Source organism: Cervus canadensis, chromosome 18 (genome assembly GCF_019320065.1).
Source record: "Cervus canadensis isolate Bull #8, Minnesota chromosome 18, ASM1932006v1, whole genome shotgun sequence".
Classification (NCBI taxonomy): domain Eukaryota; kingdom Metazoa; phylum Chordata; class Mammalia; order Artiodactyla; family Cervidae; genus Cervus; species Cervus canadensis.
In genome coordinates, this window is record NC_057403.1 from 8828487 (window position 1) to 8889434 (window position 60948).

The following is a 60948-nucleotide window of genomic DNA, read 5'->3' on the forward strand; positions in this document are numbered from 1 at the left end:
AAGGTTTTAAGCCGGATAAAAAGGTGCGAAACGCAACGTTTCAGCGTTCCAAAAGCTGGAACCGGCTTCAGTGCGGACTTCAAAGCAAAAGGCAGGCGCCCCTTCGCCGCTTACGGAGACGAATTTGCTTGGGGTGGTGGGGCGGGAGCGGGGATTTAGAGTCAGTAGAGACCCTCAGACCCGGGGTACAAAGAAAAGGAGACTGCGAGAGGCAGGTCCGACTCCGAAGACCGAAACTCACGCTAAGCTGGGACTTCCTCTCGCAGCTCTCGGCTTCCACGTGAGTCACGGTGCGCGCACGCGCAGACAGATAGCTGAACGGCTGGAGGCGGGGCCAGGCCGTCAGAGGGTGGGTGGTGGAGAGAAGCGCGACCAGCAGAGGGCCTTTGAAAGGTGAGGCGGGATCTCGCTGCGCGGCGGGCGGGTCATCTCGGCGCGGAGGGCGCGGCGGGGCGGGCGGAGGAAACACTTCAATGCTGTCAGTTCAGTTCAGTTCAGTTCAGTCACTCAGTCGTGTCTGACTCTTTGCGACCCCATTAATCGCAGCACTCCAGGCCTCCCTGTCCATCACCAATTCCCGGAGTTTACTGGACTGCAGCCAGGAAATAAAAAAAATCTGCTCCTTGGAAGGAAAGTTATGATAGAACTACATGGTGTATGAAAAAGCAAAGGAATCACGTTGCCAACAAAGTTCCCTATAGGCAAACTATGGATTTTCCAGTAGTCAGCTCGGGATGTGATTAAAGAAGTGATGTCAGTTCGTCCATAAAGAAGGCTGAGCATAGAAAAATCGATGCTTTTGGATTGTGGTGCTGGAGATCAGTCTTGAGAGTCCCTTGGAGAGCGAGGAGATCAAACCAGTCAATCCGAAAGGAGACCAACCGTGAATATTCATTGGAAGGACTGATGCTGAAACTGAGGCTCCAATACTTTGGCCACATGATGCAAATATCGGACTCATTGGTAAAGAACTCGAGGCTGGGAAAGATTGAAGGCAAGAGGAGAATGGAATGATAGAAGATGAGACGGTTAGATGGCATCACCAACTCAATGGACATGAGTTTGAGCAAACTCCAGGAGATGGTGAAAGGCAGGGAAGCCTGGCATGCTGCAGCCCACGAGGCTGCAATGAGGCAGTCATGGCTGAGCGACTAAACAACAGCACAACACATCACTGATAGGGCATAGACTGGGAATTCGTGGAGGGTGTGTCTGGTTTTTTCCCAGGGAAACAGGGGGCCTAGTGGGGGGTCTCAAATCAGTGATAATGGGGAGGGGTGGCTCTTGGCAGTAAGCCTTTTGCTGGAAGTGAAGTGAAGTGGTAGAATTCTTTAATCTTTGCTCTTGTCCATAATTACAGGATCTGAAGTAAGCTTCAACTCTGTCATCATAAGCTATAATACCAAGAAAAGTCACAGAAGATAAATACACATGTAATAGTTAAAAATGGAACCTTAGGAACATTAACCAAATAATAATAAAAATAACAAGGAAAGCCTGAGAACCTCGAAGTATGTAACTTAAAACGTCAGTGAGGAGCCCTGCATGATCCTTTGCGCTGTGTTGTGTCTGGTCCTGTCACATCTTAGAGACATGAGTACATGTTCAAAGATGTTCCTCTAAATCAACAAGTCAGAGGTCTGGGTTGAACCAGAACCCAGAGGTTATATTGATGCCAAAATCTTGGCTTTCTGTGCACAAATGCCAAACCGAAATATTTGAAATACAAAGACAGAGACGGAGTTATAGAGGATGAAGAGTGGCTTTATATATGTGCGAGGCTAAAAGGGAACACTTTAGGCCCCCTCCCTGGTGCGTAGGGAGATGTTATATTGTCCACTAGGGATATATGCTAAGGATCAAGTCAGTAACAGTCTTGTTTTCTTCTTTCCTCTACAAAGTTGTAAAAAGGATGGGGTTGGTGACAAGATTAAATTGTGTGCAGGGTCTTAGGTGGTCTGGTCTCCTAATCACTGCAGTGGGAAAGAATCCACCTGCCAGTACAGGAGACTTGGGTTTGATTCCTGGGTCGGGAAGGTCCCCTGGAAGAAGAAATGGCAACCTATTTTGTGTCCATTGGGTCACAAAAGAGTTGGGCGGGGCCAGGCTGAGCGAACACCTACCTGCTTCTTCCTCCCTTTGGTTCCAGAGGTGTCTTGTCAGGGTTAAGTAGTACTTGGTCTCTCATGTCATGTGTTGCATCATTGATTGCTCATTAATTTAAGTAACTGTAAACACTTTTAATAAAACTTTAAAATTCTGTGGGATAATCACAATGGAAAGAATCTTTCGGCATAACATTTGGAGTCCTGCATGTCCGATGACAGAGGATGAGATGGTTGGATGGCACCACCGACACAATGAGTTTGAGTAAACTCTGGGAGTAGGTGATAGACAGGGAGTCCTAGTGTGCTGCAGTCCATGGGGTTACAAAGAGTCGGACATGACTGAGCAACTGAACCAAACTGTACTTGGAGTCCTGCTGATGAGGCTGAAGTGATTCAGAGGCCTGGGAACTGAAACCTGGTCTGGTGGCCAGGTTGAGGTTGGGTGAGGGTTGATGTGGGCTGCTGCTGGGGTGGGGCTGGATGTGGGGTGCTAGCTGAACCCAGGAATATTCCTGCAATTAGAATTAATTTAAGCAGTTTAAGTAAACAAGAACTGACTTTGTGTAGTGATGATAAGCTAGAATATGAAACACACAACTCTTAGAAAGGGCTACTTCATACTAACACTTCTAAGGAGAAACATGTCTTGACATTCCACTTCCTCAAGTACCAAGCTTATTAGTCACAGCAGTGGCCCAGCGAAAGTGCACCCTGAGGGGAATGCAGGATTGAGAAAAGCAGGCACCATGCTGTGCTTTGGACATTCTGGCCTTCGTATTTCAGGAAGGGAAGGGTCTCTTGGGTCCATCTACGTCTTCAGCAAGTCCAGATAAGTTTGGGGGACTCTCTCCTGGTTTTCAGATCTCCCAGTTATTGGTTGATGACCCCAATTTTGTTTGGCAATGTTTTAACATACATAGCGCCCAGTTAAAAGACACTGAGTAGAACCTCCCTGGTGGTGCAGTGGTAAATAATCTACCTGCCAATGCACAGGACCCGGGTTTGATCCCTGGTGTGGGAGGATGCCACGTGCCTCGCAGCAACTAAGCCCGAGCAACACAAGTACTGAGCCTGTGCTCCAAAGCCTGTGCTCTGCAACAGCAGCAGCCCCAGCAATGAGAAGCCTGCACACAAGTAACCAGAAAGTCGGTTCTGCTGCTGCAGCTAGAGAAAGCCCACGTGCAGCAAAGAGAGGCTCAGCTCAGCCCATAGAACAGACAGACACTGAGTCCTCTGGACCGACCAAAAGAGCCTTCAAAACGCCAGTCTCCAACCATACCCCAGCCAAGGTTACCTGGAGAATTCACAGCCCGATTGCTGCAAAAAGACAAAGAAGCCAGCACAATGAAGACTCAGCAGAGCCAAAGATAAATTTTAAAGTTTATTAAAGAGAGAAAAAAACTTTTAATGAGAAATGCATTCTTCTTCATAAAAGTTTCTGTTCCATGCTTATGATGACAAAGCTTCAAAAACTTATATGAGAAAAACTTGTTTACATCATAATATGTAATACTTAAGCCAATACTTGAATGTCATGGAATGTCAAATTGCTATATGATCACTTGACAGTGATTAGGCAATTTACTTCTTGTTGAAAAATTGTAATATATTTTCTCTCATGTCTTTGTTGTCCACAACAAACAGATCTTTCAGAAACAGACAACAAAGCACACTGTCAAATATAAAGTCTTAACAAGAGGCTAGAATTTATTTCCCCCAAAATTATCAACTTGGCACTATTTATAAATATTTCTATGTGTATTATCTGACTGAACTCAAGTCCTAAAGGAACTGTCTTTCTTTACATTTACAAGGCACCTACTATGTTCCCTGTCATTGTCTACATGCATTTTAATGTTACAAGTCTCAAAAGAACCCACAGACTTATGTATTAGGGTAAGGCAGGAAAGAAATATAAATTAAACCTTAGAAATGGGTCATAACATGTGGGTAGAAAAAGTAATGCTAAACTATTGAAAAAAAACAAAAGAAATAGGAAGGCAGGATTTAAGAGATTAGCACTGAAACATATATATTACCATATGTAAAAGAGCCAGTGAGAGTTTGATACATGAGCCAGTGCTCTGGGACAATCTGGAGGGATAAGGTGTTGAGAGAGGTGGGTTCAGGAGGGAAGGGACATATGTACGCCTATTCATGTTGATGTACACAAAGAACATCACAATATTGTAAAAAAAAAAAAAAAAAAATTAACTGCTGGTGAGGTAGGCCTGAACACAGCATCAAAGCTTTCCCAAATCTAGCACATCTGTGTAGTTTTCCTAACTTTGAATTCTCTGAGGGTCAAAAAGTTGATGTATTTTACTGCATTCTCTACATGTGTAAGTTTTCACTGCAGTATGGATTCTCAGATGATCTGCAATGTCATTCCTTGTGATTGAAGAGTTTGCCACATAAATAACATGTCTGTGGTTTCTCTCCTGTATGAACTGCCTAATGGGCAGTTCATGCTGAACATGCACTAGAAACTCTGCCACATTCATTTCACTTGTATTTTTCTATACAGTATGAACTCTCTGAATTAAAGGCCTGAACGCTGACTAAAGGCGTTGTCACAGTCACAACTTTTGCACTAACAAGTTTCTCACAACTGTCACATTTCTAATGTTTCTCTCTAGTATGAATTCGCCGATGGTTTCTAAGCTCGTCATTTCAAGTAAAGCACCAGCCATATATATCATATTTATATGGTTTCTGTCCTGTCTGAACTGCCTGATGATGAGTTATGGATGACTGTACCTAAATGGTTTGTCACAATTTTTATATTTCTAAGGTTCTCTCCTCTATGAATTATCTGATGAACTGCAAAGTTTGCATTCACACTGAAAGCCCTGCCACATATACCTCATTTATATGGTTTCCCTCCAGTATGAACTCTCTGATGAATAGCAAGGTTATCAGTACAAACAAATGCCTTACCACATACATCACATTTATATGGTATCTCTCCAATATGAACTCTCTGATGAATACCAAGGTTACCAGTACAAACAAATGCCTTGACACATACATCATATTTATATGGTTTCTCTCCAGTATGAATTCTCTGATGAAGTCCAAGTTTTGTAGTCTGATTAAAGGCCTTGCCACACACGTCACATTTATATAGTTTCTCTCCAGTATGAAGTTTTCAATGAACTGCAAGGCATGAAGTTTCACTAAAGCGTTTGTGACATACATCACATTTATATGGTTTTACTCCAGTATGAACTTTCTGATGAACACTAAGGTTTGCAGCTTGACTAAAGGCTCTGACAAATGTATCACATTTATATGATTTCTCTCCTGTATGGAACCTCCGATGAAGTGCAACCTTTCTCGCTTCATTAAAGGCCTTGCCACATACATCACATTTATATTGTTTCTCTCTAGTATGTACTCTCAAATGAACAGCAAGGTGTGAACTTACTCTGAAAAGTTTTGCCATACATATGACATTTATATGGTTTCACTCCAGTATGAACTCTGATGAGCAGTAAGGTTTCCAGTATGACTAAACAGCTCATAATATACATTGCATTTGTATGGCTTCTCTCCAGTATGAATTCTCTGATGAAGCGCAAGCCTTGTAGTTTGATTAAAAGCCTTGCCACATACATCACATTTATATGGTTTCTCTCCAGTATGAACTCCCTGATGAACAGCAAGGCTTGAACTTACACTGAAAGCCTTGCCACATATAGCACAATTATATGGTTTCTCTTAACTATGAACTCTCCGATGAACAGCAAGCTGTCCAGTACGACTAAATGCCTTGCCACACACATCACATTTTTAAGATTTCTGTCCAGTATGAATTCTCTGATGAACTGCAAGGTTTGAGGTTTGAATAAAGGCCTTGCCACATACATCACATTTATATGGTTTCTCTCCAGTATGAATTCTCTGATGAACTGCAAGGTTTGAGGTTTGTCTAAAGGCCTTGCCACATACATCACATTTATATGGTTTCTCTCCAGTATGAACTCCCTGATGAACAGCAAGGCTTGAACGTCCCCTGAAAGCCTTGCCGCATATACCACAATTATATGGTTTCTCTCCAGTATGAACTCTCCGATGAACAGCAAGGTGTCCAGTACGAGTAAACACCTTGTCACACACATCACATTTATATGGCTTCTCTCCAGTATGAATTCTCTGATGAACTGCAAGGCTTGTAGTTTGAATAAAGGCCTTGCCACATACATCACATTTATATGGCTTCTCTCCAGTATGAATTTTCCGATGAAGTCCAAGATTTGCAGTCTGATTAAAGGCCTTACCACATATATCACATGTATATGGTTTCTCGCCAGTATGAATTCTCTGATGAACTGCAAGGCTTGAAGTTTGACTGAAGGCCTTGCCACATACATCACATTTATATGGTTTCTCGCCAGTATGAATTCTCTGATGAACTGCAAGGTGTGCAGTTTGACTGAAAGTCTTGCCACATACATCACATTTATATGGTTTCTTTCCAGTATGAAGTCTCTGATGAACTGCAAGGTTTCCAATTTGAATAAAAGCCTTGCCACATACATCACATTTATATGGTTTCTTTCCAGTATGAAGTCTCTGATGAACTGCAAGGTTTCCAATTTGAATAAAAGCCTTGCCACATACATCACATTTGTGTGGTTTCTCCCCAGTATGAATTCTCCAATGAACTGCAAGTTGTCTAGTTTGATTAAAAGCCTTGCCACACACGTTGCATTTATATGGTTTTCCTCCGGTATGGATTCTTTGATGTCGAGTGAGTTCTGAGTCCTCAAGAAAGGTTATGTCACACTCAGTACATTTGTAAGGTCTTTTCTTTTGTGTTTCATGGTCTGGTAACAGTTCTGAAGCATGCATAACAGCATTCTCATGTTTATGAGAAAAGCCTTTGCAGACATTACCAGTTCTCTGAGGTGGTAAACCTGTGGCCCTGACATTTGTCACAACTTGACTACATTCAAAAATTATCCCTTCAGATTGTACCATCTGCAATTCATCCTGAACGCTTGCTCTGTGCCTTTCAAAAGGTCTATTTCCTGCATCACTTCTACTAGGATGATCTCTTCCATCAGTGAGGTTTTTGTTATGGGATGTAGACATTCCTTTGTCAGTTCTTTCATCATCTGTCCACAGACAATCAAAGTCATGTATATTTTCCAGGATCTTCCTGGGGCAAAAATCTTTGATTTCAAGGCATTCAGTTTTTCCAAACATCACTCTTTGAAAAATTTCCCCTTTACCACTGTTTGCTTTTACCTGTAATTTCTTGATCATATGTATATGAGACATATCTACAAGACATAAAGAACCACAGGTATTCTATTAGTGACAATGCATAAATCAATTCTTTCCTGTTGAGCACATGATATTATACCAAAAGTCATATCCATCCTAAACAGAATTACAAATCTTCGCAATGATCTTAAAACTATACAAAGCTAAAGGAATAGAACTCTTTAAAAAAGAGTGATCATATGCAATTCAAATTAATTTTAGGGTAGTGTCATTTCAAACACAATCAGAAAACATTCATTTTAAGCAAAGTCATGTCAGTTTGCAAAGAAAACGTATTTTCCCACCATGACATCAAGGCTCATCCTACCTTGTACTAAACACACTGCTGTCTCATAATTGAGGAGGAACTAATGTTATACTGTACACACTTTATGAATACTTATATATGTTTAAATGGTAAAGAACATACAGGACTAGAGAGGTGACTCAGTGGTAAAGAATCTGCCTGCCAATGCAGAAGACATGGCAAGGGGGATACAATCCCTGGGTCAGAAAGATCCCCTGGAGCAGGAAATCACAACCAGTGCACTATTCTTGCCTGAAAAAAATTCCATGGATAGGAAAGCTTGGTGGGCTACAGTCCATGAGATCACAAAGAGTCAGACAGGACTGAGCAACTGAGCAAACAAGCATCAAACAGGCAATACACTCGAATGGTAAACAATCCAAAAGAAGCATTCTAATGAATAATGTAAAAAATAAATGGCAGTTAGTAACTGTTCAACAAATACTGCATTGAGAAAAGAAAGAATTCCGTAAACTATATATATATATATATATATATATATATATGTGTTTTGTTTTTTTTTTTTTTTTTTGCTGGACTATGTGACTTACAAAATCTTGGTTCCCTGATCATGGATTAGATCCAGGCTCGCTGCAGTGAAACTACTGAATCCTATCCACTGGACTGTCAGGGAATTCCCTAAAATAATTTAAAAAATAAAAAAATAAATACTTTTTAAAACACCTGTTAGAAATCTATCAGTAGATAGACATAAAATATATCAGTAGATAGACATATAGTCATTTTATGACATTAATGAGTGGCTCATGTCAGTTATATTGTGTAATACAAAAAGACTGTCATTTTTAAAAAACAAAAAATATGAGAAACATTCTCTACTTGTACGGTAATCACACAATACATCAACTCCCTACCTACACAGTGACCTAAACTCACCCAGTTCATTGGCTTTGGGGCTTCCCTTGTGGCTCAGAGGTAAAGAATCCGTCACCGAGAATAAGTTGATGAACTACAGACAGTGAGCTTGTATGGCAAAACTGCTCACGCCCGTGTGCCCAGGGCCCGTGCTTCACAACTAAAGAAACCACCACAAAGAGAAACCGTGCTCCCCGCAACTACAGAGGAGCCCTCACTCGTCTCCAGCAGACAGAAGTCCGCACAGCACAAAGGACCCAGGACAGGCCAAAAACAAAGACCTCGCCTTCATCTCTGTAGGCGCTACAGCTCCACTGGAGGGTGCTGTACATTTCGCATGTCGAAGAACAGAGCCGTCAGTTAGGGAGAAGAAAAACCTCCTGTGAGATTCACAAACATTAAACATCTGTTTTCTCACAGAACTCGCCCACTTGGAGTTTCCCAAACCCCATGAATGGTGCGGCTTCCTCTCTGTCCTTGTGACAGTTGACCTGTGATCACACTGTTGATACTTTCCCACTCATCTGGATTTTTGTTGTTAGCACCTCATTCTCCACAATCCAGGGGTCTTCCTCCTTGTATGGAGATAACGTTCAAATCAGAAACAGAAATTCCTACTCACAAGTAATGCCACATACTGTGGCTTCTTCTAGAATCCAACCTCTCTTTCTTTTAATAAATGTATCTACTATTTTTAATAGATATTATTTAATATTTTAATTTTCAATGTATTCATTTCTTTTGGCTCAGGGGAGTGTTCATTGCTGTTTGGTCTTTTCTCCAAGTTCAGTAAGTAGGGGCTACGCTCCAGATACAGTGCTCGTGTTTCTCACTTGCTGTGGCTTCTCCTGAGTGCATGGGCTTCAGTGGTTGTCCCATGTGGGCTCAGTAGTTGCAGCTTCCAGGCTCTAGAGTGCTGGCTTATAGTTGAGGCACACAGGCGTAGCTGCTCTGTGACATGTGGCATCTTCCCAGAGCAAGGATCAAACCTGTGTCTCCTGCATTGGCAGGTGTAGAATCCAGCTCTTTTGTCAGCCAAGGGGTGAGGATATTATAAACCAACAGGAAAATACTTCTCTAATGAATTTACTATCTGCCTCCTTTTGAATGCACAGGGAACAGTATAACGTACAGTACAATATGCAGCAGGTATCTAGTTCCTCTCTAAGAACTACTGAACCAAGAACACAGGGCTAGAAAACAGGCAACTGGATGTTTCAAAGTTTGAAATCACCTTTATAAATGCTCAAGTTCTGAAAAAACTCCTTGTGTATCACACATTGGCAGGTCACCAGAAGGAAAGACAAGTTTAAACTCCTGATGCCAATCACGAAGCTTTACATGTGTGAGTCAACAATGTTTTGAGCTTAGTCAAGAAAAACAGGTGATCTCAAAAGGTACAGAGGGAACATGGAGAGGTACCCCAGGGCAGATCCCCACTTCAGGGGGAAGTGATCCTCACCCACGGACAGCAGGTTCCTGAGGGTCTCCACCATCACGTCCTTGTAAAAGGTCCTCTGGGCAGGGTCCAGACATTCCCACTCCTCAGGAGTGAAATCTATGAACACATCCTTGAAGGTCAACTGTGCCTGAAATGAAAACGCATTTCACCAACGGGCCCTGAGGAGGATTCTTAGTTTCACACAAAATGAGAAGAGGTGAGAGGGGTAAAGCTCAATTCAGTTGAAGTAATATTCTGATAGATCCATTAAAAGCTGCTTGAAGCAAACTGTTGATGATGACATCATCACACTAACAACAGGTGTTTCAGCACGTCTTACACACTAAGCATTACTCTAAAGACGTCACACGGATGAACTTGTCATCAACATAACAGCACGTTAGAGAAAGATCTGAGTCCACCTTACTGGGGAGAAAACTCTGTCACTCTAAGAAATCACTCAGATCAAACAGTTAAGAAATGAGGCAACAGCACCTGAGTCCAGGTGGTTGGGAGTGACAACTGAACCTAAAGAATCAACCAGGTAACTACCAGAGAAGGAAAGAACATCCACAGAGAGTTCCCTGAGAATACCCGAAACAAGTTCAAGGAAGCTGAAATTCACTATAAGAGCATAAATGGTCACATTACAGGGTCATATCCTCTCCCATCGCAACCCACACAATATCTATTGCTACAATTTACATCATTCATGTGATGATGCAGAAAAAACTTAACACCATGAAATACACTTAAGATACAATTGAAACTGCTACAAAGCACACACCATTTATGAGATGATGGTTTTGTAATAAAACCATCGAGGTATATATCCATGCATTCATGCATGCATGTGTAAACACACAATTGCTTGAAACAAGAGGAGTTGTCTTTATTTTTTTTCTTGGACACAATTTTTTTTCATGGACACAATTGATTGAAACAAGACAGAGACACAGATGTACAGAACAGACTTTTAGACTGTGTGGGAGAAGGGGAGGGTGGGATGTTCAGAGAGAACAGCATTGAAACAAGTATACTATCAAGGGTGAAACAGATCACCAGCCCAGGTTGGATACATGAGACAAGTGCTCAGGGCTGGTGCACTGGGAAGACCCAGAGGGATGGGATGGATATAGAGGTGGGAGGGGGATCAGGATGGAGAACAGATGTAAATCCATGGCTGATTCATGTCAATGTATGTCAGAAACCACTACAATATTGTAAAGTAATTAGCCTCCAACTAATAAAAATACATGGGAAAAAAAGAAAAAAAAAAAAAGAAACAAGAAGAGTTCTTTACTTTTTTTCTTTCATTCTATCAAAATTTATTCAGTGTCAGCTTTGCACCCCAAACTTGAAATACAGCAGTGAACATGATGGACCTTACACTCTAGCAGCCAGCCAGCCAATTCCACCCACAATTATAAAGTTACTATCGAAATAAGTGCTCTGACACAGTCCCGGTACTAAGACAAGATTAAACACGTCTTAACCTACATTGAGAAATCAGACAAGGTCTCTGTGAGGAAGAAACACTTAGGATGGGCAAGGTGGGAAATGGAAGAGTGTTGCAAGCACAGAGAACAGCTTCAGTGACAGCTCTGAGGCTGGAAGATATTTACTGAACAGAAAGTCAGCCAGTGTGACTGGGACACAGGGAATGTAGATGGGGTAACGCCAGGTAGAGGCTTATTTATGCAAGACCTATGGATTTAGGACTTTATTCCAAAAGGTACTGGAAGTCTCTGAAGAATCTGCAAGAGGAAAGTTAGATGCTTAGATTTGTTTTTCAGAGCTCAATCTGCTATGTGTGGAAGTTGTGTTTACCTGCTTACTCATGCCAGACTCTTTGCAACCCCACTGACGGCAGCCTGCCAGCTCCTCTATCCATGGAATTCACCAGGCAAGAATACTGCAGTGGGTTCTCATTCTCTTCTTTCATTTTACTTCTTCATTAACTTTGTCAACATTCTATTTCTTTTGCAAAACTTATTTTGCTTATGTTTGGTCTTCATTGTTGTGAGTGGGCTTTCTCTACTTGCAGCTGCAGTGCCGGGGCTTCTCACTGCAGTGGCTTCTCTTGTTTTGGAGCACAGGCTCTAGAGAGTGCGGGCTTCTGTAGTTATGGCCTCGGGCTCTAGAGCACAGGCTCAGTAGTTGTGGCCCATGGGCTTAGTTGCTCTGAGGCATCATCCCGGACCTGGGATGGAACCCGTGCACCCTACATTGGCAAGCACATTCTGAGCCACTGTACCACCATGGAAGTCCTCGACATTATCTTATTCTGGTTCAAAAAAACTAAAAAGTAATACAAGCAGAAAATAACATACCGAAGGTTTCTTCCAATCTTTATAAAATACCTGTCTTTAAAAATATGTGGGCCTCCCGATGGGTAAGTGGTGAAGAATCCACTGGGCAATGCAAGAGATGTGGGTTGTTCCTGGTCTGAGATCCCACACACTGAGGGGCAACTAAGCCTTGAGTCTCAATTCCTGAGCCAGAGCTGGAGAGCCCAGGAGGTGAAACTACTGAAGCCAGCACACTCAAGACCCTATGCTGCAAGACAAGAGAAACCACTGCAATGAGAAGCGTGCGCACCGCAACCAGAGAGTGGCTACCACTCACCAGAACCAGGGAAAAGACACTGAAGCAATGAAGATACAGTACAGGAAATAAATATATTTTTAAATAATAATGTGATTTTTATCATTAATTTTAGGTATGTACTTATTAACAAAATCCAAAATTTATTATTTTATTCCAATAAGAAAATACTGAATCAGTGACAGGGTAACAGGCAGGAAGGCCAGGGGTCTCCAAATAGAGGAAATAGGCTGCAAGTGTCAGGCATTTTTATCTCTCTTAAGCTGCAGGAGGAAACAAACTAGTGATATATTTTTCCCTTCTCTATACAAATTTAAAAGGAGGTTTCTCTTAAAATATTGTGTTGCCATAATGACTCCTGGTTTCACCTGAAGCTAACTATTCTCAAACCTTCAGTTAACCAATGCATTTTTCTTATGGAAATGTTTGTCTTAAGCTATGTTAATGTACTATGCATTTACCCCAGATTATGCCTTCAAGTCCCTTTCACCTAGTGGCTCAGAACCTACTTGACAAACCAGTATGTTATACTCACATATTATTCCCCTAATCTATGTAAACAAAGCTATTTGCATGGTAACCTGCCCTTCTACAAGATTCAAGTCAATCGCTTTATGGCATGGGGATGAATCATCTGGTGCCAAGATTATTCCAAACTGCATCTTATGTATGAGGGGCCTGGTGCCATTTTGAGTTTTAAGACATTCCTTTCTTTCATTAACAGATTGCTAGTGACTATATAACATCCAGCTGAAGACTAGGAGGCGGGTACTCTTTCTGCCCCCTTCTGATGCCTATGTCAGAAGCTTTCTCTATCTCCTTTATACTTTAATAAAACTTTATTACATGAAAGCTCTGAGCGATCAAGCCTAGTCTCTGGCCCTAGATTGAATTCTTCTCCTCCAGAGAAGAAGAATCCTGGTGTCTTTTCGTTCAGCAACAACCTTTCATCTAGATCAGTAAAGTTGGAGAACTCCCTCATGGTCCTGTGGTTAAGTTCCCTCACTTCCACTGCAGGGTTTCAGGTTTGATCCTTACACAGTGAACTAAGACCCTGGAAGCTGCATCATGTGGTCAAAAAAGAAAGAAAAAAAAATTAGTAAACCTGATTTTACAGTTTAAATTAGATGGTATAACGAAACACTCCCTAGCCCTGACAACTCTTTTGAATGTTGCATTCCCAAACACTTAAGTTTTCAAGGAGGTGCTCATTTAGTTTTAAATGTTCTATAAAAAGTCAGAACTGATTTCCCCTCATTGGCCTCTTTTCCAGATTTTACCGTGTACTGTACATGTTAATACCTGAGGTCCACATACAGCTTCTTTACACAGGTTGACAGAGAGCAGACAGCACATCCAGATGGGCCCTAAACAGTCCCTGCTGCCCAACAGCACCGAGACCCATGGGTGAGAACCCCTGCCCAGGACGGTGCCCAGGGGAGCCTCCTCACAAGGGCCAGGTCACCGTGTCATGGGGAGACAGGATCTAAGTGGAGACGACAGGCCCTGAGGGAACGCCCCGGGTGAGTGTGTGTGTACAGGAGTCAGACAGGATACTCCAGAATCAGACACAATTGACGAGTCCAGAGAAGGGCATTTCAGGAAGGCAGTGTGAGAATCCACTGAGAATATGACCTTACCTGAGAGAAAGCCATGCCTGACTCCTGTTCTTTCCTCTTCTGCGCTTCTTCGTCCATGTGTCTTCACAGTTCCATCATGAAAGTGGAAAACATGTTGTTTAATGCTTAGGGTCAACTCACTCCTTTCCTCAGCCTGAACCACACACGCAGGGAAGCCCTCACCATGAGGAAGAGACAGTCCCCTGTGCCCACTGTCTCAGGAGGAACTCAGGACAGTCAATTCCAGCACAGAGACCCACACAGGAGCTTTCCGACACTTTCCCTCGGATCACACTCCTCTCCTGGTGAGGCCTCATGTACGCAGCAGCAGGGGGTACCTCTGCTGACCCAATGATCTCCTTCAGGTCACAGAGCAGGCCCTGGTCCATCCCCACTCAGAGCAGAGTGGCCTCCTCATCCCTGGGGCTGATCTCAGTCTCAGAAGTGGAGGCTAAGAACCTTGGTGCTCAACGCAGGATTCAGATCAGATTTGCTGCACTGTGAACATACTTGGGACTAGGACCCACACAAGTATCTGAGGATGTCTGATATGGCAGGGGGTACCATACATGGTTTTGCAAAATGCTTCATGGATCTCATGGGAAACATGGGTTGAACACCACTAAATATGGCAAACCCAGTCCACCTCCTACTTTCTTCTTTTCCAGACTTACTGACATAGAACTAATGAAATGGATATGTGTACACTTACCATGCATGATGTGACCATTTGATAGATGGATACACTGTGGAATATTTATCACAATCTAGTCATCAACACAACCATCAACTCCCAGTTTCCATGTTTTGTATGGTGACAACACTTAAGATTTAGTCTACTGGCAAATTTAAAGTATGCAGTAACACAGAAGAATTTACTACAGTTAGAATGCTGCACATAGCTCCCCAGAACTTACTCATTTTACAACTCAAAGGTTCGTACCTTAACATCTCCCTATCTTCCCCAACTCCCAGATCTAGAAAACCACCATCCTATTGGCTGTTACTGACTTTCACTCTAGTAGATTCTACATGTAAGTGAGACCATACAATAGCTGTCTTTCTCTGCCTTAGTTCACTTAGCATAATGTTCTCTACATTTATCCAGGTTATCTTAAGTGGCAAAAATCTTCATTTTTTTTATGGCTCAATAATATGTCATCTACTACTCTTTCACTGACTATTCTAAAGACTTTGACTGTGTGGATCTCAACACACTGTGGGAATTTATGAGAGATGGGAGTACCAGAACACCTTACCTGTCTCCTGAGAAACCTGTATACAGATCAAGAAGCAACAGAACTAGAAATGGAACAACTGGCTGGTTTAAAATTAGGAAAGGAGTATGTTGTCACTCGGCTTATTTAACTTATATGCAGAGTGCATCATGAGAAATGCTGGGCTGGATGAATCAAAAGCTAGAGTCAAGACTTCTGAGAAAGATATCAACAACCTCAGATATGCAGATGATACCATCCTAATGGCAGAAAGAGAAGAGGAACTAAAGAGCCTCATGATGAGGTAAAAAGAAGAGAATGAAAAAGCTGGCTTAAAACTCAACATTCAAAAAACTAAGATCATGGCATCTAATCCCATCAATTCACGGCAAATAGATGGGTAAAAAGTGGAAACAGTGGCAGATTTTATTTTCTTAGGCTCCCAAGTCATTGTAGATGGTGACTGCAGCCTACGACAAACCTAGACAGTAGATTTTAACGCAGAGACATTACTTTGGTGACAAAGGTATGTGCAGTCAAAGCTATGGTTTTTCCAGTAGTCATGTACAGGTGTGGGAATTGTACCATAAACAAGGCTGAGCACCAAAGAACTGATGCTTTTGAATTGTGCTAGAGAAGACTCTTGAAGACTCCCTTGGACTGCAAGATCAAACCAGTCAATCCTAAAGGAAATCAACCTTGAATATTCATTGTAAAGACTGATGCTGAAGCTGAAACTCCAATACTTTGGCCACCTGATGCGAAGAGCTAACTGACTGGAAAAGACCTTGATGCTAGGAAAGATTGAAGGAAAAAGGAAAGGAGACAGAGAGGATGAGATGCTTAGATAGCATCACTCAGTCAGTGGACATGAATCTGAGCAAACTCTGGGAGATAATGGAGGACAGAGGAGCCTAGCGTGCTGCAGTCCATGGGGTCCCAAAGAGTTAGACACAACTTAGCAACTGAACAACAAAAAGGAGCTTGCAGAATTTTATTTCTCCTACCAACTAGTGAATTCCAGTCCCCGGGGAATAAAAGATCAGTCTAACCACTGGATTCCTAGAGCATTATCTAGGTGATTTCTTTATAAGATATAAAGATCTAGTCATGGAGAGGAGTAATCAATTACTCACACCCTATTTGGCAAAAAAGTTCTCATGGCCTTGCCTAGTTGCATAATGGCTGTGAAATTAAGAATACACATTGCTATGTATTTGAAGCTATCAAAGGAATGAAGAAAGTCATTACACTGTAGTGCTCTTCACTGTAAATTTATATGTGGATAGAACTGAAAATAGCAAGAAAAAACTACTTCATGTCTCTGAGACAAACTTAAGTTCAAATATTGAATTAATTATTTAAAATAAGTGCAAATTATGAACATGTAATCCCCAAACTGCATGTTGTTTGGTTCCATCATGGAAAGAAATCATCATAGATTCTTTCAACCCTAAGAGCCAAATGCTGCATTTTTAGCTTCTGTTACAAAGTACTGGCTTCCCTGGTGGCTCAAACAGTAAAGACTCCACCTGCAATGCAGGAGACCCAGGTTTGATCCCTGGGTTGGGAACATCCCCTCAAGAAATGGCAACCCACTTCAGTATTCTTCCCCGGAGAATTCCATGGACAGAGGAGCCTGGTGGGTTACAGTTCATGGGGTTGCAAAGAGTTGGACACGACTAAGCTACTAACACTTTTCACTTTCACAAAGTACTGAGGTGGGATAAAACTGTGTAGTGGGAGGAACGTAAGTCATCCAGGGCTGTGACAAAAGTGACTACATTTTATTAATCAAGACAGGAGACCCATGATACATTCTGAATAAAACAGTAGCAAATGGTAATGGCAGAAGTTAAATGTGAACTATACACATATATATACCAATAGACTTTTTTTGATTAAAAGCCACTCAGAAAACTGCTCTCTTGATGGTCAGATGGTATGGCACCCTGTCCAAAAACACACTGTGGTCTGTGTATGGAAGGGTACCCTGAATATAGTGAGCATGATAAATCATGTCATAGCTTTACAGTATTCTCTGTCCATTCCTGATGCTAATTCATACACCACTGAATTTGATAATTCTGTGTCCCCGTTATCCAAGGAAAGATTGATATAAATTAACTACACCTAATGAAGTCAACCCCTTTATCTCACTTATTGCTTTTCAGAGACCATCATGAAATACCTGTAAGAAAGGTATAAAATAAAACAAAATGCTTTTGGAACTTCTGCAGGAAAAGTCATAAATAGTAATGTCATCTTCTTAAGAAAACTCAAGTAATTAAACACTTTACACACTGAAGATAATGGGCTATTTCTACATATGTCTTAACTTTCAACATATTTAACATACATATGCTATAACTTTCAATATATTTAATATAATTTTTCTACACTATGTAATATCACAGACTGAGGCCAGAGAACTAAAGATTTATTTGTTCCTAATATGAATTGTCTTATGTGTAGTCTGCTGTAAGAACTGGTCCAAAAGTTTGACAAATTCATTACACTTGAAAAGATTCTCCAAAATACGAACTTCTTGGTGAATCTTAAAAACATATGGTTTCTTTATTTTTTTTGAAGGACAAGGAAAGAGTGGCTTTATTTCTTTGCCAGGCAAAGGGGGAACACAGAGGGATAGTGCCTCAAGAATTGTGTCCCTTTCCTGGTGAATTGTTGTTTAGTCACAGATTCGTGTCTGAACCCTTTGCGACCCCATGGACTGCAGCCTGCCAGGCTTCTCTGTCCATGGGATTTCACAGGCAAGAATACTGGAGTGGTTTGCCATTTCCTTCTCCAGGAAAACATATGGTTTCTTAAAGTTGTTTTGACATTCAGTATATCTGTACAGTTTCTGACTTGCGTGAATTACTTCACTATGCACAAGGTCTGAATATTTGATGAAAAGCAATACAACATTTATTACCTGTGCAAGTCTGCTCTCCAATATAAATCCTTTCATGTTCCATAGTTTTGATCTTTGGCTAAAACTTCAGCATACACAACTTCTTTAAAAAATTAATTATTTTAATTGGAGGCTAATATTGTGGTGGCTTTTGGCATACAACAACATGAATCAGCCACAGGTATACAGGTGTCCCCCCCATCCTGAACTCCCCTCCCACATCCTGCCTCATCCCATCCCTCTGGGTTGTCGCAGAGTACCAGCTTTGAGTGCCCTGCTTCATGCATCGAACTTGCACTGGTCATCTATTTTAAATATGGTAATACACACGTTTCAGTGCTATTCTCTCATCCCACCCTCGCCTTCTCCCACATAGTCCAAAAGTCTCTTCTTTACATCTGTGTCTCTTTTGCTGTCTTGCATATAGGGGCATTGTTATTGTCTTTCTAAATTCCATATATATGTGTTAATATACCATATTAGTGTTTCCCTTTTTGACTTACTTCACTTTGTATAATAGGCTCCAGATTCATCCACCTCATTAGAACTGACTCAAATGCATTCCTTTTTATAGCTGAATAATATTCCACGGTATATATGTACCACTGTTTCCTTATCCATTCGTCTGCCGATGGATATGTAGGCTGCTTCCATGTCCTAGCTATTGTAAACAGTGCTGCAATGAACACTGGGGTACATGTGTCTCTTTCAATTCTGGTTTCCTTGGTTTGTATCCCCAGCAGTGGGATTGCTGGGTTCATATGGCAGTTCTACTCTAGTACAGCCACTATGTTCTCCACAGTAGTTTGCATTCCCACCAACAGTGTAAGAGGGTTCCCTTTTCTCCACACCCTCTCCAGCATTTATTGTTTGTAGACTTTTAAAAAATTAATTAATTTTAATTGGAGGCTAATTACTTTACAATATTGTGGTGGGTTTTGCCATACATTGACATGAATCAGACACGGGTGTACCTGTGTCCCCCATCCCGAACCCCCCTCCCACCTGTTTCTAGACTTTTTGATGCCAGCCATTCTGACCAGCATGAGATGGTACCTCATTGTGGTTTTGATTTGCATTTCTTTGATAATGAGTAATGCTGAGCATCTTTTCAAGTGTTCGTTAGCAATCCGTATGTCTTCCTTGGAGAAATGTCTCTTTAGTTCTTTGGCCCACTTATTATTGGGGCATTTATTTTTCTGGAATTGAGCTGCATGAACTGCTTGTATATTTTGGAGATTAACTGTCAGTTGTTTCGTTTGCTATCATTTTCTCCCATTCTGAAGGCTGCCTTTTCACGTTGCTTATAGTTTCCTTCATTATGCAAAAACTTTTAAGTTCAATTCGGTCCCATCTGTTTCTGTTTTCATTTCCATTACTCTGGGAGGTGGGTCTTGCTGTGGATTTAGGTCAAAGAGTGTTCTGCCTATGTTTTCCTCTAAGAGTTTTATAGTTTCTGGTCTTACACTTAGCTCTTTAATGCATTTTGAGTTTATTTGTGTGTATGGTTTTAGAAAGTGTTTCATTCTTTTACAGGTGGTTGACCAGTTTTCCCAGCACCACTTGTTAAAGAGATTGTCTCTTCTCCATTGTATACTCTTGCCTTCTTTGTCGAAGATAAGGTGTTCATAGATGTGTGGATTTATCTCTGGGCTTTCTATATTGTTCCAATGATCTATAGTTCTGTCTTTGTGCCAGTACCATAATGTCTTGATGACTGTAGCTTTGCAGTACAGTCTGAAATCAGGAAGGTTGATCCCTCCAGTTCCATTCTTCTTTCTCAAGATTGCTTTGGCTACTCGAGGTTTTTTGTGTTTCCATACAAATCGTGAAATTATTTGTTCTAGTTTGTGAAAAATACTTGTTTTCAAAAGAAAAGCAGTCATCAAAAGACAAAAATACTTCTTTTCCAAAGAACTAAACAGACATTTCTCCAAGAAAGACATACAGATTGCTAACAAACACTTGGTAGCTTGATCAGGATTGCACTGAATCTATAGACTGCTTTGGGTAGAATTCTCATTTTCACTATATTGATTCTTCCAATCCATGAACATGGTATATTTCTCCATCTATGTGTGTCATCTTTCTTTCATTAGTGTTTTACAGTTTTCTATATATAAGTCTTTTTGTTTCTTTAGGTGAATTTATTCCTTAGTACTTTATTCTTTTCATTTCAATGGTGAATGGGATTGTTTCCATCGTTTCTGATTTTTCATTGTTAGTATATAGGAATGCAAGAGATTTCTGAGTATTAATTTTATATCCTGCAACTTTACTATATTCATTGATTAGGTCTAGTAATTTGGGGGTGCTATCTTTAGGGTTTTCTATGTAGAGGATCATGTCATCTGTAAACAGTAAAAATTTTACTTCTTTTCCAATCTGGATTCCTCTTATTTCTTTTTCTTCTCTGACTTCTGTGGCTAGGACTTCCAAAACTATGTTGAACAGTGGTGGTGAGAGTGGGCACCCTTGTCTTGTTCCTGATTTTAGAGGAAATAGCATGCACAACTTTTGTGTGGTTTCTTTGAAAGACATGTATTTTTAAATCTAATACACTCTGAAGTCTTGAGAAAGCCCTTGCCGACACAGTTCCATGACTTCTCTTCAACATGGACTCTTATTGCATATACTTCAACTCAAGGTGAAACTCTTTCCACTCCAATTGCGTCTACAAGGCATTGCTCTAGTATCGTCCCCAAGCTGTGCTATTTCACAAAACTCCTTCCTACAAACATATTTGTGTGGCTTGTCTCCAGGATATATATTCCTACATACCTAGAAAGTGAGTAGTAATTGTAAAAACTGCCATAGTCATTGCATTTCTAAGTATAAAGTATTTGATGAATCCTAAGTTTAAGGCAGCACCTAAAAGTCTTGCCACATTGCATACACTTGTAAGGATCTCCCTCATATGGATCATCTGATGACGGGTGAGATATGAGCCCTAAGTAAAGGTTTTACACACTCTATCACTTGTAAGCTGTTCCTTCAGAATGACTTTTTTTTTTTTTTTCTTTTTTTTTCTTTTTTTTTTTAGGGGCTTTCTGTACCCTGCAAAGGGCTTCCCAGGTAGAGTTAATGGTAAAGAATCCTCCTGCAATGCAAGAGATGCAAGTGTGATCTATGAGTTGGGAAGATCCCTTGGAGGAAGAAATGGCAACCCACTCCAGTATTGTTGCCTGGGAAATCCCATGTACAGAGGAGTCTTAAGTCCATGGACTCACAAAGAGTTGGACAGGACTGAGCAACAGAGCTCACGTACCCTGTAATTGGCATCCTATGGTAGGCAGAGATAAAGTCAGTCCTGCAGCTACAGAAGAGCCCAGGCTGGAGCATTGTGGGTGTCTCCTGGTCCAGGGACTCACAGCTGTGCTGCTGAGTGGAGTCATCTGGACCCACGTGACCCTCTCTAGCCCCCCTTTTCCCTGCCCTCCCCCAGAAATGTCCTCCTCTTCTTCTTTGTCATAACCTTCTGAAGGCCCTATGCCATGACAGTAACAAATAATAGAGAATACAGGGAATACAGGGACCAATCTGACAGAATTACGTAAGTCTTATACTAAAAATGCAAAATCACTGCTAAAAATAATTGAAGAAACTTAAATAAGATATACTGTATGTATGGGTCAGAGGACACAGTATTGGGAATTCCCTGGTTGTCCAGTTCTTAGGACTCTGTGCTCTCACTGCTCTGGGTCTGGATTCCATCCCTAGTTGGGGAACTAAGATCCCACAAGCTGCATGGTGTGCCTGCTGGGGTCCAGCCTCAGCAGTATCCAGGGGTACCCTCAGGATGAACGGCGTCGGCGAGAAAAAGAGAGAGAGAGAGAGAGAGAGAGGGAGGGAGAGAGACACCAGACTGGGGGGGTGAGCAGAGTCTGGCCCAGAATGACTTCTTTACTGAATCTTAAATTCAGCCTGTTGTCTGAAAGCCTTGACACACTCATTACATCAACATAGCTTCTAGGTATTATAGTATCAATTTTTTCATGAAGCCTAAATGGAAACACCTGACAAAAGCCTCACCACAACGATTACATTTGTAAGGTCTCTTGCATATGGATCACCTGATGTCTTTTTAGGCCTGAATGCTACCTGATGCATGTGCCCCACTCATTCCATTTGCTTTCTCTCCATTATGAATTCCCTGATGATATGACTAATGAGACTTGGATTGAAGCACTGGTCACATATATTACATTTACATCCTTTCTCTCATATACAGGTTACCTTATGGTCCCCTTAAGATTTACTGCACTCTAAATGTATGGCTTCTTCCCAGTATGATTTTCTTTCACGATCTGTAAGGTTTGAATGCCTTCTAAAACATTTGCCAGAATCACTAAAGCACTGGCCACTCGCAGGCAGGAGAGCAAGTTTGAACTGAGTCACACCACTATGCTTGTAACACACGCATACACCATTCAGAGGGCTCATCCAGAGGTCGAAACTTCCCTCCTCTCACAACTCTCCTAGACCCCCGATAGCTTCCTCTCCACTTTCCACATTTTGTCACCACTCTTCTGTGCTCTGTTAAGCAACACGGCTAAACAGCAGAGACCACTGGGCCTGGGCAACACACAGAAACACACAAGCTGCAAATGAAAGGGCACTGGGCGCTCAGTATGGAGACCAAGAAACTGGCCCTCCTGGGAGAACATGCCAGGAACTGGGGATATCACAAAGTTTTAAAGGTCCTTGAGATTTGGCTCGATTGAGCTCATTGAAGAAGTCACAGAGAAAGGCCCCAATCTCACTGCCACCTGTTGTCCCCGACTGAGCTAATTGGAAGATACACCAGCCCTTTAAGGAAGGGGGGCCTCCTTCATAGACCCTTGGATTTCAAAGCTTCTGGCCACTCTAACCTGAGTAAAATCAGTATCCCCCACTCTGAGTAGATAAACCGCTGAAAGCAAAGCCTTTTGCGACTACAGCCTTCATTATGAAATCTCCCATTAACTGGATTACCAATCCTCACAGGCTTCCATTCTTATTATCTTCTTATCCAATCAGCCCACCTGTTGCACATCTAGACCTGAGCCTATTAATAACCCTGTCTCTACATCCCACACAGCTGTGTACAGCACTCGTGTCACTGGCTTCACAATCCTAGGACAACCTCCCTTCTCCAATTAATTTTAATTAATGAAGACAACCCACTCCTACTGAACTCTATCAAAGGTCTTTTAGCTAGAAGCATTTTCAACCAATTTTTTTATCTCTGAGAATATTCTACCACTAACATTCCCACAAATGACCAGGGCTCATTACTTGAACCTAACTGCTCCTTGTCCACCTGCCCCACATAATCATCTTAGGTTTAGTGTAGCACTGACAGTCAACCTTAATACACAAAATCTAAAACTATCTCTCAAATGTCTTCAGATTCTCTGCTCTCCTAAGATATTTTCCCACTATTATACACCACTTTCCACTGCACTTGTCAGCAATCCATAATTCAGCATTATCCACACTGGGTCTCATTGACTGGAAAACTACCAACCAAAACTCACTTCTTTAATTCAAATAAAACACTAGTATCAGGCCAAAGAGGCTTCCCACATGGCTCAGTGGTAAAGAATCCTGCTGCCAATGGAGATGCAAGGGATGGGGACTTTATCCCTGAGGCAGAAGATCCCCAGGATCAGGAAATGGCAACACACTCCATCCAGTATTCTTGCCTGGGAAATCCCATGGACAGAGGAACCTGGTGGGCTACACTCCATGGGTTCTCAAAGAGTTGGAAATGTCTGAGCATAGAGACCATTTTATATTTTTCTTTGATTCTAGAGCTCATACCAATAACCAGCATCACTGAAATTTATCTCCTAAAATGGAGAGTCTCTGTAGTCAATTTATTAGCCTGGTCATATAAACCAGGAAAGGACAGTAAAACGCCTCCCTAACACTCGAGAGGAGAAGGAAATGGCAACCCACTCCAGTGTTCTTGCCTGGGAAATCCCAGGCACGGGGGAGCATGGTGGGCTGCCGTCTACGGGGTCACACAGGGTCGGACACGACTGAAGTGACTTAGCAGCAGGAGCAACACTCGAGGAAGAATTCCAGCTCCACCACCAGTTGCAAAGATGAAATTCTAAGCTAGTTCCTGAACAAGTGTTTTGCTATATTTACAAAATTATTAAGTGCCATGTCTCAATTATAATGACTTTCCCCCCTATAAATTACTATATATTTCGTGCAAGATATATGTTACCTCAGGATTTTACTCTGTAAGGAAATTAGACCACGGGCCTCTCAAGGTAACAACTGAATTCACTTGGGGAGGAACAGCTGGGGGATTAGGAAGGTCCAAAGTGACCCTAGAACACAGATATGGAGTAGAGGGGATCCTATGGACGGAGCTTAACAAGACTAAAAAGCAAAACGCAGTACCTCACTATTCCCGGGGCGACCGCACCTACCAAGTCTCGGCCTCAGGAATTAATGTAAACTCACGTCCTTCGAGGGGAGACACCAGAGATTCCCAAGCGGTAGGTTCCAGGAGAGAGGGACAACGAGGGTCGGAGGAGCCTAGGACACCCGCCTGCGTCTGGACGTGTGGGGTCGAGCGGGGTCGAGCGGGGTCGAGCGGGGTCGAGCGGGGCCGAGCGGGGCCGAGCCGAGCGGGGCCGAGCGGGGCCGAGCGGGGCCGAGCCGAGCGGGGCCGAGCGGGGCCGAGCGGGGCCGAGCGGGGGCCGAGCGGGGCCGAGCGGGGCCGAGCGGGGGCCGAGCGGGGCCGAGCGGGGGCCGAGCGGGGCCGAGCGGGGCCGAGCGGGGCCGAGTGGGGCCGAGCGGGGCCGAGCGGGGCCTAGCGTACACCTACCAGCCTGTTCCTCCCTTTGGTTCCAGAGGTATCTTGTCAGGGTTAAGGAGTACTTGAGGGTCTCTCACGTCTTGTGTTGCACCATTGATTGCTCATTACTTAAACTAACTGTAACAGTTTTAATAAAACCTTAAAATTCTGTGGGATAATCACAACGGAAAGAAACGGTTTGGCTTAACATTTGGAGTACTGCATGTCCGACGACAGAGGATAAGATGGTTGGATGGTATCACCGACACAATGAGTTTGAGTAAATTCTGGGAGTTGGTGATGGACAGGGAGGCCTGGCGTGCTGCAGTCCATGGGGTCACAAAGAGTCGGACATCACTGAGCGACTGAACCAAACTGTACTTGGAGTTCTGTTGATGAAGCTGAAGTGATTCAGAGCCCTGGGAACTGAAACCTGGTGTGGTGGCCAGGTTGGGGTTGATGTGGGCTGCTGCTGGGGTGGGGCTGCATGTGGGGTGCTAGCTGAACCCAGGAATATTCCTGCAATTAGAATTAATTTAAGCAGTTTAAGTAAACAAGAACTGGCTTTCTGTAGGGATGACAAGCTAGAATGTGAAACACACAACTCTTAGAAAGGGCTACTTCATACTAACACTTCTAAGGAGACAAGTACCAAGCTTATTAGTCACGGCAGTGGCCCAGCGAAAGTGCACCCTGAGGGGAATGCAGGATTGAGAAAAGCAGGCACCATACTGTGCTTTGGACATTCTGGCCTTGGGATTTCAGGAAGGGTTTCTTGGGACCATCCACCTCTTCAGCAAGACCAGATAAATTGGGGGACTCTTCTCCTGGTTTTCAGATCTCCCAGTTATTGGTTGATGACCCCAATTTTGTTTGGCAGTGTATTAACATACACTGAGTTAAAAGACAGTCCATGGGGTCACAAAGAGTCGGACATAACCGAGTGACTGAACCAAACTGTACTTGGAGTCCTCCTATTAAGACACCGAGTAGAATTTCCCTGGTGGTCCAGTGGTAAATAATCTACCTGCCAACGCATAGGACCTGGGTTTGATCCCTGGTCTGTGAGGATACCACGTGCCTCAGAGCAACTAAGCCCGTGCAACACAAGTACTGAGCCTGTGCTCTGCAACAGCAGCAGCCCCAGCAATGAGAAGCCTGCACACAAGTAACTAGAAAGTCACTTCTTGCTGCAGCTAGAGAAAGCACACAGGCAGGAAAAAAAATAAAGAGGCTAAGCACAGCCAAACAAACAAAAAGACATTGAGTCCTCTGGACTGAGCAAAAGGAGCATCAGAATGCCAGTCTCCAACCATACCCCAGCCAAGTTTCTGTGGAGAATTCACAGCCCGATTGCTGCAAAAAGAGAAAGAAGCCAGCACAATGACGACTTAGCAGAGACAAAAATAAATTTTAAACATTATTAAAGAGAGAGAAAAACTTTTAATGAGAAATGCATTCTTCTTTATAAAAGTTTCTGTTCCATGCTTATGACGACAAAACTTCAAATACTTATATAAACAGAACTTGTTTACATCATAATAACTACTACTTAAGTCAACACTTCAATGTAATGGAATGACATTACTATATGATCACTAGGTGGTAATTAGGCAACTTACTTCTTGTTGAAAAATTGTAATATATTTTCTCTCATTTTTCTGTTGTCTGCTTTGGAAAGATTTGTCAGTTGTGGACAACAAAGCACATTGTAAAATATAAAGTCTTTAAGAAGACACTAGAATTTATTTTCATCAAAATTATCAACGTGGCACTATTTATAAATATTTCTTTGTGTATTACCTGACAGAACTCAAGTCGTAAAGAAACTGTCTTTCTTTATATTTACAGAACACCTACTATGTTCCCTGTCATTGTCTACGTGCATTTTAACGTTACAAAAGTCTCAAAATAACCAACTGACTTATGTATTTGTTAGTGTAAGGCAGGAAAGAAATGTAAATTAAACATTAAATCTCGGTCATAACAAGTGGATAGAAAAAGCAACGCTAAGGAAAACCTACTGAAAAAAACAAAAGAAACAGGATGGCAGGATTTAACAGATTAGCACTGAAACATATATTACCTTATGTAAAAGAGGCAGAGGGAGTCTGATGTACGAGCTTGTGCTCTGGGACAATCTGGAGGGATACAGTGGTGAGAGAGGTGGGTTCAGGAGGGAGGGGACATTTGTACGCATATGGCCTATTAGTGTTGATGTACAGCAAAAACCATCACAATATTGTTAAAAAAAAAAAAAATTAACTGATGGTGACTTAGGCCTGAACACACAATCAAAGCTTTCCCACACCTAACACATTTGTGTAGTTTTCCTCCAGGTTGAATTTTCTGAGGGTCAAGAACTTGATATATTTTACTGCATTCTCTACATGTTTAAGTTTTCACTGCAGTATGAATTCTCAGATGATCTGCAACATCATTTCTTGTGACTGAAGGGTTTGCCACATAAATAACATTTATGTGGTTTCTCTCCTGTATGAACTGCCTAATGGGGAGTTCACGCTAAACATGCACTAGAAACTCTGCCACATTCATTTCACTTGTATGTTTTCTATACAGCATGAATTCTCTGAATTATAAGCCCTGAACACTGACTAAATGCTTTGTCACTCACATTTGCACTAAAATGTTTCTCACAACTGTCACATTTCTAATGTTTCTCTCTAGTGTGAGTTCTCTGATGGTTTCTAAGTTCGTCATTTCAAGTAAAGCACCGGCCATATACATCATATTTATATGGTTTCTCTCCTATTTGAACTGCCTGGTGATGAGTTATGGATGACTGATCCTAAATGGTTTCTCACAATTTTTATACTTCTAAAATTAAGTATGAATTCTCTGATGAACTGCAAGGTGTGCATTCACATTGAAAGCCCTGCCACATACACCTCATTTATATGGTTACTCTCCAGTATGAACTCTCTGATGAATACCAAGGTTTCCAGTATAAACAAATGCCTTCCCACATACAACACATTTATATGGTTTCTCTCCAGTATGAACTCTCTGGTGAACACCAAGGCTTGAACTTACACTGAAGGCCTTGGCACATATACCACAATACATGGTTTCTCTTCAGTATGAACTCTCCGATGAACAGCAAGGTTTCCAGTACGACTAAACGCCTCGCCACACACATCACATTTATATGGTTTCTCACCAGTATGAACTCTCCGATGAACAGCAAGGTTTCCAGTACGGCTAAACGCCTTGCCACACACATCACATTTATATGGTTTCTCTCCAGTATGAACTCTTCGATGAACAGCAACGTTTGAAATTACGCTGAAAGCCTTGCCACATATATCACATTTATATGGCTTCTCTCCAGTATGAATTCTCTGATGAACTGCAAGGTTTGCAGCTTGACTAAAGGTCTTCCCACATACATCACACTTATTTGGTTTCTCTCCAGTATGAATTCTCCGATGAACAGTCAGGTTTGCAGTATTATTAAATGCCTTGTTACATATATTGCATTTGTATGGCTTCTCTCCAGTATGAATTCTCTGATGAAGTGTAAGTCTTGTAGTATGATTAAAGGCCTTGCCACATACATCACATTTATATGGTTTCTCTCCAGTATGAATTCTCTGATGAACTGAAAGGCCTGTAGATTGACTAAAGGCCTTGCCACATACATCACATTTATATGGTTTCTCTCCTGTATGAACTCTCTGATGAACAGTAAGGCTTGAAGTTCCACTGAACGCCTTGCCACATATACCACAATTATATGGTTTCTCTCCAGTATGAACTCTCTGATGAACAGCAAGGTGTCCACTACGACTAAACGCCTTGCCACAGACATCACATTTGTATGGTTTCTCTCCAGTGTGAATTCTCCGATGAACTGCAAGGCCTGAATTTGCAGCAAAGGCCTTGCCACACACATGGCATTTATATGGTTTCTCTCCAGTATGAATTCTCCGATGAACTGCAAGGCTTGAAGTTTCACCAAAGCCTTTGCCACATACATCACACTTATATGGTTTCTCTCCTGTATGAGTTCTCTGATGAATTTCAAGTTGTGAGTTTTGAATAAAGCATAGGCCACATACATCACATGTATATGGTTTCTCTCCAGTATGAATTCTCCGATGAACTGCAAGGTTTGCAGTTTGACTAAAGCCTCTGCCACATATATCACATTTATATGGTTTCTCTCCCGTATGGAATCTTTGATGAACTGCAAGCTTTGCAGCTTCATTAAAGGCCTTGCCACATACATCACATTTATATGGTTTCACTCCAGTATGAAGTCTCTGATGAACAGTAAGATTTGCAGTATGCCTAAATGCCTTGTCACATACATTGCATTTGTATGGCTTCTCTCCAGTATGAATTCTCTGATGAACTGCAAGGTTTGAAGTTTGACTAAAGGCCTTGCCACATACATCACATTTATATGGTTTCTCTCCAGTATGAAGTCTCTGATGAACAGTAAGATTTGTAGTATGACTAAATGCCTTGTCACATACATTGCATTTGTATGGCTTCTCTCCAGTATGAATTCTCTGATGAACTGCAAGGTTTGAAGTTTGACTAAAGGCCTTGCCACATAAATCACATTTATATGGTTTCTTTCTCATATGATATCTCCAATGAATTGCAAGTTTTGTAGTTTCATTAAAAGCCTTGCCACACACGTTGCATTTATATGGTTTTCTTCCTGTATGGATTATTTGGTGTCTAGTGAGTTCTGAGTCCTCAAGAAAGGTTATGTCACACTCAGTACATTTGTAAGGTCTTTTCTTTTGTGTTTCATGGTCTGGTAACAGTTCTGAAAGATGCATGACAGCATTCTCAGGTTTATGAGAAAAGCCTTCACACACATTACGAGTTCTCTGAGGTGATAAACCTGAGGCGCTGACATTTGTCACAACTTGACTACATTCAACAATTATCCCTTCAGGTTGTACCATCTGCAATTCATCCTGAAAGCTTGCTCTGTGCCTTTCAAAAGGTCTATTTCCTGCATCACTTCTACTAGGATGATTTCTTCCATCAGTGAGGTTTTTGTAATGGGATGTAGACATTCCTTTGTCATTTCTTTCATCATCTGTCCACAGACAATCAAAGTAATGTATATTTTCCTGGATCTTCCTGAGGTGAAAATCTTTGATGTCAAGGCTTTCAGCTCTTTCAAACATCACTCTTTGAAAAATTTCCCCTTTACCACTGCTTGCTTTTTCCTGTAATTTCTTGATCATATGCATATGAGACATATCTACAAGACATAAAGAACCACAGGTATTCTATTAGTTACAATTCATAAATAATTTCTTGTTGAACACTTGATATTATACCAAAAGTCATATCCATCCTGAACAGAATTACAAATCTTCGCAATGATAATCTTAAAACTATAGAACACTAAAGGAATAGAACTCTTTAAAAAAGAGTGATCATATGTAATTCAAATTAATTTTAGGGTAGTGTAGGTTCAAACACAATCAGAAAACATTCATTTTATGCAAACTCATGTTAGTTTGCAAAGAAAACATATTTTCCCACCATGACCTCAAAGCTCATCCTACTTTGTACTAAGTGCACTGCTCTCTCATAATTGAGGAGAAACTAATGGTATACTGTACACACTTTATGCATACTTATACATGTTTAAATGGTGAAGAACATACAGGACTAGAGAGGTGACTCAGTGGTAAAGAAACTGCCTGCCAATGCAGAAGACGTGGCACAGGGGGATACAATCCCTGGGTCAGAAAGATCCCCTGGAGCAGGAAATCACAACCCAGTGCACTATTCTTGCCTGAAAAAAATTCCATGGATAGGAAAGCTTGGAGGGCTACAGTCCATGAGATCACAAACAGTCAGACAGGACTGAGCAACTGAGCAAACAAGCATCCATCAGGCAATACACTGGAATGGTAAACAATGCAAAGGAAGCATTCTAATGAATAATGTAAAAAATAAATGGCAGTCAGAAACTGTTCAACAAATATTGCATTGAGAAAATAGAGAATTCTGTAAACAATATATATATATATCCACACATTGCAACAAGAGAATCCACTAGAATGAGAAGTTCATGCACTGTAAGTAGAGCGTAGCTCTTGCTTGCTGCAAGGAGAGAAAAGCCCCTGAAGCAACAAAGACCCGGTGCAGATAAAAACAAATAAATTGTAAATAAATTTTTAATGTACTGTTATGAAGATAAAGGAATATGATTGGAAAACTTTGTGAACTAGAGTCAGAGACAACTCTCTTGGGAACAAAATGCAAAGTAACAACATATACGATGTAATGTAGACAAAAGATATATGTCACAATAAGCATGACAGGAAGTAAATATATCTTTGAAGCAAAAGTAACCCTTGAGGCAAACTCCCTGTGGTCCAGTAGTTAGGACCATGTGCTTCCACTGTAGGGGGCACAGAATCCTTCCATGAATGGGGAACTAAGAACCAGACTGCCATGTGGCACAGCAAAAAAAAAAAAAAAAGTAACTTCTGATTATTTCTATAAAACACGCAACAGTCTATGCCACCTAACAGCACGAATTACCACAGGAGGGTAACAAAGGGAAATAAATCCCTCTGAAACACCTCATCACATGCTACCCAAAGTCAAGCAACAAAAATGACAGGAGTCAAATGACAGATTGTTGCAGAACATACAAAGACTTTTTGGGACCTCTTTTCTTGGAGTCCACTTTCCATGAAACCTCTCTCTTTTTTTAAAAACATCACTTTGTTCATTTAGAAACAGCCATCTGTAAGTCAGAAGTACTTTCCATTTTACTTAATAAAATGTAATTTTGAGGAAGGAGTTGCATGAGCTGCAGGTTGGACATCTACAATCAGCTACCCTCCTCTTTGCATGCCCTGAGATAAGAGATAGGTGGGCTCCGGTTGAGGAATTTACAGCCAACAGGGTAACAGCCAGTTTGTCTCTTAATTCAAGGGACTGATCATGGCAAGGACAAAGAAAGGAAAAAACCCTGTCTGATAAAGGAGACAGTACACAAGTGCAGAAAGGCTCCTTGGAGTTAAAAGTCAGAGGAGCATTCCAGGCCATAATGAGGTTTGCTCCTCTGAGAAGCCTTTACTTCAAGATCCACGGTGTGCCTGTGCAGCCAAGGAGAGGGTCCTGAGACAAACTAACCAGGGGGGACAAAGCAAGGTGCTTGGCCCACATTTCTCATACCTTTCTTACTAAAAACACACGTCTTACTTTCCTTAAGCAACCATGAGCTGTCCATTATACTAGCATTTTGTAGACTGATGAACATAAATACCAGTGACAATCTCTAAGAATATTTGCTTTCTTATAAAGAACATCCCAGGGTGGCACTAAACGTATTCTAAGAGTCCAAAATCTCTTTAGTGTGTCTATAGGAGGAAATGAGTTTTCAGTAATGTGTGATTCAGAATCTTATTTTCTTTGGAAATGACCTAGATATTCAACGAACTTTCATCACGTAGTTTATCACAACCCTAGAAATTCAGGTTATTCAGATCTGGACAGACTATTTTACAAAGACATTACTGAAGTATAATCATTCCTAACAGAGTTTATCTGAAAGCTCCAACTGCATTTGCATTCTTTCCTTAAAAGTTTCTTCACTCAAGTTACTTTAACTGTTGACAAACTTACTTAACATTAAACCTAGGTACAATAAAAGTATTAGACAATGTTGAAGACTCAAGATGTCTTAATTAGATTAGCAAACAAACATTAATACTAGATATTTAATATTGAATATTGTCCAGTTCAGGTGAACCTGAAATTCATTTAGGTTAATTTTTCTTGCAATTGTTTGATTTGTAAGTGCTTACTCTTTTTTTTTTTTTTTTTACAAACAATTGAATTAGAGTTCATTTACAAATTAGCCTCAGCAATATTATCCAAAACAAAGACACACACTGAGACAAACATAAGTGCAGATCAACACACATGAGAGCTCTCATACTTTCCTGCTTGAGATTTAAAATGTCTCTTTGACCCATTTCTTCCCACCTCCCGCCCTGTGGTTTAAAATTCTAATTTGCCGAAGACAAATCTCTGGAAAAATGGGTTACGTATTTCAAGGAGATGGCAAAGGTTGCATACTATGCAAGTCACTTCAGTCCTGTCCAACTCCCTGCAACACCATGGACTCTAGCCCACCAGGCTCCTCTGTCCATGATGGGACTCTCCAGGCAAGAATACTGGAGTGGGTTGCCATTCACTCCTCCAGGGTATCTTCCCTACTCAGGGAACAAATCCATGTCTCCTGTGTCTCCCCCAGGGGCTGGGAGGTTCTTTACCACTACAGTCATCTGGAAAGCCCTGGCAAAGGTTAACTTGAAGCTTTTTATTTGGCAGGTCTTTTTAACAAGCTTCCTGTTTTTAATTCCACATGTAAAAAGAACCGGTTTTGCACTTTCAAAGAAAAAAAAAATTCATCTTAACCAGTTTTCTCCAGAGTCTAAACAATATCATGGCCATCCTGTATCAAACAAGTTATCTTTCCTTTCTATAGTTATACCTTTATGGCTAAAATACAAATCGAACAGTGCTCAAACTGACTGTGATAACAGGGCCAGAAGGACTGATAAAAATCTTGGACATCCCTCGAGGGAGATGGGGGTCTTTGGTCAGAAGAATCTAAAGGGGTAAACAAACTTGCTACAGTGGGGAAACCTGGGCTCCCTGCCCCTCTGAGAAACAGGGGCCGTTAGAAGGGGACTAGCTTATGGAGAGGGAGAAGGAGGGGTTGGGAGGGGTGAAAGGCCACAACAGGACAGAGAATGGAGAGAGAAAGGGCAGTGGGGGACACTATTGGAGCTGTGGGCCGGCTAAAGAGAGTCAACTTAACAAGTCAAGATTTGATCAGCCAAAATATAATGTGACATTGTAATGTGGATAATCCTCCTCACAAATCACGTAATTCTTTTTCCAGATGGAACATCTCTTTAGACAGTTTTAAGTTACCTTTATTTACCTCACGGTAGGCAGAGAGGAGGATCCAGGAGCCAACTTGGATGGTGCTAAGCCTGGGGCTTGGTTGGCAAGGGCCCCTGCAAAGGCTGAACAATCTCAAGATTTGTGCCCTCTTATCTATGCTGCTGCAAGCCTTGCACTCACAGGAGACAGTCAGGACATTCACACTCAGGGCAGTTTCCAGGCAGGTTAGAAGCAAGGTCAGAGGAATGCACTGCTTTGTCTTGAAACCTAAACAAGACTATTTATTTAATTTCCTTAACACCCTGGTGGCTCCATGGTAAGAATCTGCTTAGTAATGCGGGAGACACGGCTTCGATTCTTGTTCTGGGAAGATCTCACATGTCACGGAGAATAAGTTGATGAACTACAGATAGTGAGCTTATATGGCAAAACTGCTCACGCCCGTGTGCCCAGGGCCCGTGCTTCACAACTAAAGAAACCACCACAAAGAGAAACCGTGCTCCCCGCAACTACAGAGGAGCCCTCACTCGTCTCCAGCAGACAGAAGTCCGCACAGCACAAAAGACCCAGGACAGGCCAAAAACAAAGACCTCGCCTTCATCTCTGTGGGCGCTACAGCTCCACTGGAGGGTGCTGTACATTTTGCATGTCGAACAGAGCCGTCAGTTAGGGAGAAGAAAAACCTCCTGTGAGATTCACAAACATTAAACATCTGTTTTCTCACAGAACTCTCCCCCTTGGAGAGTTTCCCAAACCCCATGAATGGTGCGGCTTCCTCTCTGTCCTTGTGACAGTTGACCTGTGATCACACTGTTGATACTTTTCCCACTCAGCTGGGTTTTTGCTATTAGCACCTCATTCTCCACAATCCAGGGGTCTTCTTCCTTGTGCCACAATGGAGATAATGTTCAGATCAGAAACAGAAATTCCTACTCACAAGTAATGCCACATACTGTGGCTTCTTCCAGAGTACAACCTCTCCTTTTTTAAATAAATGTATCTGTTACTGTTAATACATTGGTGAATTCATTTCCTTCGGCTTGGGGGAGTGTTTGTTGCTGCTTGGTTTCTCTCCAAGTTCAGCAAGTAGTGGCTATGTTCCAGTTGCAGTGCTTGTGCTCCTCACTTGCTGTGGCTTCTCCTGGGTGCACGGGCTTCAGTGGTTGTCCTACGTGGGCTCAGTAGTTGCAGCTTCCAGGCTCTAGAGTGCTGGCTCGTAGTTGAGGCACACAGGCGTAGCTGCTCTGTGACATGTGGGATCTTCTCAGACCTACGATCGAACCAGGGTCTCCTGCATTGGCAGGTGTAGAATCCAGCTCTTTTGTCAGCCAAGGAGTGAGGACATTATAAACCAACAGAAAAATACTTCTCAAAAGAATTTACTATCTGCTTCCTTCTGAATGCACAGGGAACCATATAATATACAGTATAATATGCAGCAAGTATCTAGTTCTATCTAAGAACTACTGAACCAAGAACACAGGGCTAGAAAACAGGCAACTGGATATTTCAAAGTTTGAAGTCACCTTTATAAATGCTCAAGCTGTGGAAAAACTCCTTGTGTATCACACATTGGAGGTCACCAGAAGGAAAGACAAGTTTAAACTCCTGATGCCAATCACTAAGCTTTACATGTGGGAGTCACCAAGGTTTTGAGCTTAGTCAAGAAAAACAGGGGATCTCAAAAGGTACAGAGGGAACATGGAGAGGTACCCCAGGGCAGATCCCCACTTCAGGGGGAAGTGATCCTCACCCACAGACAGCAGGTTCCTGAGAGTCTCCACCATCACATCCTTGTACAAGGTCCTCTGGGCAGGGTCCAGGCATTCCCATTCCTCGGGAGTGAAATCTATGAACACATCCTTGAAGGTCAATTGTGCCTGAAATGAAAACACATTTCACCAACAGGCCCTGAGGAGGATTCTAGATTTCACACAAAATGAGAAGAGGTGAGAGGGGTAAAGCTCAATTCAGTTGAAGTAATATTCTGATAGATTCATTACAAGCTGCTTCAAGCAAACTGTTGATCTCTAATCTAATTTATAATTTCCTCTTTTTTCCTAAGATTATGATCTCCTGCAATCAACATGAATTTGTCACATATGTGGACAATACATGAAAAATATACAAATTAAAACCAACACTGGGTTGTGTATGCAGAAGTGTTCCATTCAACACATGGAGTGACATAGTGTCACTATCTAGATGAGCTACAGCAAGACTGGTGTCTTCAGAGACGGTAAAGTCCACAGTGACTTTAAAAGAACACACATTTGTGATGATGAAGACATCATCACACTGATGACAGGTGTTTCGGCATGTCGTACTCACTAAGCATTACTCTCAAGACGTCACACGGATGAACTTGTCCCCAACATAACAGCATGTTAGAGAAAGATCTGAGTCCACCTTACTGGGGAGTACATTTTGTCACTCTTAAGAAATCCTTCATATCAAATAGTAAAGAAATGAGGCAACAGCACCAGAGCTCAGGTGGTTGGCAGAGACAACTGAACCTAAAGAATCAACCAGTTAACTACCAGAGAAGGAAAGAGCATCCACAGAGAGTTCCCTGAGAATACCTGAAACAAGTTCAAGGAAGCTGAAATACAACAGAACAGCATAAATGGTCACATTACAGGGTCATACCTTCTCCCATCGCAACCCACATAATGTCAATAATCCTACTACAATTTACATCATTCATGTGATGATGCAGAAAAAACTTAACGCCATGAAATACACTTAAGATAACAACTGAAACTGCTAGAAAGCATACACCATTATTTATGAGATGATGTTTCTATAATAGAACCATGGAGTTACATATCTATGCATTCACGCATGCATGTGTAAACACACAACTGCTTGAAACAAGAGGAGTTGTTTTTATTTTTTTTCTTTCATTCTATCAAAATTCATTCAGCGTCAGCTGTGCGCCTCAAACTTGAAATACAGCAATGAACATGATGTAGCTTACACTCTAGTAGCCAGACAGCCAATTTCATCCACAATTTTAATGTACTATTGAAATAAGTACTCTGACAGAGGCCCGGTGCTAAGACAAGATTAAACAGAAAGTCTTAACCTACACTGAGAAATCAGACAAAGTCTCTGTGAGGAAGAAACACTTAGGATTGGCCAGGTAGGAAACGGAAGAGTGCTGCAAGCAGAGGGAAGAGCCTGAGTGCCGGCTCTGAGGCAGGAAGATATTTAGTGAACAGAAAGGCAGCCAGTGTGACTGGGACACAGGGAATGTAGATGGGGTAATGCCAGGTAGAGGCTAATTTATGCAAGATCTATGGATTGAGGACTTTATTCCAAAAGCTACTGGAAGTCAGTGAAGAATCTGCAAGAAGAAAGTTAGACGCTTAGATTTGTTTTTCAGAGTTCAATCTGCTGTGTGTGGAAGTTGTGCTTACCTGCTTACTCATGCTAGACTCTTTGCAACCCTGCTGATGGCAGCCCGCCAGCTCCTCTATCCATGGAATTCTCCAGACAAGAATACTGGAGTGGGTTCCCATTCTCTTCTTTCATTTTACTTCTTCATTCAGTACCTTTGTCAACCTTATTTCTTTTTCAAAGCTTATTTATTTTGCTTATGTTGAGTCTTTCTTGCTGTGAGTGGGCTTTCTCTAGTTGCAGCTGCAGGACACAGGGATTGCAGTGGCTTCTCTTGTTTTGGAGCACAGGCTCTAGAGAGTGCGGGCTTCTGTAGTTATGGCTCTGGGCTCTAGAGCACAGGCTCAGTAGCTGTGGCCCATGGGCTTAATTGCTCTGAGGCATCTTCCCGGATCTGGGATGGAACCCGTGCACCCTACATTGGCAAGCACATTCTTAGCCACTGTACCAAAAGGGAAGTCCTCAGCATTATCTAATTCTAGTTGAAAAAAAACCAAAAAGTAATACAAGCAGAAAATAACATACAGAAGGTTTCTTCCAATCTTTATAAAATACCTGTATTTAAAAATATGTGGCCCTCCCGATGGGTAAGTGGTGAAGAATCCACTGGGCAACGCAAGAGATGTGGATTGCTGCCTGGCCTGAGATCCCACACACTGAGTGGCAACTAAGTCCGTGAGTCTCAATTCCTGAGCCAGAGCTCTAGAGCCCAGGAGGTGAAACTACTGAAGCCAGCACGCTCGAGACCCTGTGCTGCAAGACAAGAGAAGCCACTGCAATGAGAAGCGTGCGCACTGCAACCAGAGAGTGGCCACCACTGGCCAGAACCAGGGAAAAGACACTGAAGCAGTGAAGATACAGTACAGGAAATAAATATATTTTAAAAATCATAATGTGATTTTTATCCTTAATTTTAGGTATGTACTTATTAACAAAACCCAAAATTTATTATTTTATTCTATTAAGAAAATACTGAATCAAGATTAGAAAAGTTGGAAAATTCCCTCATGGTCCAGTGGTTAAAGATCCCTCACTTCCACTGCAGGGTTTCAGGTTTGATCCCTACTGAGCGAACTAAGACCCTGGAAGCTGCATCATGTGGTCAAAAAAGAAAGAAAAAAAAGTTAGTAAGCCTGACTTTACAGTTTAAATTAGATGGTGTAATGAAACACTCCCTAGCCCTGACATCTCTTTCTGAACGCTCCATTCCATTCTCAAACACTTAAATTTTCAAGGAGGTGCTCATTTAGTTTTAAATGTACTATAAAAACTCAGAACTGATTTCCACTCATTGCCCTTCTCTGGCAGATTTTACCATGTACTGTACATGTTAATACCTGAGGTCCACGTACAGCTTCTTTACCCTGGTTGACAGAGAGCAGACAGCGCATCCAGGTGGGTCCTAAACAGTCCCTGCTGCCCAACAGCACCAAGACTCCGTCTCCAACCCGTGGGTGAGAAGCCCTGCCCAGGACGGTGCCCAGGGGAGCCTCCTCACAAGGGCCAGGTCACTGGGTCATGGGGAGATGGGATCTAAGTGGAGACGACAGGCCCTGAGGGAAGGCCCCGGGTGAGTGTGCATGTACAGGAGTCAGACAGGACACTCCAGAGTCAGACACGATTAGGGAGTCCAGAGAAGGGCATTTCAGGAAGGCAGTATGAGAATCCACTGAGAATATGACCTTACCTGAGAAAGAGCCATGCCTGACTCCTGTTCTTTCCTCTTCTGCACTTCTTTGTCCATGTGTCTTCACAGTTCTACCATGAAAGTTGAAAACATGCTGTTTAATGCTTAGGGTTCCTGAGCCCCAATCACCCACACAGGGAAGCTCCCACCATGTGGAACAGACAGTCCCCTGTGCCCACTGTCTCAGGAGGGACTCAGGATGGTCAACTCCCGCACAGAGACCAACACGGGACTTTTCCACACTTTCTCTCGGATCATACTCCCCTCCTGGTGAGGCCTCATGCACACAGCAGCAGGGGGCACCTCCACTGACCCCATGATCCCCTTCAGGTCACACAGCATGCCCTGGTCCAGTCCCACTCAGAGCAGAGCGCCCTTCCCTTCCCCAGGGCCTGATCTCAGTCTCAGAAGTGGAGGCTAAGAGCCCTGGTGCTCAATGCAGGATCCAGATCGGAATCATCTGCAGCCTGTGCACATTCCTGGGGCGAGGCCCCACACGAGATCCTGAGGAGTGTGTCTGATGGGGGAGGGGTACAAAACATGCCTGGGCAAAATGCCTCATGATCTCATGTGAAGCCTGCGTTGAGCACTAGTGAAGGATTAAGGTCAGGCCACCTCCCACTTTCTTCTTTTCCAGCTTTACTGAGACTAACGAGAAGGGTTATATGTACATATTCCATACACCATGTGATCACGTGACACGTGTACACTGTGAAATACTTATCACAATCCACAAACCAACACATCCATCACCTCCAAATTCCCATGTTCTGTGTGTGGTGACAAGACTGACAATGTACTCTCCTGACAAATTCCCAGGATGCAGTAACAGAATAGGATTAACTACGTTCAGCGAGCTGCGCACACTTCCCCAGGATGCATTCATTTTACAACTCAAACTCTGTACCTCTCAACCAACATCTCACCAACCTCCCCACCTCCCAGCCCCAGATAACCACCATCCCACTGTCTGCTACTAGTGACTTTCACTTTTTTACATTCTACATATTAAGCAAGCACATACAATATCAGTCTTAGCCTGTCTGTCCTAATTCACTTAGCATAACATTCACTACACTCATCCAAGTTGTCCCAATTGGCAAAAATCTCCATCTTTATGGGAAGGGATAAGAAACCCTTTCTCAGCGATCAATGCAAAGAAATAGAGGAAAACAACAGAATGGGAAAGACTAGAGATCTCTTCAAGAAAATTAGAGATACCAAGGGAACATTTCATGCAAAGATGGGCACAATAAAGGACAGAAATGGCAGGGACCTAACAGAACCAGAAGATATTAAGAAGAGGTGGCAAGAATACACAAAAGAACTGTACAAAAAAGACCTTCATGACCCAGATAATCACCATGGTGTGATCACTCACCTAGAGCCAGACATCCTGGAATGTGAAGTCAAGTGGGCCTCAGGAAGCATCACTACGAACAAAGCTAGTGGATGTGATGGAATTCCAGTTAAGCTATTTCAAATCCTGAAAGATGATGCTGTGGAAGTGCTGCACTCAATATGCATATCTGGAAAACTCAGCACTGGCCAGACGGGAAAAAGTCAGTTTTCATTCCAGTCTCAAAGAAAGGCAATGCCAAAGAATGCTCAAACTACCGCACAATTGCACTCAGCTCACAAGCTCGCAAAGCAATACTAAAAGTTCTCCAAGCCAGGCTTCAACAGTATGTGATCTGTGAACTTCCAGATGTTCAAGTTGGATTTAGAAAAGGCAGAGGAACCAGAGATCAAATTGCCAACATCCACTGGATCATTGAAAAAGCAAGAGAGTTCCACAAAAATATCTACTTCTGCTTTATTGACTATGCCAAAGCCTTTGAATGTGTGGATCACAACAAACTGTGGAAAAGTCTTAAAGAGATGGGAATACCAGACTACCTGACCTGCCTCCTAAGAAATCTGTATGCCTGTCAAGAGGCAACAGTTAAAACTTGACATGGAATAACAGACTGGTTCCAAACTGGGACAGGAGTTCATCAAGGGTGCTGACTATCACCCTGCTTATTTAACTATATGCAGGGTACATCATGCGAAATGCTGGGCTGGATGAAGCACAAGCTGGAATCAAGATTGCCAGGAGAAATATCAATAACCTCAGAAATGCATATGACACCACCCTTATGGCAGAAAGTGAAGAACTAAAGAGCCTCTTGATGAAAGTGAGAGAGTGAAAAAGTTGGCTTAAAACTCAACATTCAGAAAACTAAGATCATGGCATCTGGTCCCATGACTTCATGGGAAATAGCTGGGGAAACAGTGGAAACAGTGACAGACTTTATTTTGGGGGACTCCAAGATCACTGCAGATGATGACTGCAGCAATGAAATTAAAAGACACTTGCTCCTTGGAAGAAAAGCTGTATCTATGACCAACCTAGACAGCATATTAAAAAGCAGAGACATTACTTTACCAACAAAGGTCCGTCTAGTCAAAGCTATGGTTTTTCCAGTAGTCATGTATGGATGTGAGAGTTGTATAAAGAAAGCTGAGTGCCAAATAATTGATGCTTTTGAACTGTGGTGTTGCAGAAGAGTCCCTTGGACGGCAAGGAGATCCAACCAGTCAATACTAAAGGAAATCAGTCCTGACTATTCACTGGAAGTACTGATGCTGAAGCAGAAACTCCAATACTTTGGCCACATGATGCAAAGAACCGAGTCACTGGCAAAAACCCTGATGCTCGGAAAGACTGAAGGTGGGAGAAGGGAGAGGATGAGATGCTTGGATGGCATCACCAATGCGATGGACATGAGTTTGAGTAAGTTTCGGGAGTTGGTGATGGACAGGGAAGCCTGGCGTGCTGCAGTCCATGAGCTGGCAAAGAGTCAGACATGGCTAAGCAACTGAACTGAATATGTCATACACACAAATATGTGTGTATATTTGCCTGGCTTACCAATGAGGACTTCCCTGGGAGCTCAGAAGGTAATGAATCTGCCAGCAATGCAGAAGAGCCAGATTTGATCCCTTGGTTGGAAAGATCCCCTGGAGGAGGGAATGGCAACCCAGTCCAGTATTCTTGCCTAGAGAATTCCACGGACAGAGGAGCCTGGCAGAGTACAGTCCCTGGGGTCACAAAGAGTCTGACATGACTGAGTGACTAACACACTTACATGTTTTCAACCTGGATCCTGGGGCTCTTAAATAGAAATAGTTATGAAACCAGAGGGGAATTTCAAGAAAGGCTTTATTCGGACTCTTGCTGCAGTAAGGTGAGACAGAAAAAGAAGTGTGTGCCCCTGCTCCTCCCAAAAAGGGGGGTGAGCTGATCCCTTTGGTTAAGGCTGGAAGGAAGCTGAGGTGATCTGCCCCGCCTCGGGCCCCCTGGTGGTGCTGTGAGCAGGGATCACAGGAAGTGACCTGCTTTTGCTTCTGGAGCCTCAGAAATAACACTTGGTTTGTGGCCCTTTTACTTTTGTTCAGAATTGCTGTCCGCTCATGAATGTGGCTATAGTTTCTTTGTTCAATTACACTTTCTTTGTAGTCTGTTGCCTGAAAAGACGTTCGTCCAGGTGCAAGAACTGCAGTAAAAGGTCCCAGGACCCAGGCTGTCTCATACACACATCATGGTTTCATTATCCACTCGGCCAAGAACAGACACTCAGGTTGTTTCTACAACAGATGGCTGTTGTGAATCATACAGTATGGGTTACGGGCGCGCAGGTTACTCCTTCAAAATACTGATTTTTGCAGAGGACTTCCCTGGTGGTCCAGTGGTTAAGAACCTGCCTAGCTCTGTGGGGGATGTGGGTTCAATCGCTGGTCAGGGAACCAAGATCCCACAGGCAGCGGAGCAACTAAGCCTGAGCACCACACTAGAAAGTTGGTGCACCGAAACCAAAGATCCTGCAGGACACAGGCGAAGCCAAATACATAAACATTTTTTAAAATTTTGCTTTTCTTAGATATATAATTAGAAGTGAGATTGCGTGATCCTATGCATGTTCTATTTTTAATCTTTGGGTAACTCCATACTGTTTTCCATGTACCATTTACATTTCCATCAACCATTTTTAACCATTAACTGTACTGTGCATGTACATGGAAGACGCCCAAGATCTGTAAAGACGCTGAGAGAACAGCAGAGGAATCCAATGCGCTGGCAGCAACAAATAGCAGCTGCATCATCTCCAGAATAAGCCTCTGTAATACAGGTTGCTGTGGAGCTGATAACCCTCAGATTCTAAGAACAATCCTTTACTGCATCATGCCATCAAAGCTGAGGCCCAACCATTACCCTTTGAGCCTGAAAGAAACTTCCAAACCTGCATCTGGGCCAACACACTCCCCAGAGACCCAGTAATAATCCACCCATCCTGCTATGCAATCCCCAGAAGGTTCCAAGCCTTAACAACTCCTGTGTTAATGATGGAATAATACACACGAAGACGCTCAAACACCAACCAGACTCAAGACATCTTATCAGTCACAGTGACCCCAGCAGCCCCAAACTATCATCACCAAAATCTAATAATACAAGACAGATGTGTATGCTGATGCACACACCCCAATGCAACTTCAACATCTTCCAAGGAACACGTCAACTTCTCTTTTTCTACCTTCCATTTGAAATCTTCCTCATTAGCAACTCAAACTAACAGAAAAACTATAGGTAATCCACAAAGGGATCTCCGGAATTTTAACAACAGTTAACCTATGGGTCTGATTCTCGCCCTCCCTAAAGACCCCAGAGAATCCACTGTGTGGAGGGCATGCTGTGGGACACCTCCTGGATCCCGCCCCCCTTCTCTGTGACCATTGTGCCCATCCTCCTGCACCCAGACCTCCCCGTGGGCTCAGCTCAGGCCTTGCTTCTAACACACTGCAGGGTAACAGTCCTCTTCCCAATTCCACTTCCTTCCTTCCTTCAAAGGTGTGAACACGTGTTTCCCAACAAAACCCAGTCATGCAAACCTCAGTCACAGTATCTATGTCCCAGAGAAACTGAGCTAAGACACTATGGCACGCCCACCATTCCACGCAGCCCACAATTGGCCATGAGCCCACATCCAGGTCCTCCAGGTAGAATTGAGACCACCTTTGTCAACAGTTCCACACACCCCGTGATCCCACAAGTATGAACATCTCTCTCTCACACACACACACATATACACACACAGCCCCATTCATTGGGTTCATCCAGAGGCCTATTTTTGCTCCCACAACCCTCCTGGAGACTCGGACAAGCTCCCCCTCACTTTCCCCCATTTTTCTACCTCTTCGTGCATGGTTGAACAACAGAACTAAACAGCAGAGACCAAGGGCATGAGCATCACAACAGAGTTGCACACAAGCTGCAAATCCAAGGACACTCGGCACTCAGTACAGAGACCAAGGAGCTGGCTCTCCTGGGAAAACCTGCCAGCAACTTGGGACATCAGAACGTTTTATAGGCCCTTGAGATTTAGTTGGATTGAGCTCAGTGAAGAATTAACAAAGATAGAGAGACCCCAGTCTCACTGACCCCTGTTCTCCCCAATGAGAGCTAACTGGAAGATATCCTAGATCTTTAAGGAGGGGGGGACTCCTTCATATCCCCTTGGATTCCAAACCTTCTGGCCACTCTAACCACAGTAAACTCAGCATTCCCTGCTCTGAGCAGATAAACTACTGGAAGGCAAAGCTGCTGTCCAAGATGGCAACTGGTCCCTGGGTGGACAGAGCTTAGAAGACCTGGGGGCTGCAGCTGAGCAGTGATACTACAGACTAAAACATGGGGACACCTCAAGACACTAGTTCTATCAGGTGCATTAGGACTCCCCACATCTTTTTGCTTTTCAGTAATTAAGTGTCCACATGGGGTAAGGATCAATTAGAGTTGAAATGTCCAGAACAGATGCGGGAACCATCATCACCTACCCTGTCCCCTCTGTCTCCCCTGAGAATTCTTCAGCCCAACCCACATTCCCAGTCCTCACCCCCAGAGTGAGATGCTGCGAGCATCCAGGGAGGAAGAGGAACACGGTGCATCCTTCAATGAAGGGAAAAGAGGAAAGACTCCAAACAGTCAAAGGACAAGGGCATCTCTGATGAAGGTGATTAATACAGAGGCAGTAAACCTGGTTAATGTGACAGAGAATATCAGAAGGAGGTGGGCAGACCTCGCTGGCCTAGACCTGAAGGAACAGAAAGAGCAAGGGCCATGGTGATTAATGACCAAAGACAAGCGTGGAAACTAAGATCTGAGACAGAGAAGGTTTTGATGTCTATGAACAAGGACTAAGTGAATGTGAGCATGACAGACTGACCATGAGAACGGGGTCTGCTCCCAGGATGAGGCTGCAGACACTGGCAGTGACCTGAGGAGGAAGGATGCTGCCCTGAGGACACAGGGAAGCCAGCGGAGGTGGTAGGCCTCCCTGCAGATTGACACTTGTTCATAGAAGCCATCTGCTGATAATCTATCTCACTCTAAGCATATGTTCCTGCCTCCATCCTACTGTTGTCCTTTTCCATTTTGCAAAACTGGGACTCATTTCAAATTCTAGTAACAACTGCACTCTCCCTCCAAGAAGAACTGCTGCACACAGGCACACACCCAATTTGGCCAATCATTTCAGAGGTCACTGTTGCTCAGATCCTGGACCTGAAGAAACATCATCAGATCACCTCATTGCTCACTACTTACCAGCTCACATAAAAGAGAGGAAAATAGTATATCAGACTAACTGCTTAAATTAGGTCGAGACTCTTAAGATAAAAGATCTCTGACATTCTTACTAAGTACTCATCAAAACAGTCTGTATCTATTTACTAGTTACCAAAAAAAACGCTTCAAAAATATATCAAGAAGAAACAGCAAATGGACCTCAAATAAACATGAAACAAACCTAAAGTGAATCAGCTTGTTAAAAATTCTTCCCTGAAAAATTCTGGTGTCAAGTAGAAAAAAAAAACATTTGAAAATACAGCATACTTTGAAAACAATGACATGAATTAATTACAGGAGGGCCACAAATCTTATTTCAGAAGGGAATAATTCTTTGCAAGATAACAGGTATTGAATGATCTAATCTTTATCCCAAGCTACAAAAAGAATTAAATGTAAAGAAAGGAAAAAGTAAAAAGGAAAACGATCACAAAGAACATATTTACTGAATTCCTGGAAAAGGCACCACGTAGTAAGAGAGTCAGTCAGTTCTGCACATGGATGTTATCTTTTAATACATATAATTACAAAATGCACAAGCCTTACAGACAAAAGTTATGCAATTCTCATCTGTATAATTTAAAGAAACAAGTTTTACATTTATTAGATCCTAAAGCCAAAAATCAATGTGATGGTTTTGTCACTAAGTCGTGTCAGACTCCTGAGATCCCATGGACGGTAGCCCGCCAGGCTCTTCTGTCCATGGGATTCTCCAGGCAAGAATACTGGAGTGGGTTGCCATTTCTTCTCTAGAAGATCTTCCCCACCCGGAAATTGAACTAGGGTCTCCTGCATTGCAGGCAGATTCTTTACCGACTGAGCTATGACGGAAGTCAAAAATCGATGTATCACGATTTTATAATCCTCATCCAACCAATTCAGCGCGCTCCTGAATCTAGTCCCCTGCCCCAACTGCACACTAGTTGTTTCCACTTCATTTAGTTTATCTGTTTCCCTACTTCTTTCTCTGTCTCCCTTTCTCTTCCCCTCTGCTCTCCGGCTGTGTCCTCCTCTCTACTTCTTCCCTGGCTCCCATCTGGCCTCTCTCTGCATCTGTTCCCAGTAAAATGCTTCTAATCCAACCTCCTTGATGATCCTAAATCTCCATGAATTTCTGCCTTTCTTCCTCCATCTCTGCTCTCCCTTCCTCCCAACTTTCTGGCACCCCCAAGTGGCTATGCTTCCTTTCACCTTGCTTGCTCTCTCAGCTCCTCCAATTACTGCATGTGAGTGAAAGTCGCTCAGTCCTGTCTGACTCTTTGAGACCCCATGGCTGTAGTCCATGGAATTCTCCAGGTCAGAATACTGGAGTGGGTAGCTGTTCCCTTCTCCAGGGGATCTTCCCAACCCAGGGATCGAACTCAAGGCTCCCGCATTGCGAGCGGATTCTTTACTAGCTGAGCTCCGAGGGAAGCCCAATCTCTAGGAGTCCCCTTTCTCTCCCAGCAGGATATTGCTATGTAAGCCAAGGTCCCAAATCTTGCATCCCCTTTGCGGGCTCTCTGTGTGAACCGCCTCTCCATTGTCGCCCTCTTTGGGACCCCTGATTTACAGCCCCTCTACTTGAAGGTATAGAGGGGTCGGCAGAGGATCAAATGGTTGGTTAGATAGCATCCCTGGGCTCAATGAACATGAATTTGAGCAAACTGTGAGAGATACAGGGGTCGCAAAGACTCGGACTGAACACCACTTTCCTATTTTGCTCACCTTTAACTCTCCGGAGATCGTGCTTTTCCCTAAACTTCTGTCCTTGCCTACCCGAAACCTTCAAGACCTACTCTCTTTCATGTTGCCGTCTCTTCGCAAGTTCCTCAGCAATTCTCTTCCTTGTCAACGGTTCTACCTCAGGCTTTTTTCAGTTTTCTATTTCTCTCGAAGTCGGTGTCTTGGCTTCTCGTGACACCACCCCCACCCCACCCACTATTTACGGGAATGGCGGCTGAATAAGAAGCCCTCCTCCTGCAAAAGCCAAATTCCAGCTGGTGGAATTTGGGATGGAAGAACCAGGGGGGTCAAGGGGCAGGCCCAGGTCACCCACCCCGATACAGGGTCAGGGGAAAGGTCACTATGAAGGCAACGCCCTAGGAGATATGGGGGCTGGGAGGGAGGGGGTCTCAGGAGCGGGGCGCGCTCCCCAGAATCCCAGGACCTGGAAGAGGACGTGGCCTCCAGGGGCCGAGAAGGCGAGGCTGAGGACCGCGGAGCGTAAATACCCACCTCGCGGAAGAGAATTTTATGTGGTGCAGGAAGTGCAGAGGGGACAGTAAATGGTTTTAAGACGGAAGCAGGTGCGAAACGCAGCGTTTCAGAGTTCCAAAAGCAGGAACCGGCTTCAGTGCGGACTTTAAACCAAAAGGGAGGCGCCCCTTCGCCGCTCCCGGACACCTCTGAATTTGCTGGGGTTGGTGGGGCGGGCGCGGGGATATAGAGTCAGTAGAGATCCTCAAACCAGGGGTACCGAGGGAAGCAGAGTGAGAGCGGCACGCGTGACTAAGAGAGAAACTTACGCCGCGGCACCGCTGGCTCTGCGCTTCCGGATGTGGGAAGCTGCGCGGGTCTGCAGTGAAACGGCGGGGGCGGCCTGGGGAAGCGGCCTAAGCGGAGACCGCTTTTTCTCTTTGATTCTACTGAAAATAATCTCCTAAAATTAAAAGTTCTTGTAGTCAATTTACTACCATGGTCATATAAAACAGAAAAGGACAGTAATACGCCTCCCTAACACTCGAGAAAGAACTTCAGATCCAGCACCAGTCCCAAAGCTGAAATTCTAAACTAGTTCCTGAACACGTGATTTGATACTTATAAAATTATCAAGTGCCATGTCATAATTAAAATGACTTTTTCCTTATAAATTACTACGTATTTCGTGCACTATATCTGTTACCTCAGGATTTTACATCGAAGGGAAATCAGACCCTGGGGCCTCTCACAGCAACGACTGAATTTGTTTGGGCTGCAGGAAGGGGTCGGGGAATAGGGAGGTGCGAAGTGCCTGAAGACCACGCATAGGGAGGAGAGGGGACCCCACACGCGCAGCTTAACAACAAAAAAAAAGTACCTCACTATTCCTGCAGCTTAACAACAAAAACAAAAAAAAAGTACCTCACTATTCCCGCAGCTTAACAACAAAAACAAAAAAAAAGTACCTCACGTTTCCAATGGTCGGCCGCACCTACCAAGTCGAGGCCTCGGGAATTGGCTGTAGAATCGCTTGCCTCGAAGCGGAGACGCTCAATTCCTCAGCCATCCGTATCAGAACAGGGAGGGGCGGGTCGTAGGGCGCACGCCTGCGCCTGGGCGTGTGAGGGGCGGGGCGTAGGCCACACGCCTGCTCCTGGGCGTGTGAGGGGCGGGGCCGAGCGGAGTCGAGCGGGAACCGGCGGAGCGGAGCCGAGCCGGGCCGAGCGGGGCCGAGCGGGGCCGAGCGGACACCTGCTGTGTTCTTCATTTTGGTTCCTAGGTATCTTGTCACGGTTTAGAAGTACTTGAGGGTCTTTTCCTTCTTGTGTTGCATCATTGATTCCTCATAACTGTAACAGTTTTAAAGTAAAAACTTAAAATTCTGTGGGATAATTGCGTTTGAAAGTAAGGTTTCCTCTTAACAGGATTCCTGCCGATGAGGCTGAAGCAGTTCAGCGTGGGAACTGAAATCGGGAGTGGTGACCGGGCTGGCGGTTGGTAGGGGTGGGTGGGGGTTGGTGTGCGGTGGTGGCTGGACCCAGAAATATTCCTGCAATTAGAATTAATTTAAGCAGTTTAAGTAAACAAGAACTGGCTTTGTGTAGGGATGACAAGCTGGAATGTGAAACACACAGCTCTTAGTAATACCTCATGGTAACTCCTGTAAGGAGAAAACTATCTTGACATTCCACTTCTTCAAAGATTAAGCTTATTAGTCACTGCAGGGACAATGCACCCTGAGGGGAATGCAGGCTGAAGAACAACAGGTACCGTTCTGAGCTTCAGACATAGTAGCCTTGGTAAATCAGGAACAGCCTCTTGGGCCCATCCTCCTCCTCAGGAAGTCCAGGTAAGTTTAGGGGAGTCTCTCCTGGTTTTCACATCTCCCAGTTATGGGGTAATGACCCCAAATTTTATTTGGCAGGGTATTAACGGTTAAAAGACACAGGAGGATCCTGGTTGAAAGATACTGGAGTTTGCTCAGTTGAAAGCCACTCAGTGACACTTCCCTGGTGGCCCAGTGATAAAGAATCCACCTGCCAATGCATGGGACCTGAGTTTGATCCCTGGTCTGGGAGGATACCATGTGCCTTGGAGCAACTAAGCCCAAGCAACACAAGTACTGAGCGGGTGCTCTAAAGCTTGTGCTCTGCAATAAGAGTAGCTACAGCAGTGAGAAGCCAGCGCAGCAATTAGTGGTTCCTGCCTGCTGCAACTAGAGAAAGCCCATGTGCAGCAAAAAAGGCTCAGCACAGCGGAAAGAAAAAAAAGACATTGAGTGATCTGGGCAGACCAAAACTAGGAGATTCAGAATGCCAGTCTCCAACCAAACACCAGCCACGTTTCTGTATTTTATGTACAGAATTTATAGCCCCTGCTCGCCAGAAGGAGAGAAAAGCCTGGGGCACAGTGAAGACCCAGCACAGCCAAAAATAAATTTTAAAAGGTATTAAAGAAGAGAGAAAAAATTTCCTGTAATGAGAACTGCATTCTTCTTTATAGAAACTGCTTCCGTTCCATGCTTATAATGACATAGCTTCAAATACTTTTGAGAAAAACTTGTTGACATCATAATATATAATACATAAGTGAATACTTCCTCAGCGTAATGGAATGTCAAAAATTACTAGATGATCATTTGACGGTAATTAGGCAGTTTTAATTTTTGTTTAAAAATTATATATTCTTTCCTTTGCTGTTTCCAAAAGCTCTGTCAGATGTGGACAACAAAGCAGACTAGAAAATAACATCTTGAGAAGACATTCCAACTTATTTTCACCAAAATTATCACCAACTTTGCACTATTTATAAATATTTCTATGTGTATTAACTGACTGAACTCAAGTCCTAAAGGAACTTTCTTCATGTCTATAGGGCAGCTACTGTGTTCCCTGTCATTGTCTTATGTGCATTTTCACATTACAAAAGTCTCAAAATAACCCACTGACTTATGTATTTGTTAGTGTAAGGCGAGAAGAAATGTAAATTAAACTTTAAATCTCAGTCACAACATGTGGACAGAAAAAATAATGCTAAGGAAAAACTTGAAAAAACAAAAGAAATAGCGTAGCATGATTTGAGAGAATCACATTGAAACATATATATTACCATATGTAAAATAGATAGCCAGTGGGAGTCTGATATATGACCGCATCCAGAGCCACTGCTCTGTGACAACTTGGAGGGATAGGGTGGAGGAGGAGGGGAGGGACACATGAATGCCTATGGCTGATTCATGCTGAGGTATGGCAAAACCCATCACAATATTAAAAAAAAAACTCAAGAGAAAGGAAATTCTACTACAGCTGACAATGAACTATGGAACATATTTATTAATTCTATAATGTTACATCAACGTTTTAATATCCTTTGGGAAACTGGACTTCTATTTAGTATTTATTAATCTTAAATATTTCTAAACATTACTGTTCATTAGGCTGGTGTAAAAATGTCTTAAGCAATAATAGTAATTTTTCTGTTTAGTAAAACAGATAAATAGTAATTTACTACCATCTTCAACAACCATATAGAACAATGGAACACATCTGTATGGCAGGAAAAGGAATGTAACAAATTCATAGCATGAGTAAACATTCAGTGTTTTGTTAAACAGTCTCACTGGTTTTTCCAATGTTTGACTACTGATACCTTTAGACTTTAAAACCAACTGCTTCCTCCGCTGCCTATCTGGGTAGGCTGAGAAATTCCCATCACGTTGGAAGTCTATAGTGCTCCGACTAGAAAGCTTCATCAATTAACAAACATTCTCATAACATATCATCTGTCCCAGTATCCAGACCAAACTTTGGGTTTGGTTCCATCTTGTGCTTTCAGTGACTTCAAAGTAATGAGAACAAAAATGTTGGGGATTGAATGTATGAAATTTCCAGTTTATCAAACAAACAAAAAAATGCCACCATGTAGTGTGCATTCCCAATTATTTCTGGGACTTCCCTGGTGATTCAGTGATAAGGACTCAGCCTGCCAATGCAGGAGAGGAGGGGTCAATGCCTGGTCCAGGAAATTCCCACATGCTGTGGAGCCACTAAGCCCCTGAGCCACAACTGTTCAGCCAGTAATAAATAAATAATCAAGAAGAAATTACTTCGGAATTCTCCAAGGTCAAAAAGAGATACCACATTTAACCTTAGTTCTGAAGTTTATTTCCTAATATTTTATATATTTTTTTTCCTGTTTTCACTTCATGTAAATCAGGTGCATACTATTGGTTTTATTTGGGAACAAAAGAAGACGTTGGGAAATATCATATGGGAACAGCCACAAACAGGGGAGGAGGTTTTAGGGGGCCAGAGTCTATAAAAGCTCCACTACTGACAGAGTATGGAGAGAATAACTCAAGTGCAAATTATTAATATATAATCCCCAAATTAACTATTCTTTGATTTCACCATGCTAAGAAACTCTAATAGATTCTTTCAACCTTGAGAGCCTTTGGGGCCTTGCTAGGTTCTGTTATGATGCACTGAAATGGGATAAAACTGTGTTGTTTGAAGAAAAATGATTGTTGTGAATAAAGAAATATTGGTTATATGAATGCAGGTAACTCCTTAAAAATACTGATTTTTCACAGGACATTCCTGGTGGTCACAGGAATTCCAGGTTAAGAATCTGCCTTGTCACGAAGGGGACTCAATCCTTGTTGAATCCTTGGTTGGGGATATAAGATCCCACATGCAGCAGAGCAACCAAGCCCAGGTACCGCAAAGGCAGAGCCGGCATCCTCCAGAGCCCCCAGGGCCACGGTGAGAGGTCCTGCTTGATGCAAAACAGATCTCGTGATCCACAACTAAGACCCATTGGAGTTAAATAAGTATTTTAAAAAATATACTGATTCTGCTTCCTTTGGGTATATAATCAGAAGTGAGACTGTGAGATCCTATGCATGTTCTCTTTTTAATATTTGAGGAACCTCCGTACTGTTTTCCATGTACTATTTACATTCCCACCAACCGTTCACAAGAGTTCCTGTTTATCTGCACTATGCAAGTATGTGGCACATGCATGTGATTTGGAAAGACATGGAGAGAACCCCCTGCACTGGCAGCAAGAAATAGCAGGTGCATCATCTCCAGAATAAGCCTTTGTACCACAGATTGCTATGGAGCTGATGGTCCTCGGAGACTACGAATAATCCTTCCCTTGTCTGTGAGCTAAGTCGCTTCAGTCATGTCTGACTCTGCGATCCTATGGACTGTAGTCCACCAGACTCCTCTGCCCACGGAGTAGGTTGCCAAGCCCTCCACCAGACTCAGGGCTCAAACCCGCGTCTCTTATGTCTCCAGCATTGGCAGGTGATTCTTTATCACTAGCACCACCTGGGGAGCCCGATCCTTCCTTACATCCTGAGATTTCACGGCCCCTCCCTAATGAAATTCCTCTCCCATCAAAGTTTAGCACCATTTTCCTTCTAGGTTGAAAGATCCTTATGAAATTTCATCTGGTTCAACACACTCTCCACACATCCAGTAATAATCCATCCATCGTGCTATGCAATCCCCAGAAAGATTCCAAGGTTTATGATGGAATAATTCAGGACTATGCCCAAGCACCAGCCAGACTCGACATCTCTTTTTAGTCACAGTGACCCTAGCCAGTGAAAAAAGTGTTATCTCCAAAGTCTAATAATAAAAGACAGATGCGTATGCTGATGCATATCCCCCAATGAGCCTTCAACATCTTCCAAAGAAACACTGCAAGGTCTTTTTTTTTCCTTCCAAATGCATTGGAAACCTTCATTAGCGACTCAAAATAACAGAAAATACTAAAGGTAACTGACAAAATCATCTCCGGGATTTTACTAGGTTATTTTACAGGTTCCATATGATTCTTGTCCTTCCAAAAGACCCCACAAAATCTACTCCATGGAGTCGATGCTGTGGGGAACCTTCTGGATCCCACCTCCAGGGCCAATGCACCCATCCTCCTGCACCCAGACCTCCCTGTGGGCTCAACCCAGGCCTTCATTCTAACACACTGCAGGATAACAGCCCTCTTCCCAATTCCACTTCCTTCCTTCCTCCACAAGTGTGATCATGACTTACCCAATCACTCCAGGCACGCAAACCACAGTCACAACATCTGTGTCCCAGGGAAACTGAGCTAAGGCACTATGGCATGCCCACCCTTCCAGGCAATCCACATTAGCCATGAGCCCACATCCAGGTCCTCCAGTCTGAACTTGTTGGGACCAGCCTAACAACAAACCAACCGGAGTGAGTGGGGCCACAGAAGAATAAAGAAAAATAAGGCTCAGAAATAAGGTGGGGATCAGAGGGCTGATGCCATTCACAGGCAAAAGCCAAGACCCTGATCCTTGCATGCTTTTTACTGCCAATATCTACTTCCTTGTATGTGCTCTAAAGACATCTGTTTTTTACAATCTCAGATCGGGGACAATGATATACAATGCACAGTCTCAATGTTCTGGTTAATGTTCAAACCTTCAGGCCTTTCATGATTGTGTTTAACCCTTCAGCTAGTGACCACCTTTGTCAGCAACTCCCTCAAGGCTCTGGTCATGAGAACAGTCACTAATGGTTTTCCATCAGTCACATCAGTACTTCAGCATCTTGTTTTCAAGATGTTTTTCCACGATGTACTTTTTACTGCTCCCAGCCCTTTGCCTGGGGGTGATAAGAAAGTCATTCTTATTCTTCAAAAAAGCCCTGTTAATTATAGTACAGGCCTGTGCATAGCATTTTCCCTACATATCCCCCTTTTTTATTTTTAGCAGCTTATTTTTGATGATTATTGTTGATCACAGAAGCCAAAGCGATAGTCGCTAACTGCTGTTGTTGTCCATTGACTTTCTTTTTTTTTTTTTCCATTGACTTTCTTGGTGATTTGCTGTCAGACTATGTAGAAACAGGAAAAAAGACATATAAAAATTAACATAAAACCAGCCATTGATCCTCCAATAGTTTCCAAGTGAGGAATGGGATTTAGTTGAGAAATTCCGTCTGCTGCTACTTCCAGCAGATTAGATCCCTGCAAAAGGTGTAGTTTCTGAGAGAAAGTTTCCATAATCTCTTGTTGTAAATGATTAATATCCAGAGATACATTACCTTGATTTAAGAGGTGTTGTTTAACTTTGTCTGTCAGGAGCTGGCGAGAGAAACCCCGCCTGTGACAAGGTCTGGTTCAAGGAGCTGGCACGCAAAGGCGTCCGGACCTCTGGGGGTTTCTCAGGACCGCCCCACCATCCACTCTCAGGCCTTCGTCCTTTCATCTTCTGATGCTTGGCGTCCTTCTATGTTCCCTAAAAACTAGTCTGACTCTTACCTAAAATCCCTCCTTGAAACCTTTGCATGGCAGCAACACAGTCCCTGGGGGCACATGGGTCCCAATAAACAGGCCAGAGGTAAGGAAAATATTACACAGAATATCCTGCCTCTTCTGGCTCTGCTGGAATTATGATTGCCAATTTAGAATCTGGAATGCTCATGACTGCACAAAAACCCTTCTAGCACAAAACCAAGTCTGCTAGCAACAGGCCTATCTATCCCATAAGCAAGGGTAGATAAAGAGTTCATTATGAGATTGAGAAGATTTCTTGGGGTGTGATCCGGAGGGAATTCTTGAGACCTCTGACCCTTGGATTACATACCAGAGCTAAGTATGGGGCTGAGCTTCCCAAGATAAGGTTTGTAGATGGCTTTTCACAGTTGACTAGCTGCTGCACCTGGTACAATCTTATCATTCCCCACCTCCTTAAAACCTCTATAAAGGATGATTGGTTTTAGGGTATATAAGCACTGACTTAAAAGAATAAAGTAGTCTTGATTCTGCACTCAACCAAGACTCGACTGGCTTCCTTTTCTTTGCCGACGCCGCTCATCCGAACCCCTGGACTCTGCCGGGGCTGGACCCTGGTATTTGTCCCCACGAAATGATGATTCATTATATTTATGAGGAGTGACACAAAAAGAAGTAATATTCCAATCACACTTAAGACGAATCTGATTTTGAAGACTATTCACTTGATCACCTAGCCGTATAAGAACCTGTTGTAAGTCAGCCCTTTGTGCAGCTAATTTTCCATCTACTTGTCTTTGGGTGGACCAAAGAACGTCAGAGGCTTTATGCCATTCTTACACAAAGTGCACAGTCTGTACACTCTGATGTAATGCCGCTCCCGCTACAGCTGCTGTAGTAGCTATAGCAATAATTCCTAAAATGGCAGCAATTAACAGTCCAATAAACTGTTTAGTGCATTTTAACACTTTCTTAAGGATCTCTTCTACGATATAGACTGTGGGGCTATCCTGCCATGGTCTATTCATTTTTACAGGAAGCCATACTCCAGATCTGGTCTTTAGACTACACAGAGAATAGTCATTCTGAAACTGGAGGGAAGAATTGATACAAGTGTAAAAAACAATTTTGATAGGTAAGTAACCCAGAAGAGGCATTATAAAAAGTAGGTCCTATCAAAAATATGAAAGGTAAGCAAACACATGCTTTAATCCAATGGGTTGAATTTTTATCAAAATGTAAGGAATACCTGATACTGTCAAATTAAATTGCCCCTTCCATGCTGTTATTGGTTGGAAGGCAGCTGATATTTTCCACAATTCTGAATGTAAAGGCATATAAGGTAATTGAGGTAAGGGAGGAGAGAAACTCCCTCCATGCCAATATACAGAGCTATTGACAATGTTATTCATGGAGTCTAAAGTTATTTAACAATATAGTCTATATATTGTTAAAAATATATTGTTAAACAATATATTTTTAACAATATTCCAGGTTGGAACTGTTAAACAATATATTTAACAATATAGTCTAATATTATTTAACAATATAGGCAAATCCAAATTATTATTTTTATCCAAAGGATCTCCTTTGGGACTCTAATTAATAATTTCTCCATCAGAAGTATTGGCCATAATATGTCCAGTTTTAGCTTTACATAATTTCCATTGTACCCAATGTTCTATTGCAGATTTTATAGAAATAATATAGTTAAGTAGATGGAGTGGAAATATAGTAGCATTTTCTCCTGTGATAGTAAATGAAAATGCTTCTAATAAGAAAAAATGAGTTTTGTTCCCTTGAGGTTCTTTATAGATCGCCAACTTTGTAATCCTCTTTTAAGACAATGAGTTTCCACTCTCATGCATATAGGGGTAAGATCTGTTCCCACAGTTTAATTAACACTAACATTTGAATGTTGTTGGCCCTCTTCTTCTGGTTTTAAAGGAAGGCTCAGATCAAAAGGTCCGGGTAACCAAGAAGAGTCATTATGAAAACTGGAACAGAAGAATCCTCCCACATAACTGGTCTTAATAGGGGAGGATTGGGCACATATGCCCAATAAGTATGACTGCCACCTATGGTGGTAGTTACCACAGATAACATAGCCAAAAACAAGATAGCCGAGGTCAAAGGCTGTCCCTGTTCTTGGACCAATTTTTCCCATTCAATGGTCAGTTTCTTCAATTGACCCCAAGTGGGCGGTTTGGCTTTGTTGGTCCTTGGAGCTGGTTCAGGGTGGTTGCTGATCGTCAGTCTTGTTATCCACATCACTGGCGGCTCTCCAGGAGGACCAATGTCGAACCATGTCCTCTTCTTTCTTTGACATGCCTTCCTGGTATCCAATGGTGTTGTCCATCATCTGAAATGAAAAGAGCATAACCTCGTCCTTTCTGAAGCATTGTTAATTATAGTACAGGCCTGTGCATAGCATATTACCTACAAGAACTGAGACCGCCCTTGTCAACAGTTTCACACAACTCATGATCTCACAACTGCTGCAGGGAAAAGCCAATTCTGATTCCAAGTTGGAACTGTTTCTTTGCCTTGTTTTTCACTGCTTCTGTTATTATACTAATCCATAATGGCTGGTCTCAGAGGAGGCCTCTGTTGAGCTCACAGGGAGATAATATGACCTGCCCACTTGTAAACGGCTGCAGGGAGGAAGAGATGAACACTGAAGGCTGGCTGTCCCTGAGAAGTATTGCAAGACGGATGGCGCTTTACTGATGGCCCTTTTTACTTTACTTCCTCATTGCTACTCCCTTTCTATTCTCCCTTCGACTCTTTCCTCACTGCTACTTTCTCTCGTTTTATAAAGGAACCTGGTTACTTTCAGAAATTAGTCAGCCATCTTCTTGGTTAGTTGACTTTCAAAATAAAGTTGGATTGTTTGCCTCAACAAGTCCTCTCTCTGAAGCACTGGCCTGTCTTACAGACACCAGAGTGAGCTTAAGCTCGATCACATCACTATGCTTGGAACACATGCATACACCATTCATGGGGCTCATCCAGACGCCCAAACTTGCTCCCTCCCACAAGTCTCCTGCAGACCCCAACAGGTTCGGCTTTACTTTTCCCCATTTTTTTTTTTTTACCACTTTTCCATGCACGATTGAGCAACAGTGCTACAAGCTGCAAATGCAAAGGCACTGGGCACTCAGTATGGAAAGCAAGAAGCTGGCCCTCCCAGGAAAACCTGCCAGGAACTGAGGACACCACAAAGTATTAAAGGCCCCAGAGATTTGGTCTGACTGAACTCAGTGAAGAAGTCACAAAGAGAGAGAGGCTCCAATGTCACTGCCCAGTGTCCTCCCCCACTCAGAGCTAAATGGAAGATACCCCAGCTCTTTAAGACATGTTGCACACCAAGGCCTGAGCCTATTAATAAGCCTGTCTCTACATCCCACACAGCTGTGTACAGCACTCATTACTGTCTTCCCAATTCCAGGACAGCCTCCTTTCTTTGATTAATTTTAATCAATGAAGACAACACATTCCTACTCAACTCTATTAAAGGTCTATTAGCTGAAAGCATTTTCAACTGATTTCTTATCTCTGGCCATATTCCACCTAAAACAGTCCCACAAATAACTGGGCCTCATCAGTTGAAGCTAACTGCTCCCCACCCACCTCCAGCCCCCACCCCCGCCCTACATAATCATCTCAGGCTTGAGTCTAGCACAGGCAGTCAACCTCAATGCCTCAATGCACAAAATCTAAAACTAGCCCTCAAATGTCTTCAAATCCTCCAGTCTCTTACGATATTTTCCCACTATTATACATCACTTTCCACCGCACTTGTGAGCAATCCAAAAGTCAGCATTATCCCTGTTGGGTTTCATTGACTGGAAAGCATCTAACCAAAACCCACTTTTTAAATTCAAATAAAATTGTATACACTAGTATCAGACCAAAGGGGCTTCCCAGGTGGCTCAGTGGTAAAGAATCCGCCTGCCAATGAAGGAATTGCAAGAGATGGGGGTTTGATCCCTGAGTCAGAAGATCCCCAGGATTAGGAAATGGCAACCCACTCCACTGTTCTTGCCTGGGAAATGCCATGGACAGAAAGGCCTGGCCAGCTACACTCCACTCTCAAAGAGTCGGACACGACTGAGCACAGTGACCATTTTATAGTTCTCTTTCATTCCAGTGCTCATACCAGTAACTAGCTGTAAGGCAAGTGCAGAGAAAAAGAGAGTGAGCCAGGCGGTCAGGCAAGAAAAGGAAATTTACTAGAGGGAAAAGAGAGGGTGACTGGCTCTTAAGGAGAACCAGAGTTCTCCCTTTCTGACAGAGTCCTTCTTATACCCCACCAGTGAAAAATTCTCTGAAGGGATGGTCACCTAGCCAGAGGTCTGGAATCTGGTGGTCTCGCAGCTTTGAGAAGATAGGCGCCAGTGAGATAACAGGATGCCATTTGGGCAGTTTGGTCAGTCTCACAGATGACTGCACTGTGATTTTATTTTTCATTTGCAAGGTCAACATAACGAGCCATCTTATCAGTGAAACCCCATGTGGGCCCTATCACTAGCATCACTGAAAATAATCTCCTAAAACAAAGACTCGTTGTAGTCAATTTACTACCCTGGTCATGTAAACCAGAAAAGGAAAGTAATACACCTACCTAACACTGGAGAAAAAACTCCAGCTTCACCAGCAGTCCCAAAGCTGATATTCTAAACTAGTTCCTGAACACGTGCTTTGGTATATTTATAAATTGAGTGCCATGTCTTAATTAAAATGACTTTTCCCCTATAAATCACTATGCATTTCGTGCACTATATGGGTTACTGTTACCAAGACCAAGCTCGTTCTGCTTGACAAAGGATAGGCCCATGAATCCGAGCGACAAGTGTTGAGGCAAGGAAGGTACTTTAATGGGGGAGTCAGCAGGTGGAGAAGAGGGCAGGCTAGCGCCTCAAAATAAGCATCTTATTGGAATCTGGATCCAGGTTCTTTGATAGATCAGAGAGAAACAAGCAATGAAGAACTAAAGTCAAAAGGCATAAGAGAGACGGAAATGAAGTACGGAAGTAAAGGGAAAGTGTCTTCAGTCTCCTAAAGCATCTCCAAGGGAATGTCCAGCCTTCACTAGGGGTGTGTTAATCCGTTCTGCTCACAGATGGGCAGGGACAAACGATCTCTCCAGGAGGTGAACAACTGGCCCTTTGGTTTACAGTGAAGAAGAGGGGCAGGATCCTCCAGGCAAGCCATTGAGTATGATTACAATAATAAAAGCAAGTCCAAGTAACAGTTCCCAACAAGGAACCGGTGGGGGAACAGGAAGGTCCTAAATGATCCGAGACCACGGATGGGGAGGAGGGGAGCCCCCCAGGCGCAGCTTAACAAGAAAAAAAGAACCCAAAACACTACCTCACGTTTCCCAGGTCGACCGCACCGACCAAGTCTTGGCTTCGGAATTTGCTGTGAACTCGCTTGCGTAGTAGGGCGACGGAAGACCCCTCCGCCAGAGGTATCCGAGGAACGCCACAGCGAGGGGCGGGGCGTGTGACGCGCCTGCGTCGGGGAGCGTGAGGGGCGGGGCCGAGCCGGGCCCAGAGGACCCCTGCCACTCACTGGCACTTCCTTGGTGGTCCAGTAATAAAGAATCCACCTACCAATGCACGGGACACA

General features: G+C 42.9%; 3 protein-coding genes across 3 annotated transcripts; all 3 read right to left on the bottom strand.

Moving 5' to 3' along the window:
• Positions 1-3497: 3497 nt before the first annotated feature.
• Positions 3498-7085, bottom strand: LOC122420613 (zinc finger protein 845-like). Its single transcript, XM_043435922.1, is given in 2 exon segments — positions 3498-5533; positions 5629-7085. Coding segments are annotated over 2 exon segments (1896 nt in total). The 5' UTR covers positions 6966-7085; the 3' UTR covers positions 3498-4974.
• Positions 7049-14310, bottom strand: LOC122420476 (zinc finger protein 860-like). Its single transcript, XM_043435601.1, has 4 exons — positions 14254-14310; positions 10028-10154; positions 7160-7399; positions 7049-7059 (listed from the first exon to the last, which is right to left on the bottom strand). The coding sequence occupies exons 1-4, from the start codon at positions 14308-14310 to the stop codon at positions 7049-7051; spliced, it is 435 nt and encodes a 144-aa protein (XP_043291536.1).
• Positions 14311-26604: 12294 nt separating this feature from the next.
• On the bottom strand, positions 26605-49091 carry LOC122420612 (zinc finger protein 2 homolog). The gene is given in 6 exon segments (XM_043435921.1): positions 26605-28251; positions 28254-29832; positions 30521-30527; positions 35858-35976; positions 39186-39256; positions 49002-49091. Coding segments are annotated over 5 exon segments (1929 nt in total). The 5' UTR covers positions 39243-39256; positions 49002-49091; the 3' UTR covers positions 26605-28084.
• Positions 49092-60948: the final 11857 nt, after the last annotated feature.

Coding starts and splice junctions, on each gene's coding strand:
- LOC122420476 (XM_043435601.1), bottom strand. CDS start 14,310: ATGGACGAAGAAGCGCAGAAGAGGAAAGAACAGGAGTCAGGCATGGCT. Junction 10,155..14,253: donor CAGGCATGGCTTTCTCTCAG/GTAAGGTCATAT, acceptor TTTTCATTTCAG/GCACAGTTGACCTTCAAGGA. Junction 7,400..10,027: donor CAGGAACCTGCTGTCCGTGG/GTGAGGATCACT, acceptor TATGTCTTGTAG/ATATGTCTCATATACATATG.